Source organism: Tetrao urogallus (genome assembly GCF_951394365.1).
Source record: "Tetrao urogallus genome assembly, chromosome: 11".
NCBI classification, from domain to species: domain Eukaryota; kingdom Metazoa; phylum Chordata; class Aves; order Galliformes; family Phasianidae; genus Tetrao; species Tetrao urogallus.
The window spans coordinates 17464042-17536130 of NC_136824.1; the positions used below are offsets into that span (position 1 = coordinate 17464042).

General features: G+C 43.4%; 1 protein-coding gene across 2 annotated transcripts; it reads right to left on the bottom strand.

Annotated features, from left to right (window-relative positions):
- Positions 1–16912: 16912 nt before the first annotated feature.
- Positions 16913–45410, bottom strand: PEAK1 (pseudopodium enriched atypical kinase 1; the record flags this gene model as incomplete). Of its 2 annotated transcripts, XM_079541076.1 has the most annotated exons (5): positions 16913–18064; positions 25429–26177; positions 33086–33282; positions 35164–35280; positions 42262–45410. In XM_079541076.1, the coding sequence occupies 5 exons, from the start codon at positions 45408–45410 to the stop codon at positions 16913–16915; spliced, it is 5364 nt and encodes a 1787-aa protein (XP_079397202.1). The 2 variants fall into 2 exon arrangements, with proteins under 2 accessions (XP_079397202.1, XP_079397203.1); XM_079541077.1 differs by lacking the exon at positions 35164–35280.
- Between the last annotated feature and the right edge of the window lie 26679 nt (positions 45411–72089).

Here is a 72089-nt window from a genome sequence, read left to right on the forward strand (position 1 = left end):
GCTTTGTTCTTACTGCAAAGTGCAAAATAAATGAGTTCAGTTCATAATGGATAGAAGAAAAAAAAACCCGTGTAATTGCAAACACCGTGTGTGCGTGCAGCTCGCAGCTTTCACCTTCAGGGTACCTCGCTCCCTGGAGTGCCATTTGCTGCCATCTACTGGACGTCTCTAACAAGTTCAAGGGGACTCAAACCAGTGCTCTAATTTCCATTTCCCTCCTGATGCTCAAAGCTCTAGGGCAAGAGATTTCTAATATCTATTGTAATGAGAACTCCTGTTTTAGAGGACGATGAGAAAGGGGAATCTATAGTCTGAATATTTATGCTGATTGCGTTAAGATGCTGAATTAGTAGCAGCAGGATGGTCATAGCACTTCAGAGGAAAGATGCTGAAGAGACAGATAGAGTCAGTGTTATACTAAAAGTAAATAAGAATACTTTGCTATTCTGTAGTTAATTTAATCTGAAAAGTCTAAGTACCTTGCTAGCATTATTTAATCCTCACCATATCTTTCACATATTTCTTTTAGTATGTGGAAGTCTTTTATTAACTCTTTCACTAAAGGGAAGGCCTCACAAAAACAAGCAACAACAAATATTTCCTCAGAGACCATATATGTTCCCATGCTAAGACTAAGGAGTTTAAAATCTGTATGTGCAGCATCACTTGGTGACTTCTAAATCGATAGGATCCCAAAGCAGGGATTTATGAACCTTGCTGCATTGTAGGGGTGAGTCAGCCAATGACCCCCAGCAGAGGTATGCTTTCCTTGCCATGTATAACTTCCTCACCAATGCAGAAACACACCTTCATCCTCACTTCCAGGCTTTGGCCTTTGCAGCATTAATCTGTGAAGATGAACAGGAGAATTTGCTTGTGGTTATGGCCTCTTTTTCACGTCTTACTATCTGAACGTGCTTTCCTTTTGGTATCCATCCAGGGTTTCTTCCACAAAACAGATGAACTGGGTGATCCATTTGTAACCATCATGCCTGAGCGCCTTAACTGTGGACATACAGACTTTGAGCAGTCTTATCATGGACTCCAGGAGGTTCCAGTTTTCCAATTGCAAAGAGCAACTAAAAAGATCTGGAACTCAGCTCTCCAGCGTGTCACACCACAGTACTGTTGATTCCAGTAAAGTTCTCTTTCATCTTAAACCCAATGCAATTGACTGATATTTCACGTTTTTAACTCAGAACTCCTCTATATCTGAAATCCTCAGGCAATCTCCTCAGCTGCTGTTGATCTTTGTATTACTTACAGAAGTTTCCATAGCATAAAATAAAATGTATCTCCTTTGATTCAGACAGAAAGAGCTTTTTTCTGTAGAATAGCCTATGGACTTAGAAACAACACTATATGTCTGTCTCAAGATACAGCCTATGAGGTTCTTCCACAAGCAGTAGTCACACAAAGGCTGCTGGAATTAAATACTGTTTCTCTCTCTTTTTTTTTATTTTTAATGTAGCAGCTTTCTTCATTCATTAGAGAATGATTTCTTATAATTTGGCACAGTGGGATGAGTTAGTCACAAAATCAGTCATTACTGCAGCTGAGAAGTAGTAGGGTGCCAGCAGTTTACCTGTTCTGCAGAAGCAGACAGGTGTATATATTTTAGCAGAACACAAGGGATGAGGTCAGGCTCACACATTGCCATTGACACTGTCTTGTATAAAAATCTCCCTTCCAGTGTCCACATCCCTTGGCTTTCTGATGGAACAGAGTGGTGTGGCGTGTAGGTCAACGTGTGTGTCTGTGAAGTCTTTAAGGAGGCCGTGAGGATGTTTTGGAGAAGTAGAAAATGTGATGAATGTTTAAGTATAGCTTTGTACTGAGATTTTGCACAATAGACCACTGAGGAAAACTGTATTTCATCATTTGAAAAGCCATATTTTCATCTTCATATCTTGTTTTAATCCCCATGGGAAGTTCTCTGTAGTGAAACACGTGGCATACATCAGTGTAGGCTTTGTAAATATATGGAAGGAGTAGGAATAATATGCTATACTACTGCTATTATTGATTTGGGTTTAAAAAAAAAAAAAAAGTAACAATAAAATCCAGTGAAAACAGAGGCAAAAGACTGAATTTGAAATTCTTAACTATAATTACGCTGCCCCTTTGAAATATACTTGCACAGAAAGTCCAGACTATGCTGAATGTGTTCAGTAAATCTTTCTTCTCTTTTCTCTTGGCAGTGGAGCACAGTCCTCCCAGTAACCCGAGCGGTGCAAAAGAACAGGAATCTCAATGCTCTTTCCCCAAGGAAAACAAGTGTTCCCTTTAACCCACATCCAGGGATAGCGGAACCTTTGGTGTGAGGGAGCCCTTTGCTGATCTCTGCTTGGACAGCTTTGCCAGGGATCTGCAGCCTTTTATTGCAAGCTTCTGACTGATGAGGCATTACAGTTAAGTAATTTAACACCCTAGGGGTTCCTAGGCTCATTACCATCTTGTTTTACCATCTGAGACATTCACCACATACCTAAGAATATGTTACATCTGCTCCTTTCATATTCTTCGTCTGCATTCCACAAATGGGGCTCTGAGGCATTTGGAGTTGGCATAGCTTTGTGGCCTTCTGTGGAACTCTTAATCTACGTTCAGACCCCTAAAGAAAAAGAAAAGATGCAGTTTGTAAAATGCACATCTCCACCCAAGGTGCAGCCACATTTTGCGTCTGAACTGCCAAGCCAGAGATCTGCTATGTGCACGATGAGGATTTCTCTGCAGCTGGAGGCCAATGAGTTGCATGCTGAACTTGGATATTTTTCCTGACTGTAATTCTAATCGATTTTTCAAATCAACAGGGAAACGTCATTCTGTTTGATATAAAATGCAGCTGCGTTTACCAGAAGAAAGGATTTTTCCAGAGATGTAAAGCACTCCAGAGGCTGTCTGAGCACTGCTCGGGTGGGCAGCGTGGCAGCTGTGTGTTTCAGAGGGCTGTGTGCTGTGACTGCCTGTATTCTCTAAGTGACCTATTTGAGCAGAAAGGAGAACTGTTCTGAATAAGGGCAGCTATTTTGAACTTAGGATGTTTTGGAGAGAGGGGGAAACAGTGAAGGATAGAATTAGGTCACAACTTCAGGATGCCAAGATTTTCCTCTTGATTTGCTTATTGCTTTTGCAAGGCAGGCTCTCACATTTAGCCGTACTGGAAAGAATAATCTTTTTCTCTGTGCACATTAAACCAGAGTACAAAAGAAATTTAAGTCATCAAAAATTCCATTTTCTACATTTCTGGGAGAAAGAACAGCTAAAAGGACAAACCAATTTTCTCAGCTGTGTAATTAGCACTTACTGGCAGGAGATACTAAACAATTGAAGTCAGTTGAAGTATTTCTCAAGTGCAGTTCAGCATCTTACTGAAGTGACTGAAATGCAGTGCAACGCAAGGACCGCTGCGATGAGTTGGACTCAGGGCAGGAACAGCAGTGGGATTGTTGATGACTAGAAGGATAAGTAGGATCACAGAGGTCACTTTTAAAACTGTGGAGATCAGTTCAGTCTAGACAACGCTCTGAGCCAAGCGACTGCTCACTTTATAGAGCAAGCTTGAAATATTAATCTGTGCTATTTAGAACTGGTAAATGCATCTAAGTTAGAAACCAGTCAAGTTGTATCGTATCATAGCCTCCATTAGAACAGGGTGGGAAGTGTGGAAAAATACAATGATTAAAAATCAATCTTAATAACTGGAAGACTACATTACATTTGCCTGCAACCACAGTGTGGCTTTGCTTTCAGAAGCTCTGTGCACCCATGTCTCCTATTCTGTTAGTAGCAATTGTGTAAGCAGTTGGGTGTGGGCTAACAAAAAGAGCATCAGAAATCCAGCCTAGTATAAAATAAGCAATTAGCAGTGACCCTGCAGCTGTTACTCAGATAGGATCTTTTCTATTATATTATATCCCCCTTCAAAATTGCTATGGATTTTTTAGCACTTATCTAAATAGAATGGGGATAAGGCCCACTTTCCAGAAGCAGTTCAAACAAGATGTTCTTCCTCCCTTTTCAGGGGATAGCATAGATTCACAACCATGCCACTGTTCTTCTTTTGGCATTTTTGAAGATGCAGGGAATGTTGCCATCAGGTGTTCCTCATTTAATTCAATCCCTTGTTAAGTTGAGCTCTCCTCGAGTCTCAGCCTCAAGACCTAAATCATTCATAGTAAAAGCAACACAATGGCCACCCTTCCTTTTAATCAGCATTGACTGTTTTAGGCAGGTATTTCCAGATAATCTGATTACAAAATGACAATAAGCTAGCACTCAGTTAATAACCGATCAGAAAAAATTGGAGAAGAATCAAAGCAGAAAAGGAAATGAGAAAAAGGAAAAGAAAGCCTTACAAAGATACGCAGTGTTAAAGCAAGTATTACAGAAAGTTAGTTTTGCCAGTGATTGCTATTGGCACAAGCCTCAAAGATGCGCAGCCGTGGGTGACAGGTTCAGCCCAGCAGGGAGAGTATTGACAGAACTCCAAGAAGAATGAGATCTGTGGGAAATTTAACATCATTTCCTCTTAGACTTATTTAAACTTACTAATAAGATTTATAGGTTAGATGCTTAGCAGTGTAAGCTGGTGTAACTCCACTGAACTCTGGCTGCATCGTTTCCAGCCTGCTCCTTCTGCAATTGCAGGCAGAAACCTGCCTGGTAGCCCATCTATGGGAAAGTAACTCTTCTTGTCCAGTGTGTTCTGGGGCTGTGAGCTAAAGGATTTTTGCCTCTGTGTGTGAAGCCACTTCTTTGTTTAGCTGGTAGGAGAATCAAAGCACTTGCCATCGTTCATGGGATGTTCCATGTATCTGCTGCATCTGTGATTCAGCTTTGTAAAAGCTCTCCTCTATTGGGGGACATGCCTGGATGGATGGGGGCAGACTGCCTTGGCACAGCAGGTTCTGTTAGGATGAGCTGATGGATTTCTGGCACAGTCCTGGCACAGGGCACACTGAGTAACGTGGAGCAGCTCTGCAGCCACTTCATACCAGCTCACAGGGAAGTCAGCAGTCATGTTTACTGGCCAGTTCTCTGATCTCCTGGGCTGACTTATCTCATAAGGCCCCCAGTTTTCTGGAGCCTGAGAGCTGCCAGATGTAGGGCTGCCAGATCTGATGGTGTTTGACAGAAGCTGACACACATATACTTTAAGGGGACTGTGATGCATCTTTCTTATTTCTTAAAATATCACCTTGAAAACATGTCTAAAGTAGGTAGCTTATTGTCCACTGTCTTTTCTTTTCCATGTAAATTTGCAATACCATTGGAATGACAGCCCTTCTGGTCAGCCAGCAGCTCCAGAGGAGACTGGGACTGGTTATTTTCCACCCACCTCCCCTGTGCCTGCTCCTGAGCAATCAGGCTGAATGGAGCCCATGGTCTGCTGCTCAGCAGATGGCATGTTTCCAGTGCATCAGTGTTGGAACGGTACCCAGCACAGTATGAAGGAACCCAAGCTGTTAGAGTCTGCCTTTTGACTAAAGAAGAAGAAAAAGCCTTGACAATTTGCTATTTTGCAAGTTACTCAGTAGGAAATAAATGATTTACAAGGTGTTGTTCTGCTGTGTTCCAGTATGCCCTCATTCTCTGCCTGTGTTCCCAGAGCTCTTACTGGGCTCCGTTTTGCACTGATTTGGTAATGAAAGATACCATACACCAACACAGGAGGGACTGTGTTCCTCTTGGGAGTAACAGGAATGGCATGTGCTAATCACAAAGGGACTCTGAAGCTTGCAGTGGACTGTTTAAAGTCATCAAGGTAATAATGTTAATAATTAGGGGCTTAGGAAGCCCGTAGACTGATGCGCACATTTCTAATGGTGTGCCAAAGGACTCATACTGATGTTGATGAGGCTCCTTTCCCATTGCCTCCTTCTAAGTCAGGCTGTTCAGTAATGCTGGGGAACAGGGCTGGTCCAAGCAGGAGGAATGCTCCAAGGCTCCCGCAGTACACAGGCACTGACTCTGCACTGGAAGAGAGAAGACAGTGAAGTGGCAGAGTACACAAAGTTCTAGTCCAAACTTGGATGCCTATTTAGGCTGGAATGGATGTCAGAACAGCTTGGTCTGTTACTCCAGTGCTATAGCTTTGAATTCCTTTCTTTTTAAGGGGCTTTGTAATCTTGTCATCAGCTTGTTCAAGCAGCTATTATTAAAATTGATGAAGTTGATTTATAATTCTATAAAAATCATTAGAGATAGATGGAAATTGATGGAGGCTCCCAGGTCATAGAGGACAGTTATGAATCAGTGATGAGTAGCATGCAAGTAGATACAGTAAATGCTTCAGTATTCTTGTATCCTTTTCCCCTTCAGCACAAAACTCAAACTGTATTCTTACTTTACATCTAGTGAGTGGGAAAAAAAGAAAACCTTTTTAATCATAGAGAACAACAACAAGTACAGAACAAGTACAAGTACATACCTTTAGAGAAGACAGACAACTGTGTCCAAAAACTAGTCTAAGTAAAATGTTTCCAATTCTGTTTTGCAGGAAGAAGTGATTAATCACAAAGTGAGATATTTCCAAGACGAGCATAAATAGCAGGAGATTGTAAAAGACTCCAGATGGACTTGAATTATTTGGGAAAATGGACAAAAACAGCAAAGGAAATGTTGAGTTGAATAAACACAGACTAATCCCTAAAAAATAAATTACACTGTCTAATGTGAACATCTAGAATTTTCAAAAGCCAAGGCTGTAGGCTTAGAAATGTCTACCCAGGGCAAGCAAAGAGGGTGCTGATGTACTAGAGGTAAGACATGTTCTGACGTTTGTACAGAATGCCCACATCCTTACTCCTGTTCCCTCATTTTGTGCTACATCAGCTGAAAAACACACAGACCAAAACCATCTCACAGCTGTGAGGAGAGTAGGATTGTATGCTGAGGTTTTTGTGGAGAGAGATGAGAGAAGTCTTCAAAGTGATCTGCATGGAGGGAAGTGCTTCACGCCACAGGGAAATGATTTGAATGATTCATCACTGCAAAAACAGCAGGAATGGTGAAGCTCTGGGTTTTATGGACCAGTGGATTATAACATCTATAACTACTACAATAGAACAACTGTCACGTGGTATCCCAGAACACCATCTGATACCTTGTTCCTTTTCTCAAGCCTAAGCAAACCTTTGTGATAGCCGCGTCAGCAATAGCATCTGCACAAACACAAATGTGTGACCTTGAGTCATGCAGTGCATAAACCTCATTTCAGTAACAAAATGGAGAAAGCCTGGTAGGAAACTTGCTCTCCTGGACAGCAGAAGCTGCATAACTAGCTCCACAGGTTACAGGGCGTTCTGCAGATGGCTGAGGTAGTGGCTGTATGTGGGCAGACTACTGGCCCATCTCCAGATATAAATTTAGTGCCTGTGTAGGAACTCAGATGGTTTTATTGTCTTGATGTAATTCGCCATTTTCTTTAGAAGAACTCTTATGTCCTTTTGCATTTTGGTTTACATTTTGCAAAGCTAATAGTTTGCTTCTTATAGATAAACTACTGGGAAAAAAAAACTTTATTTTTTTTTAAAGTTAATCTTCTGCTGTTCATTGCAGTTAATCTAGATCATTACGAGTCCAATGAAACCACGAAAAAAATAACAAACAGGATCTGATATTAATACTTATAACTAGGTCTGCCCCTGGGGCATTTGTCTTTAAATGGCAGCATGCTGCTAAGCAGAGGAGTATGGGCTCTCCCCAGCCCCAAGGTGGCAAGTCAGGTGCCTCAGAATACAGCAGTACAGATCACAGTACAGTAGAACAGAATAATAGTTCAGTTGTAAGGGACCTTCAGAGATCACCCAGTCCCACTGATGGACCAATTCAAGGCAAACCAAAAGTTAAAGCATATTATTAAGGACATTATCCAAATGCTTCTTGAACACTATCCATGGGGAATCAACCACTGTGCTAGGAAGCCAGTTCCAGTGTTCGACCACCTTTATGGTACATTTTTTTCTGACACCTTCTGTAAAGCTCCCCTGGCCCAGCTCTGCTCCATTCCCACAGGTCCTCTCCTTGGTTACCAGGAAGAATAGACCAGCGCTGCCCTCTCCGCTTCCCCTCCTCAGGAAGCTGTAGAGAACAAAGCTCTTGGCCTCCTTTTCTCTACACTAAGGCAATCCAAGTGCCCTCAGCCTCTCCTCACAGAACATCCCTTGCTACCATCTTTGTTGTCTCCCTCTGGACACTTTCAGGACCTTTTTGTATTGTGGAGCCCAGATCTGCCCACACTAGTGAAGGTGAGGCCACACCAATGTGGGAAATCACCTTTTTTGACTGGCTGTGCTGTCTGATGCACCCCAATATGGTTTGTCTTCTCGGCTGCCAGGGAACACTGCTGGCTCATACTGAGCCTGCTGTCGACCAGCCCCAGATTCCTCTCTGCTGAGCTGCTCTGCAGTCTCTCATCTCCCAGTCTGTACCTGTGCCTGGCATTACTCCATTCCAGGTGCAGAACCTGGCATTTACCTTTGTTGAACTTCATGCCGCTGATGATTGTGCAGTGCTCAGATCTATCTGGATCCCTCTGCCTCAGGTGATGCCAGTGGCATGGCACATCTATAAAACACCATGCACTGCTTGAGACAGCAGCTTCACGTTTGTTGAACAGGGACTATGGTTAAGTCTGGCTGGTACTGAAAAAAACAACGAGACAGTGGTACATACCTTTGCAACGAGCTCCTCGTTCCCATTCCTCACCTTTTTGGAGTATAAAATCTAGTAAAGGGTTGTGTGGCTTAACCTTAAATAACTGTCAGTTTCTTCCAGTAACTGTATGTCCTGATTCTGCCTGCTGCAGTGTGACAAAGTAACACCCTGATGACAGTAAAACAAACAGGTCTTGTAAGTGTGTGTGATGCAACAGTTAAGATGCTGACAGATAACGTTCAATGGCCATGATTTTGTTCCCTGATTTAATATTCCTAAATCTGCTCCATAGCCCTCCAGCTGCTCTCCCAGTGGCTCACCAATGTCTTGTTTTCCAGACAACAAACATCACTCCTCACTTTGCTTGTGTTCTCATCTGAAAAAGATGAACTGATAGCAAGAATCCCACCTCCAAGCAAACCTGGCTCCAAGCAGCCAGGCTAAGCAGCAGGCTGTAGCATTGCCTTCTGAGATGCCAACTAAAGGTCAGTAGATTTGAGGGCCCAACTTGGTGTTTTAATGCACATCTTCATCCACAGAACTATAAGTCTTAGCTCACAATTGAATCGAAACCACATCCTTTCTCTGCAGTATGGACTGCAACAAGTATTTAACTTTGCTAGCGTGCCTCGTGAGCTGGCTGTGCCTCTGTAATACCAGTTAAAACTGCTGGTAACGAGGAGGTTGGCTTGATTCATATGTAGCAGCACAGACACTTACTAAGTTGGGCAAAAAAGGAACCCTGCAGAGCATGAAGATTTTCTGGAACACAAAGACAAGTTTGCTGTACTTGGAAACTAAGTCCTTAGTGACTTAGTCTACCATTAAGGTGAATTTCCGAGCTGGTGAAAAAACAGAAAGAAATATTCTTGCATCAGCCTAAACCAAGTGTCTGTTAGCTTCCCTTTTGTGCGTGCCTGGCACAAGCTGAAATGAGAATGCCAGTCTGTGACCACTTACAGACATCTACCAGAGCTTGGATTGATTTAAGTTCAAATGGATCTTGACAAGTAACTTTTTAAGTATCTTTTCCCTCCAGAGTGGTGATCACCACTGCAAATAGCATAATCTGTTTGGCTGAGTCCATGGCACTTGGTTCAGGTGAATGGGGATTACTCTGGCAAAGCCAAAATCGGTCGGGCTGTTAAACAGGTTGCGTATTTACTCGCATCTCTGGAATCTGTCAGCTTTGTATTTTTAAAAAGCATAAGGACTCCAGCTTCTGCTGGTTTGGAAGGGCTTTGGAACAGTGTCTGAGGAATGGTTGTGAAAGGCATGTAGCAGTTACAGAAGACTGATTCTGATCCCACCAAAATCGATGACATTACCTGTACAAAGCCACTGGAGCTCCAGCAAGAATTGAGCCCTCAGGATGTTGGTCTTTTTTAATACTTATGAGCAGTGCAATTGTCATGCAGAACCACAGCATTGCTCCAATGTATACGGTGTCATCTGTGCTATGCTAATAAATTAGCATCTGCAGCTACCATTGCTGCTATCAGGTCCGGGTACCAAATTGAGCTGTTTCATCTCACTGCTGCTGATGTGTGTCTGCATGAGCATGGAAGATGCGTACGATCCCATCTGTTTTTCACAGACCCTCCATCAGGCTGTATGCTTCAAGGTAACAGATCAGACACAAAATGAATTCCACTGCAGACACGTGCCTTGAAGGCATCCCACATGGTCACAGCATACAAAAATTTCCTTGAGAGCCATTTTACTCCTCATCAGATCAGCTGAGCCCTGTCCACTCCGGGGAAACTGCTAACTTTGGCTCAGTGTCCCCTGTCATTAACGTGCCAGGTCACCTCCCTGCAGGAGGGCCTTCCAAGTGGTTCGATCAGCAGCAGCTGCTGGCAGGGCTTTTTTGTGAGCTGCTGCTGCTGCCACTTGTCCGGATGGAGCTGCGGTCAGGCTCCTGGGGCACAGAGCAGCACAGGCTGCAAGCAGCATGGTGGCTGTGCTGGGAGCAGGGACCCCAGCCCCACTGCAGCACAGCCCAAGGCACCGGGCGTTGCTCGTCAGTTGAAGCTGCATCACCAGCACTCGCACCCATCTGCTGCTGCCCACCAGACAGCTTTGCTTGGAGCACAATCTTTTTCTCAACTTGCCATGTGCATTTTCCTCAGAGATGTGAATTCTAAGCTAACTACCTAGAAGAAAAATGAGAGAAGGTGATGTTTGCTGGAGTGTAATAAAACTAGTTTATTTACACAGTAACATGAATGCCACAGAGTACACAGCAAAGTACCACAGCAAACCAGAGTGTAACTGCCCCCGATCACAAAGGAAGGCTTGAAGTTTATATGCTTATATAAAAATGTGTACATGTTGATATGAAGCACCAGATAAAGCAATGCAACCAGGAATTCCAAATACAAATTACCCACAAGAATGGAGTTCAAATTCAAGAAAAACAAATCCCTCAGTCAAGGGATTTTAAAGAAATCTCGCTTATAAAAGATCATCCGTTTTGTAACCCCTAATTTAAAAATAATTTCTCCCCTTCTATTAAAGACAAGAACATATTGTTAGATGCTCAGCATAATTAAGTTTTAAAAGAAAAAAACCCAAGGATTTCAACTGCAAAACTTTCCAATACCAACAAGCCAAATGATAAATAGAGGCCCGAGTCATTTTTGAAGAGGTGTTCCTTATGAAATGACTGTATTCAAACTTACACAATCTTAAATATATATTACATATACGATATATAATATATATATTTTCAGATTAAAGGGGGCAAAGAATACTTTTGGGATACAAAAATTCATATACATACATAGGTACATATAAATGTGCCTGCACACACTCGTATGTATTTATGTATATATGTGAACATATATTTCTTCCACATTAAAAAATAAACAAATTCCAGCATCTCGTAAATCCCTGAAATTTTCCCCTTGGGTTTATGGAAAAGGAAATCTTCATAATCTGAAGTACAATCCAAATCCTCACATTCTATAGAGTGGGAATATGCTTCTGTACAGGTATGCTGAGTGTTTCATTTCTGACTGGCGACTCTGCTTGATCTGAAAGCATTCTGTGGTTTCCAACTAAATGCTGAGTGGAGCACCAATAAGGAGGCTTACAGGGAATTATTTAAATTACATTCTACGTCTGTTCAAAACCACCATCCTTCAAATACTGCATCCAGGTGAATAGTAAAATCCATAGGAACGTCTACCAGAATTTCTTCTGAAAAGCATTTTCTTTGTATTCCTTTAGTATGTTTGGAATCCAGATGATAGTCCACAGAATATCTCCACAGGCCTATTATTAGAGGCATTAAAAACTCTAACTCTGCCCTTCTCTGATGTTACGTTACCACGTCACCACATCACCATCTCACCTCTGTGCCGTGCACTGAAGGCTCTCTGTGCTGTAGGTTTTACAGGAGCTGCAACAGAAGCAAGACCATCTTTGCAAAACCACAGTTGAGCACACGCTCACGCACTGAGAAATGGTTGTGCACTGCTTGCACAGAGGAGCATGCTTTAGCTCTTGTTTGGAGTAAAGAGGAAAGGAGATTGCATTAAACGGTTTGATTCAGTTACCATCGTATCCCTTAGAAAAGTTGCAACTGATTTAAATAAAACCAGAACTATTTAATTTATATTTCCACATGAATTTGTTATTACAAACAAAATATATTAACTTAAGTGGGGCTTCTCAGCACCAGAGAAACAGATACATCTTAATTCAGCAGCAAATACTACTTTTATATGCTAAAGTTACGGCCCTACGGTGCAAAGCTGCTGAATCAGTTCTCTAAGTGGCCGATCGCTAACACACATCTGATTTATTTAAATAATATCTTTCCCTAAAATGTTGGAACTCCTCTGTGTTGAAATGTCAAAATGATTCATTCATACCTTGTGGGGGCTGCTGGGATGTGTAGAGCACACCAGATTTAAGGTGGAGTGTTTGAGTAAATGCTGTGTGTTCCTGTCTGCGGGCCAGCAGCAAAGCATCCTAGCTTGTGCTGTTGGTTTCATCGTGTCTGAATACTGAAGAGAGATCAGGCCTCTGCACTGAACCTTGCTGAGGCTCCAAAATAAGATTCTGGATACTCTCATTCCTGAACATTTCTAGGTAAGGTTTTGCTGATAGATTCTCTTCATATTCACCTGGTTATGCATATTGACCGTATCGGATCTGAGGAATAAGTAATTCCAATGTAAGAAAGAACAAACCCATCCTCCATAACATCTCAAGGGGTAGGTTATTCAGAACCTCTCTTTTACCAGAGGCGTACATTCCATCCACAGAGCACGGTGTGCAGCACATCCACTACTGCCCTCGGGATCAGCACACCTTACCTTCACTGCTCCTTCCAAACTAAAGCAGCTCCTCGTCTCCTAGAGCTGAGATTGTCAAAGCATTAGGCTTGTTTTGATGCGGCCGTCAGTCTAACCAATTGACTCGTCCTGTTCTCCCTGTGCAGATGCAGTTCCAGACCTGAAAGCCCACAGTTTTGGTTGTTAATCAGGTTTAATGCTGTACAACAAGCAACTGAGAAGAACCTGTTCACCTAACTGCAACTTCAGAAACAGATCTTATAGGATAGGTCAACTCAGTATCGTACAAAATACAGCATTTACTTTATTAATTAATTTATTTTGTCTGCATCTTAACGTGGGCAGTATTATTTATAGGGCTTTTAAAAGAAGAATAAGATTTCCACCAACTGACCGGCTTCATTTGAGTTTCTGGACAAGGCACTACATGTTGTGAATCCAATCACTGTGCCCTCTCTGTAACATCAGAGAGGGTTTTAATGGCTCTAATGAGATCAGAAACCACTCATGATAGTTCTTCAAGCAAGCACGTGATTTTCCAGATGTTAATTCCACTGGAAAACTCTTTAGAGTTCATGATAAAAATATCTGAATGACAGCTTTTATTAATAGAAAAATATATATTTACAATCAATACTGCTATCTTAGATTTGCAGCTCTTCCTATTTCTTGAGCTCAACTGAAAGTGCGACTGCTAAAAAATTCAAGGTCTGTGCACGTATCCATGTGAGTTCAAACATGCACAGCCGGGGGTTTTGTTCCTGCTGTACACAGGATCTCAGCTGCAAACAGAAGGGGATTTTTTCCTTTTGCTTCGCAATTATGCTGTAGCATTCTTAGGATCTGTTTACAATCAATTTAATGCATACATTCTCGGATATTTACGTGGCAATATCTGTTGCCAGGATGAAGGACGATCACAAACATTACCATCACCAGCATCAGAGTTATGGGCACACCTGCAAAGTCAGCCTCAAGCTCCCCGAAGGAATACCTCAGGCCAGGATGTGTTTGACTTCTCTAAAGAAAAACACACACAACATTACAAATTGCTAAAGTTTACCCAGTGCTGCACAAGAAGGGATGGGTAGTGAACATCTATCCATGCTTGCTTATACTGCAGAGTTAAAATGAGTATTGGTTCATCATAAAAAATACAAACAGAAATTAGATAGCTAGAGATACAAAGGCTTCGGACCCGCTGCATTAAATACATATGGTTGTAAAACGTTCAAAATTCCACTTTGCATGTGTGTGTTGACATGAAAGTGAATCTGAAAACACGGAAACCCACTGGCTTCAAGGAACAAGCCCCCTGCAATGACAAGTGGTCCAAGAACTGCTCCAACAGCCTACATGAGTTGGGTGAGAAGTTATGTGCACGCAGGCACTATGACACAAACACAAACCAGACCACAGAGAACACGAAGCCCTACTCTCAGCTCAGCACTGCGACTAACAGCTAGCAGATAGGATGCATGTGGCTTGTCATGCTCGGTGTATGCAAGCTGCGAGGGCGCTGCCCTCCTGTCTCCAGGTAAAGCAGGGCTGCACCCAACGTGTGTGTGATTCTTTGTAAAGGTTCTTCTACAAGCTGCTCGGCAGTAGTATAGAAACTTTCTTTCCTGATGCAGCGAAGCATCTCAACTACATACATTGCACTTGGGCTTTTAAAGCACAGTCTTTTTTTTCCCCCGTCAATGCTGCCATCCTTGCCTTCTTGCCAAGAAAAGAAAGAAAAAATCTCACGTGAAAATATATTACCCTTATCCTTGCCTGATCCTTCACTGATACAGGTGAATCAAACACAAGAATAATAATCAGAAGTTTCAAAAAGTCTTGAGAAAGGTCACAGAGACTGTCTACATACTACAGCACAATCTACGTAGGCTTACACAGTACTCAGCTTAGCTCTGAGAGATGCCAGAGAAGAATAACACAGAAATTTCAACCCCTCCAAATGAATGGTGTGGATCCAGAGCTAGTTTTGCTGACCTTAAGCCTGCAGGACTGTTTGTTCTGTTTCCATGCATCTGGTCCAAGCATGCATATGCTGTATAAAGTGGCTATTTGTTTCAAGGCTGAAGTGAATTGATTCCTCACAGTTTTAACAATTAGAATGAAACATCCATCCATAAAAGGAACACATGGATAGCTGCATTTATGTGCCAGGAAAGTAAAGGAAGGGGCTGCAGATCTAGCATCCGGTAAAGGCTGGTGTGTAAAGTGAACATTGTAACATACAGCTTTAAAAAATACATACAAGAATTGCACATAGATCCATAGAAGAGAAGCACAGGCTCATAACTAGGGCTGTCTGCTTTCCATCACCTGGGTTAGAATATTCAGCATCACTTGTTCCTCTACATCCGAATGAGTTCTTCAGAGCGACTCAGAGAGCAATTCAGAGCCTAGCAATACTGAGCAAACACACCATCTGTTCAACTGCAGAGGTTCTGGAGGAAACAGCCACTGGGTCAGGGAAGGAAGTCAGCAGATGTCTCTAAAAATGCAAAGCTCCTTCAGGTTGAATTTTTTCAAATTTTGCTTCTTATTCTCAGTAATTCCTGCTCTCGTCCCAAACCCCGTCTGCAATCTTTGATCTTTGAGCTATTCTGACAACGTGCCATTTTCAGGGTGTTGTCTACAGCAACATGAGCATGCACTGGTTACAGCAGACAAGAGAAGTGCAGCCAAACACCGCTGCGGGAAAAACGGATCACGATGCTGTTAGTTGTGGCTGCCAAACTTAACAGCTCCCTTGATAATTAAACAACACTGTTTTTGCCCCTTGTTTTTACCCTTCAGAGAACTGTGTCTGCAGTAAAAGTGTCTCCATTTGGCCTGTTAGCTACACGCAGACGAGCTCCAAACACTCCTATCTCCTGCCAACATGCCAGCAGAGCCAATTTCAGTCCCACTTTGCAATATGGCACAAGTGACAAGAGCAAACCAAAATAAAACAGAAGAGGTGGCTGTTATTTTCGACCCCAATTCATAGCAGTGATTGTCAGAGAAGATTATACATGGCCTGTCCGTTTCAAGTCAGGCTTTAGTGCCTTTTATGATGGAAAGGGAATTTCAATTGCCCACCATGTGTTGTATTTTTATGGTATAAATGTGGTTATAGCTACAGTACATCAGCTGTCCAGACTGGTGAGCGTCAAGTAGGGGAAACAGGATAGACTAAGTGTGCATATTCTGCTTTTTAATGCAGAGGTCTTAAGCCAAGGATAACAGTCCAATTAAGGCAACATTGCTGAAATCAAGGATGAGATTAGAAAGGATGTGGGTAGGCAGTGTGACAGACGGAGAGGAGGGAAGAGAACAAAGCACAGATGCTTATTGCCTGCTGACATGGGTGCAATCAGCAGTACAACCACATCTGCAAGGAAAAAAGAAGACATAAAATGTAAGAGAGAGAGGAGAATCCACTTGGTTGAGCCCAAAGGAAAGAAGAGTCCAGCCCAGCTGTGGGGGACCAAGAAATTTCGCATGGGATGTGGAATGAAAGCAGTGGGGCAACGTGGGTCATCCATCTCCCATTTACAACTAATTCATCTCTGCTATTCACTACCAATGCTACATACAGAATTGGCAGAAACTACCCAGAAGAGGAGGGCAATTTGTTTACTGTAGTTATAGAAATAGTGGTATCGAAGTTTGCTCTCCTTTTCATCCAGATATTTATCTAGCTACAAAGTGTCTGATCCAAATGCAGTCATATGTATAAAACGAATCCCTAAGAGGCCTGGCAAAAAAGCAAAGTTCTGTCATACTGGGTACAGGAGGCAATCTCTCCAATTAGAACCTATTTGCTCAGAGTTGCTGGCTTTGACATCTAGGCCTTTTTTTTAAACACTTGTTCAAAGTGTGAGCCCTAGGGCAGGCTGGAGCGAGGGCTGGGCTGGAGGTGCTTCGTAAAAAGCAACAGGTCTTATAAACTAGTGCCGCTGCATGATTCTCACAATGCGATGAAGGGAGTCTACAGTCGCAAAAGCCAGATATTGACAACACAGCCAGTCTTCCAGAATCACTCCGCAGTCCCTGTCAAAGGACTTCTCTGCAAACTTTATCATCAGCAGCGTCCTTTTGATGTCCAGCCAGTTCTGAAGTACAGCATCTTTCCGGGCTGGGTTGGAAGATGTTCTTAGAGCGTGGAACAAGTCCTCACGTGGACCCCAGAGCAAACACTGAAGGATTCCCTTGGCTTCTGATATCAGGATCCTCTCAGAGGGGTTGGGATTCAGCAAGCAGCTGGCAAGTTGTTGAAGCCCTTGAGAGTAGAGGGAGCGGCAAGGGATCTTGGGGAGATCAGCATGAGTGTATTCCTTCTCCTTCAGCTCTGGATTCTCATCAAAGGGATTGGGTAAGTGCAGCATTTCGTAGATAAGGATGCCAGTCTGAAATTCATCGCACTTTTTGTACTGCGTCGCAGTGATGATTTCTGGAGCCAGGCGGGACTGATCCCGTAGGACCTCAGGATCTACCATATGACTCTTCTGCTTGGCCTGTGAGAAATTGCTCACTATTAACCTGGCTGGGCACGCAGTGTTGGGACTGGGCTCCACGGACTCAGAGCTCAGAGGGCTGCCTCCTGGTCTAGAATGAACCAGCAGCAGGTTCTCTAGCCGCAGATCACAGTGGGTGATGTGATAGGGTTTCAGGTGCTCCAGGCCCAAACACAGCTGTAAAAGGAGAAGACAGACCTGCCTCTCATATAAATCCGGGCTTTTGGCATGGCGAGGAGCAGACTCTCGCACAAAATCCGCCACTGTTAAGTACGGCACCTCTCGTGTGATGACCACAACACGGCTGCGTGGCTTGCTGATGGTCCCCTGGTTACCTGAGCTGTCCTTCTGCGAAGCCTCCGTGTTGGAAGGAGCACCTCCGTTCTTGTGCTCAGGTTCTTGCTCTTCTTCTTGCTCTTCTTCCACCTCCGGTGCATCGGTATCTTCCCATGGAAGGAGGCGAACTGGCACTTCAGCAAGGAAATGGCCACAGTCCTGCTGGATGTTGAAGTTGATCGCCAGGCTCTGCCGGATAGACAGGCTGTGATAATACTGCTGGGACTCCTTAGCTTTGCTCTTACAAATCTGTGGGAAGAAAATAAACACAACAGATATAACGTAATGATTCATTTGTAAATTCTATATCCTTTTTGTAATGCGTCTACAGACTAGCACTATAATAATACCAGGACTGAAACACTTTGTGCTGAACTGACCTTGGCACATGAATGTGTTGCATGGGATTGGATCTGTAGCTGCAGATCAATATGTGCAAGCAGCACCCCGTGCATGCAATACTGCCTGAAAAATACAATTCAGGCATGTTGTGCTTCCAGTCAGAATAGCAGCTGATACACGGTAACTTTGCAGTGAAACCTACAATGCAGTCAGTTGTTTATCCATACAATTTTATTTCCTGTTTTTCCCTCAGGTTTGTATGAAGCTTGAGCAACAACAACAAAATAATAGCAATATTTATAAATAAATATGCACAGAATATCTGAACATCAGACGATTGCATGACTCAGAGCGGCATAACAAGTTACCACCTATCAGCTGAGCTAAATAACTGGATGCATGCTGCTTGCCCACTGTAATTGGAAACTGAAATCCTACACACTAACACATCATTTCTTCAGTCAGGTGTGTGTGGGGGGATGGAGAGATTTGCTCTGGCTCAGCAAACTCATTAGAGAATGGTACCTTAACTGCTTTCAATCATTTGTCAGCATCCTAAGCACACACTGACATTTTGCTCTATTAAGCCATATCTCATTGCTGCCCAGAAAGATCTTGATATGTACACGATCACCATAATTATTCTTATTAATTGCGTGCACTGTCATAACAACTTGAAGCTCCAATCTCCTTATGACAGCCACTGGACCACCTCTGTTGGGGGCTCTGTTCTAAGGCATTTACTCATCAAAACTGCAGTCCCACAGAGACTCATCTGTGTTGACTGCTGCATGTTAACCACACTTCTGCTAACTTCACCGAGACCGTTCAGAGCCTGTAAGTGCATGTTTTAACCTTTCCAAGGTTAGAGCTGTATGTTGCCAGCTGGATCATCCCTATGAAATGCCTTCCCAGCCTACTTACGGCACCCGAGAAGGGAGGTGTCCTCTATCTCCTCTCATTTTTTTCCCCTGCTTTTCAGTTCTATTTTACTTTCAATCAATCTGATTCTCCTATCCTCACTGATACTAAAAATGATTGATTTCCACCGTTTAACACTGCACTTTCACACTCAGGAAAATGTAACTGTTCTGCATTTGGAAAACAGCCAGCCCTCGTTACTCTTAGCATTATTCCTAACCCTGTGCTTCTTGTTGCTCTTTTCTGGGTTCTCTTTCATTTAAGACTTCTCCAGCACCAAGGAGAACAGAACCTTATATATAATAATCACTGTTATCCCTCCCAGGGTGAAAAACTCACTGATTCCACTGTTACTGTTGTGCAAAAATCCTTCACATCACTGTCAATTATACAGTCAGAATCCACAGCTCAGCCAAATGTCCCCCAGCACCAGCTCTTAAATAAGAGATTTTGTTTCAGACTCCATCAAAAATGGAGATGCTAATTCCATTCCTACTGCAGGGACTTTTAGAGGTCATCTTTGTATCAACAGAACAGCAATTAGAAGACCAAATGGTATCTTGATTAAAATCAATACTGAAGTGACTGCTTTTATGAAAACAGTTTTCCCATCCTTATCCTGTTGTTAAAGAAGATAATAAAAACAAACTGTAATCACACAAATGCCCAACAACGACAGCTTTTGGACACTTCTCTCATTTCCCTTGTTTAATACATGCAAGTATATGGGCACATGAACAAGCACACCGTATCTACTGAAACAAGAAAGCTGAAATCTGATTAGAGATGTATTTCCTGCCTCTTGCTTTTTGTTTACAAACAATACGATGTGAGAAGTGGAAAAGGCAGCTGCTTTATTTAAGGCTGATTAAATTGGTGACTCCACAAACACTGAAGTTTGTACGCTAAATGTTCTGTAATTGACAAACAGGAATGGAAAGCTAAACTGCCTGGAAACAGCAGCTACAGACTGCAGTATGAATCAGACACCTGTCTGAATTCATAAAACAGTGAATGAAAGAAGGACCAGCAGCAATGTGATGAGTTTTAAGTGTCTGATTACTCTTCATTCTCCTGCTGAAATACAGATGCAGTCCAGGTAAGCACTGGGCCTTCAGACTGCAGAATTCAGATTCTCACTGTATTAATACCTTACTAGAATGGGGGAAATGTGCTGCAAGCAGTGGAGACACACAATTATTTTCCTACTGATCGGTTCTAAGCTGATAGAATGAAATTTCGTTTACTGACTTTCACTAGATCAAATGGAATCAGAAAAAATAAGGGCTGAGAAACTTTCTGTGCTACTTTGTTATTTTCTGTGTTGCACTCCATACTCTGAACTTTATCTTCTGAATTTGAAACAGAGCAGCAAATGCTGGCCTTTAATACCATTAATGTTTAATAACACAAGCCTTTGCATTTTGTATTGGAACAACCCCACCATCATCTACAACTATAATCTGAATGACTGAGATTTAAAATTTGCAAAGTAAATTAAGCAAAGTAAGTTAGGTAAGCAAAGTCTATATTTACCTTTGAAAACATTGAGGGGCCAGGTTGCGAAATCTGATGGACTCATTAACAAGTATTAACAACTCATTAACAAGACTGTGATGAATTGCAAAAGAAGCTGATACAGAGCTTTTCTGTTGGGGATGGTTAATGCTATCTCAAAAGTGTGAGTTAATATCCAACCCAGTTTTCTTTGTGTGATTTGTCTGTTCCAGTCACCTATTGTTAAAAAAATGTATGCAGAAATCCTGTTGCTTTTTCTAAGCTATGAAGAAAGAGGCTGACCTGAGCTTGACAAGCCTTCTTTCTAATGCTGATAACGGGCTGGTTGTTCAAAAGGTGAAGCAATGTCAGTAAAAAGCCCTTCCTTGTGATGCAAGAAGGCAGTGAGATGAAAGAAGAGAGATATGAGTATGAAGGAATGGGAATTTTCCACCTCCCTTTTCGCTGGTACCACGGAATCACAGAATGGCTTCGGTTGGAAGGGACCTCAAGGATCTTCAAGTTCCGATCCTCCCTGCTGCATCCTGGGCTACCAACAGCTAGATCAAGCATTAGATCAGGTTGCCCAGAGGGCCCCATCCAACCTGGCCTTGAACATCTCCAGGCATGGGTCATGCACAGCCCCTCTGGGCAGCCTGGTCCTGCACCTCACCACTCTCTCAGTGAAAACCTCACCCTGACATCTAATCTAAATCTTCCCAACTGGACATCGAGCCATTGACCACAACCCTCTGGCTGCGACCTTCCAACCAACTTCTTATCCACTGAATGATCTTCCCTTCAAATCCACCTTCCCCCAGTTCAGAGATAAGGATGTGGTGGGAAACCATGACAAAGGCCTTGCAGAAGTCCACACCAGTTGCTTTCCCTTTGTCCTCCGATGGTGTCACTCCTTCACAGAAGGCCATCAGATTGGTCAGGCACGATCTGTCCTGGGTAAAGCCGTGCTGGCGTCTCAGATCACCTGCTCATCCCTCACGTGCCTTGATATGTCTTCCAGGTGAATCTGTTCCACCATCTTCCCAAGTACAGACGTGAGGCTCACCAGTCTGTAGTTGCCCAGCTCCTCATCTCTCCCTTTCTTATAAATGGCAGTGATGGTTCCCCTTTTTCAGTCATGGGGGATTTCACCTGACAGCTTCAGCTTTTCAAATATGATGGAAAGCAGCTCAGTAACCACATAAGCCAGCTCCCTTAGGAGCCAGGGATGTATGTGGTCTGGCCCTACACACTTGTCTCACAAGGTGATCTCAGACTTGGTATGTGTTGGTCTTCTCTTCAGTATATCCACAGCAACCAAACTTTGGTCATGTTTATTTGGACAGGACAAAATTCTCTATATCCTGCCAGTTCAATATTCTTCTTGTTTTTGTTTTTTCTCCTTCACAAAGAAGCAATATTTTAATGTTTCAGAGTTTTTAAAACTTGTTCTGCATTAGCTTTTATTTTTCCATTACGGATCCTGTAGCCTACTGCGCCATAGGCTGGCTTCCATTTCACCAGCAGGGAATCTCATTTCCACTCTGTCCTGTGCATTTTACAGGGCATCGGTGAATTTAAAGTAAGATGAATATTGTGGGAAATGAATTTACAAGTGCTGAAAATGAGAAACACAGAAGATCACAAAGGCTGCACCATCTGTGCTGCTCTGTTGTATTACACACAGGGACAACTGCAAATGAAATTCTGTGTAGAATGAAAGCTCGCTAATCCCAAATTGATAGCTTGTTCTTGGCACAGTGTTTTCTTTCCGAGGAGGCCAGTTTGATCTCTGATTGACCTCATTTTCTTGATCTGGCTTCGAAACAGAGCTTTGACTTTTTAATGATGTGCCAGAACGCAGAATTCTGCACTATTAGAACTGATCTTGGAAGGGGCTGAAGTTTAATGTGGGTGGCTTTATTTTGATCTGCAGCATGACGTTCTGGGGTGACATTTGAGAAAAGTTCTGCAGGCTCCGCTAGGAAACGCCTCGACAAAAAACCCACCAAATCTCAGCACACCAAGTGACAAACTAAATATAACTGGAATATAATTGCCAGTGCAACTAGGAAGCTGTCAGCCAATACTATTTATTTCTGCACTGCTCCACTTTATACACAGAACGAGAACCTTAGCAGAAATGTTTCACTCACAGAGAAATTCTGCCACCCTGAAGCAATCAGAACAATATCTATTTAATTGCTTGTTTGGAGCTGTTTGTACCTTTGCAAGTCCTGTTATCCTACCTGACCCGCACTGCAGCACATGCCTATGGCCAGACCACGTGTGGTGAAGGCCATAACCTCAGCTCTTTGATTTCCTTACATTTGCATGGACTCTGAACCATAATTACTATGTGTGCCTATTATATTGCACTATCATTTCCTTGAGAGTTTGATATCGAAAGTAGAAGTTGTTTCCTTCCACTGCACTGGCACAGTAATTCACGTTGTCTAACCATTATTCATTCTGCGTAATTGCATTATTACTGGCTTTTTAAGGTCCCTGGGATATTGCTGCCATATTAAGCCTGTTTAGGGATTGTAAGAAGTGGACTTGTCCAGTGCACTTTGTAGAGAAAACTGGTTCTCAATCCTGTCTTTATTTCTGTTTTGGGGCAAGAGAGTTAAAATAACAGAAACATGCATTTATTTGAGGCAGATGATGACATCATTTGACTCATACAAAAAATACTCATGATAGTAAATCTGGCACATCTGTTGAAACTAAATTCAAACAATCCCTGTGATACAGGAGCAACCTGTTAGGAGATTTTATAAAAAAATCAAAGCTGAACTCAGCAACAAATGTTAAAACAATGTTGAAATGTACTGAAGCTCATCGTAAGGGGAGAAATCCACTAGCTGTAGTTTAAAGTTGGCAATGCAATTCAGGGTATTAGCATAGAGAATGCAATAATAAAAACAACTACCAAAGAAGTGTAGAACTAAAGAGAGCCCGATCTGAAAGAGAAGATGAAAATACAACAGTAATCCTGTCTGTGGGCCTTGCTTGGCTTATGGAGAAATCAGAGGGTGTCTGTAGTGAGACTATCTTCCAATACCACATCAACTGCAGGGCAGGGCATTTCCCAGAATAACTTCTCATCTTCACATGACAGCAAATGGCTCACTGTGACCTCCAGCTGAATGATGCCGTGATGGATACGTCACTCATGCTTGTCACATCGAGGATGCTATGACACAATTTTGTAGTCCAAGAACTACAAAACGTGTGGAAAAAATATAGCACTTATAATATATAGTATTTGAGCGCATGACATTGCCATGCTCTGGTCTTACTGGCTTTGTACAAGGTGCCTGTCCTCTGCCTAAACGTTTAAAGTAAAAGCACAGGTCCTGCCTGTCAGGCTGTACTTTCAAGGCACACACACACCATGCGAAGAGGAATCGTAGTGGAGATAACCCAAATCTGCCCATGTAGAAAATTACAACTTTGGGTCCCAGAAGCAATGTTGTTTGTATCACTGTGCTGAAAGCAGACTGACAAGAACGTGAGTAACACCAAACTCGATTCTGCAACCAGACCAGATTGGCAGATAAATTCACCATCTTATTCATGATCTTTTCTCGGCTGCTTTGCACCACTGGGCATGGCATCACACAGCATCCATATCTAACTTCAAATCTTTCCCAGAAGAGAGCCTTGGTTACTAAAGAAATGCAAACGACTGCCCACAAATTTGCTTTGAAAAAATGCCCTTTCAGATGAAGGTGTCAACTGCAACAACCTTACCTTTCTGTTATTCACTTATCTTTCCTGTAAGCAGTCATGCAGGAGCGAAAGCAATGTTTTGCTCCTTTAAAACAGCACCTTTCCCAGAATGTCAATGTGCTCTATGATGAATAATGACTTATGTCTCACACCTGTGCTGGGTAATAACTGCTTTATCTCAGTTTCAACGAGGAGGAGGCAGGAGTTCAGTGATTTGCTCAAGGACATACAGGAAGTCTGACAGACCCATGACTCTCAGCTGTCTTTCTCACTGTCCTCCTACCCCATAAACACTGAGAACGGGAGAGAGGCAGAGCTCAGAAAAAATAACCAATATAAAACCTATGAAGTATCAACACCTAGCGAGACAGCTGCCAACTATTCATTAATACAGAGCAGTAAGTCCAGTAAATCTCACTTCTTTTATGGACTTGCTGAACAACCACCTCATCATAAATCAATTGTTTCTTTAGCAAAAGGCAACAAAGTCGAAACGGACAAGCTCAGCTTTCTTATCATTTTCATGCTATAGTTCATAGGGCAACACTGATGGCCAGACAGATTTTGAAAGGCTAGTCATGACATGGTGACAATTTAAGAACCAGTATGGCAACAGAAAAACATACAGCTCTGGAGTTTACATTTAAAACTACACGGCTCTAAAAGTGGAAAAATTTTAAGTCTTCCATAACTAAGAGTGCTGATTTATTATCGTCTGATTTAGTACTTCAACACAGGTTAATCTGCGTGCAGGTGAATTTTTAGTACTACAAGTTCCCAGAAAAGTGCTGACCAGTCTTAAAATAATACAGCTTTCTCTTCAATATTTCACTGAACAACGATCATGCCAAAGACTGAATTGCACTGATCTTCTTTTAATAATTTTGGAGTTGCAATAAAAAGAGACGAAACTTCAACAGCAGGTACGAATTCCAGACACGGCTCTTGACAGAAGGAAAAGCCTTTGTCCCTTTGTCTTGGGATTCTTATTTTTCATGCACCACTACAAGTAATACTGTAAGACCAACCACACCTGGGGGCAGTGCAATTATGGCTACTGTTGCTACAATCTGTCGCTGATGTCTAAGGTCACCACTATTCAAAACCCCTCTTACCTTGACTGCATAATTGTTGAGAGGATCTTTTGCATAAGAAGCCGGGTAGTAAACTGCATCACCTGCCTCACAACACGGCTTGTCACTGGTGAGCCTGAAATCCGACCAGCTGTCTACTCCAAATCGCAACTGGTCTTTTTGTCCGGCCATGAACAAGTCTTCACATTTAAGTGCCAGCTTCTTCAGCGAATCGGTGTGAAGGTTGCGGATTTTACCTACCACTTCTTCTCGATTTTCAATTCCTCGATAAAGTGCTTGCCTCTGTGGCTTCTGGACACCTCTGCTCTGCTTAGACTGCGAGACACGTCTCCCCGTCAGAGACTCCATGCTATTGGAACAGCGGTCCTTAATACTGATAGTGGTTAGGCTGGAAACACTGTTAGTTGCTGAGGTGGTTGTCCTTAACTTTTCTGTAGGCCTGTCCAAGGAATCTCCCGACTCGTTGTCCAGTGCCTTGAGCTCCAAGCTGACCGAGGAGCAGGCACTGCTCGCTTCCCAGTTGGTGTCAATGTCATAGGTGGGATTGGCCACAATGCACAGATTGTTCTCAAGAGCTTGCTTCTGGAGATCTCTGGGACTGGGCTCTGTGTTAGCTCTCAAAATTGTCTTTTTCGGCAGTGGAGGCGGTGTTGGCTGTAAGTTGTTCAATGTCTCCTGCTCTACTATTCCTCCAAAGGCAATGGCATCGTCCAAAGCTCCCTTCGGCTGCCTCGGCTGTTTCGGAGGTATCATGGCTGCTCTGGACTGTCCTGTGGGGTAAGAAAACAACAGTAACTCAAGATTAAAGTACTTTGCATCTGCTGCTCATATTTGCACTTTGAAAACAAATTTAAGAAGGGAAAAGAAAGAAGCTGACTAGAACCCCCTCCTCCCATTTGGAGAATAGCTGAATACATACCTGAAATGATGAACTAATGAGAAAGCAAAATGACTAAGTCAGCACCGTGCATCTATTATCACACAGAGCCAGTCTTTATTTGACCTTGGTAGGGGTATTAAGATCAGTTCCAGTGCTGACAGCGCTTGCGTTTTATATCACATAGCACTAATTACAAAATGTGCAAGCAAAACCCAAAAATGAGTTTTGGCACTCCGGTCAATTTCAGTTTCAGTAATTATGCTCAGCCTCCCTTGGTTCCGTCTGCAGCCAAACATCTGTAATGGGATCCTTTACTTCCTATTCCGATGGACTGAAGCGATGGGTGGGTGCTGCTAAGTGGCTTTGTGTACTATTTTCTGTGAAGGTACATCTCTCTAGAAAGTGAAGTCATCTTTTTATATATCCTCATAACAGTTTCTAAGGAATTCGATCGCTTTGATTTGAAATGTGCTAAAGGGGCTGAAAGCATTGTTTCACAAGGTAGAACGGAACAATTCCCAGGCAAACACTGTAATTTAACAGCTTCAGCAGATGCGTCAGAAAGGTAAGATTGCTCTAGCAGATGCATTAGTTGAAAACAAGGAAGTTGCACCTACTTTCACAGAGGCTGACAAGCATGCTGCTACTGGCTTCAGAGAGAGTAGGATCATAGTTTGATATTACATACACATCAATATCTTTTACCCACCAATTTTTTACACCCATCTCCACCCATAGCGTTCTCAAAGAGTTCCTTTCCTGACTGGCCACAGGCACCCTTGCTGGCAATACTGAGTTCACAGACACCCTGACAGAGATTCAGTCGAGAGATTCCACACAGCAGGTTTCATGTACAAACGCATGGGATTTCCTCAGAAAGACCAGTTAGCTTTCAAGGTGTGTGCTTCTAGAGAAGATACACTGCTGCTGATGTGTTTTGGATGCATTTTGGAGTGGGTGATTATGTTTAATAACTGCCAGAGTTCTTGGAAATAAAGAATAATTGACACCAATGTAAGAGAAGTAAAAACAAAACCTACCAACCAACCAACAACCCAATAAACAGACCAATAAATGGCCAGCTTGCTGCTGTTTGGGACAATTAAACAGTTGTCACTCAGACCAGAACAAGACTTTTCCCCTCTTCATACTCAACTGTTGTTTTCAGAAGAATTATTCCAGCCATTTTCTCCTGCTGCTATAAGGATCACTGGCAATCACAGTAAGGTGGGGAGCTGATACCGACAGCTGTAGCACAGCAGCCATGAAACACAATTATGCACTGCAGAATTTCAGCTGAGCATCTTTACCAAGAAGGGAACAGCCCATGGAAACATGCCACAGCCGTCTGACTGTCCTGGTAAGATGTGGTACGTGCTGAATCCGTAAAGAGAGAACCATACCCACAAACAGAACAGTCTTGAGCCTTCAATTTCTAACAATCATTCTCTTTTCAGTCATTCCAAGGAGACATCAGAAGCGACAGTCATATCTCTATCTTTTGTTTAAGCTCAAGAATCCCCCAGAAAAGCCAGATGGATTTTGTGATAAGCCTGGATATTCCAATGTTTACAAACTGCATCTTGAACAGGAAATTCTGTTAACTTGGTATTTGCATAGGCTGTGGATCTTTTCAGCCTGACTGTCAGGAAAAATTGCACAGGGCTGCTCCCATGGGTCACCGCTTTTTAGCTCACATATAATAAAAATGCTTAAAGGTTGGAAAGACTGGAGAATCCCTGTGTATGTCTGTCAAACCATCATGAAGGTCACTTAAAAAAAACAAGTAACCCTGGGGATCCTCTGCTGCTCCTTTCTGACCTTTGTTCTGCAGTGAGTGTGCTCTACAGAGCTTCCCTCACTCTCCTCAGCTCCTAACACTGCTGCCAGCTGAGCAGGAATGAAACTGCATCAGATTGCAGGTGTGAGGAGTGCCACGATTCACAGGCAGAAGCAGAGCTGATATCTGCGTGCCAGAATCACACATCCAAACGCACAACATGAGACAAGTTCACTTCTACTTCGGATGCATTTTTCTTGCTGATCCAAACACGTCATCTCATCCAGCAGTTCTTTGCTCTTACAGAATCCCCACCCTCTGTCCTCCTCCCAGCGACATTCTGTATCACAGATCACTTCTCTGTTTTATCACCGTTACCCTCTACCCCACTATGCCAAAATAGACTAATTGGTGGGTTTGGACAAAGGCTATTCTTTCAGGAGGCAGCTTCCTAATTTGCTTTGTCCACGTGACTCCTAAGCTTGCACCAGTGAGAAAACAAATCAGAGTGGCAGCAGCCGAAACCCTCTCCAAGAAAGGTAAGATTTGTAAGTGTTTCTTCCTGACTCTGTATTTCCTGCCTGCTTTAATGGCCCTGTCCTCCAAAAGCCATTCATACAGAGGAGTGCTGCTACTGCAACTACTGACTTTCACTGCTTGCAGCTTTTGTATAGCTTTTGGAGCTGACATAAAAACATAACCAGAGGAGCTTTTATAACCAGAAATAAGCCTTTCAGATGTCTGGTAGGGTAGCAGGATCCAGAGAACTGCAAGAACAAGTCATTATGTAGTTTCTTTTTCAAGTATTCCCAACTCAGGCAAATGAGCTTGTAAAGCTGCCGTGTTTCACTGCAGCTCCTCACCACAAGAACCAGTTTTCCATACCAAAAGCTATCCATGCAGGTTAAGTGCCTGACAAACACTATCTGGCCTGCTTTTATGCTGACTTCTTAATACAGGGCATTACTTTCACGCCCAGATGACCAGGCCTTCCAGCTCAGCCTTTCCCAAGCATGGCATGGATACAGCATGCACATTCTTTACATCATTGCCTGGGAAGAAAAAGTTTGTCTTCAGTTTTGTTCCTGCTTGAAGGCACAAGAACATTCTTTTGCACACAAGTACTGGCAAAGCATTTGCTGTTTTTCTTGCCTACCACTTCGTTCTCCCTTGAACACTCAGCTTCCTCAACTACTGCACAGACTCTCCAACCTTACAACCCTGCAAGATGAAAGGAGGAACAGGCACAATATCAAGCTACCACTTAAAGATCTTTCAAGTGGCTTCTCGATTGTTCAGAGACTGAAAAAAAATTAACTCTATAAAGACAGCAGCTTTATGGAGAGCTTTAAGTAATTCTACAGTACAAAATCTTCCACTGTAGAATCTTACTACACAATTAATGCAAATTCATAAATTACAAATTAAATATTAATTAATAGTCTCTGAACACCATGCAGAGATATGAAATTCTAAATCAGCCCTAAAACAGATTTTATTTTATTTCTCTGGGTAACTGATTTATCATTTTTACAGAATTTTCACATGTTGCATGGCCAAGAAAAGCCAACGTGAATAATCATACACATACAACGTGGGTAACCAACCTTCCAAGACAGCATCTAGCAAAATCCCAGCAGAACTAAAGTGAAATCCATGGATTCTGTACTCTAGAGACCAGAGAGGGAGAGGAATTTTTGCGTGGCTCCTTATGTGCCTGCAGGGAAGCTGAGATAGGGCTGGGCAGACCGCATGGCTGTATCCTAACATCAATAGTTTGAGACTGTGCAGAACAATTCTGCAGGGAGAAGGGTTTGGCTACTGTCATGGCAGCTGAGGGTTACAAATGAGATACACGTAACCTCTCTACTCCTATTGATACACCCAGCAACACCCTGAGCTCTTTTATACCATCACTATGGTGGGATCTTTTATTTCCTAAAAAATCCCAAGTCTGTTATTGTATCCAATTCCCAGAAGAGAATCCCTTATCTTGCAAGGCTTTCCTGCACTGTTTTAATTCCTAGATGTATGCATTTACACGTTAGATGAAGTAACAGCTACAACTTGCATTTTATTTTGCTTTTATGGCTTGTATAGCTCTGGCTTGTATTTTATAAATGAGCTCTCTCAAGCTTTGCATCTGCAGTTTGGTACCTGACAGATAATTGCTTGCAGGCAGGACTGCAAACTGCTGATGGGACAACTGCTGTGAGAGAAGTGGAGGGCCAGAACCATTACTGTAAACTACGACCCCACTTAATCTTACTGTTATTTCTGTTCCTAACATTTCATGTCACGTGTCACAACAGAAGACGAGACACTTATCAAAGTAAGGATGTGATATTGTTTGCTTTTCCATAAAAAAAAGAAAGAGCGTGTATTAGAATAGTATTTAAAAAGGCAACCTTGTGCATTATGCTGCAAATTGCCATGTTCATTGCTATAGCAAATTGCTGTATGTTTTCCAAACTCCGTCACAGACTGCAGTACGTAACCATAAAAAGGTAACTGTAGATACAACTGCAGCTGAAACAAAAGCAAGCATAATTTAACTCAATTATCTTACCTATTTCCTTATTATCCTATCTCTCATTTCCACACGTTGGTATTTGTTAACTCCACAAAATATATGATTTTGCTGCTGGGGTGGTGGAAGAGTGCAAATAAGTAGGAGTTGCTCTGTGCCCTCACTACTCATCTCATGATAGCCATGTGAATTCTGGTGAAGCCGCTCGAATAAACCAGGAAAAAGTTTGAACTGCAGCCAGAGAACGCAGTGCCATTTAGGGTAGCATTGCTTTTAACAACTAGCAGAAAGCTTGCCAAGCCAGGCTAAGTCAAGCCTACAAGTTACTTTAACTCTTTCATATCTAAAATGTACTCTGATGACCGTGAAGCTGGATGTGACCTGAGGGTGAGGATAAGATTTGGAACGAAAAGCTCGTCTCCTTCCTTCTCAGACACCCCCTGAACCTGGTGGGTTTTGTGTATGTCCACAGATGAATGTTCCACAATTTCTCTGGGCAACCTGTTCCAGAGTTTCATGATACTTTATGATTACATTTCACATGAGTTTACTGCTCTCACTTTGTGGGAAGAAAAGAGGTCTACAAACAAAAGCACTTCTAGCTGCCACCAGGCCTAACAGCTTGCAGAAGTGAACTCAACTGAGTAAAGATTTAAATACAAGAATCACAATGACACTCCTTTGGATGTGAAATGCAAGCAATCTTTTGACTGTAGGAACACTATGGCTATAAAACAGTGACTCCTCATGAGCAGTGGTATGTCATGCATTAAATGTTACAGTAGGCTTCATCCTTTTTATGTTAGTCTGGTTAGGATTATGGGCTAACCAGACATCAGCAGTTTTATGTAGCTAGATTTACTGTCTGGATCATATCTATAATGTATTTATGTCCTAAATATGGAAAACATATTGATGCTGACCTATACGTATATCTCAATGAATGGAAAATAATTAATTAGGTCTTTGGATAATTCCACCACAAAAATCTACATTTTAGTTGTTCTTGAATTGCAGTTTCTTGGTAGATGTTGATATCATTCTTTGGCAAGGTATTTTCCTCTTTACATTTCATAAACAGTAAATCTAAATTTAATTATGCTTTATTATAAGAACAGGCAATCTCAGCCCCAAATTCGCATTTCAGCAAAAAATATGCAACAGTATTGGTAAATATTTAAGAAATGTATGCACCTGATGGTTTAAAACTTTCGTCCCCAGTCCCTCAAACGTGTATGGACGTGCCAAAGTCTTATATGTCTGAGCCATCTCAATGCAGTCAGTTTATTCTTGTATTTACATATTCCTAAAAATGAACAAATGAGGGATTTTTGCTCTTCTACAAAGCTGGCTGCGGGTCCTCCCAAATTCACAGTACTCCAAACCAAAACACTTTGGAAAACAAGGTGCATCACATTGTTACTGTGCTTTGGAGGATGCTTATTTGCCTTCCACGGAAGCCCTGTGTACATGCAGTTTTTCATATGACTCAGGAACTCAGTGGTAGCTGAGCCAACGGTGCAGTCTGCTCAGGATATTCCTACTTTACATTTATACAAAAGAAGAGAGGTAAACTCTCAAACTAGGATAAGAAAGGCTTCAGGCAGCAAAAGATGACTGCAGATGTTTCAGCAGTTAGTGATACTGTAAAATAAAGGGCCCTCTCTTCTGCTAAAGCTTGGAAATACACTGAAATCTAATTATTGTTTTCAAAACATTGATAATTTAAGCTGTATATTAAGGCTCTTTGATAAAATTCCTCCAAATAGATCATAGGATCATAGAATGGCCTGGGTTGACCACAGTGCTCATCCGGTTCCAACCCCCTGCTGTGTGCAGGTCACCAAGCAGCAGCCCAGGCTGCCCAGAGCCACATCCAGCCTGGCCTTGAATGCCTCCAGGGATGGGGCATCCACAGCCTCCTTGGGCAACCTGTTCCAGTGCCTCACCACCCTCTGTGTGAAAAACTTCCTCCTCATATCCAACCTAAACCTCCCCTGTCTCAGTTTAAGACCATTCCCCCTTGTCCCATCACCATCCACCCTCACAAACAGCCATTCCCCCCTCCTGTTTATACACTCACTTCAAATATTGGAAGGCCACAGTCAGGTCTCCCAGAAGCCTTCTCTTCTCCAAGCCAAAACAACGTGTCTTTGAAAAGCATCTCTGAGGCATTCTTAGAGCCTCTCTGACACCTTTGCCCCCCCTCCAGCCCAGACAGCCCTGACACCTTCCAGCTCCCCCCACAACACCCCATAGATCCCTCCAGCCCCCCCTACACCCCAAGCCTTTGTGCTTGTTCGATCTTAACTTTCCCGGTTGTATCCCTCAGAACGAGGCAAGATAATTTATCCTTCTTTAAATAGAAATTACAAGCATATCTTTAGGAACCAGCTTTATGAAAGCGCAGTAAGCAGCTTGAAAGACAAGGTTCTTCACAAACACGCTCGGATCTAACTCTTATTCTCCTCTGTAAGTATGCATTTACCTAAATTGCTGTACGTAGCACTGCAAGGATTCAAGTCAGAGGGATGTGGAGCTTCTTCTTTGTCTTCCTCCCCCTGAGGGGCGCGGACAGCAGACACTGGTATGACCGAGGCACTGCCACCATTGTCCTGCTTCACAAACACGGCTCTTGGGACGCGGGGGGACAAGTCCTCCAGCGTGGTATCATCGGGCACTTGACTGAAAGAAACAGAACAAAATCATTTGGAGACCAGGGCTAGACCCTAATGGCAAAACACCAGAACGTGCATGACATATAGAGGGAAGGAAATTAAGAAATAAGCTCCTTTTGCCCACCTCTTCTTTTAAGAATAACCTTCTAAAACACTTATTGTTTTCCTACTAAGGTGAAACAACTTTTGACTCAAACAGTAAAAATAATTCCTACCTTTCACACAAAAGAGATAATGAAATGTTTTACAGCTGACTACAATCAGCACGTGTATGCAGGAATGCCTCTGCATAAAAGATGTGGACTCATACAACAGCAGCAGAGGTTAAAGTGCCTTTTACCAGTTAGAATAATTTTATCTAAATCAAAAATACTGGGGTACAGCAAGGGGACTGTAAGTGTTAATAAATGCATACAACTTTAATAATGCATTTTCATATACTGGTAGGATTTGGGGAACAGACTTTGGGAAACCTCGCTGTCAATTTCCCATTAACATTCTCCAGGATTAGCACCCATCTTCTCGTGTATTAGGTCAGTCACAAAGGCCAGGAAAACATTCCTCTGCTCTTAGCTATGAGCTTCTAATCAAACTGTGATTACTTATGGCACAGAACTACAAACTGATGGCTTCAATCAGCTTTCATGGATACGTTTGCAGCAATAGGACTTAAAAATTATACATAATATATCAAAAAAGCACTGTGTTCAGGTTTATTAGACGAACAAACAGTGCTGCTGAAAATGTAGCAGCAGGTATCAATAACGTGCCAGATAAAACACGTTGGAGATGGACCAAAATAATTCTGTATTTTTATGCTCCCTCACTCACAGAAACAAATACTGATGATAGCCAAATCTTCAGAGCGCCTGTCCTACCCATCAGTTCTCATTATTCCATCCTGATCAAATCGAACAGGAAGAATTTTAAATACTCGTGCCCTCCGTAAGGGTGAGGGGTGAGCACCTCCTCCAAAAGATGATCACCACATCATGTAAAAAGGTGTTTAATTTTTATGCCAAAGACTTAAAACAATGCAACTTCTGATGAGCAGCAACAAAAAATCTGCTTTTTGAAACAGGCAGAGCAGCTGAGTTTCCATGGCACAAATCCTTACAGTGGGAAGGCAGGCCGAACCCTCAAAGAGTTAACATAAGTGATAAGCACAGGTCTTTCCATTCTAATCCCAAGCCAAAATACTGAAAATCATGATACACAACCTTCTAGCAATCCCAACCCGGCTGCAAAGATTAAAACATGCCAACAGTTTGCACAACACAAGGCCCCACGTATGGCGCAGCACGCACATGCTGTTCTGCCCTCAGCCTCACGAGCTGTAACTGCAGGCGGTTGCAAACAAAACTCATTAGAACTTGTTAGTAAAGAAGGAAATGGCACCACTTCAAATAGCTGCAGCCTTTAATCAGCATTAAAAATTCTGTTCATTTTTAGTACCGTGCATAGCAATGGTGTGAAGAACATTCCACGTGCCCTGAACAGATCCACATGAAAGAGTTAACCTACGGTAACACCCGAGTAGAGCGCATATGAGATTAAAGCAGTGAAAAGGCTCTTCAGACGATGAGAATTAAACTGAAGACCTGCTCAGGTCGTTGCTGTGAATTACAGACATACCCGCGTTGCTCAGTACGGAAGTTTTCTTTCAGAAGGAAGAGTTTCTAACAGCTCTGCAGCTCTGCCATAGCCGTCCAGCAAGACTAGCATGGCTCCAAGCCACGGCTTAGTATTGACTGGTGTGCTACAGAGCAGACTCATCCTCCATACCAGACACATGCAAGCACATACGCTACACCTAAGCTCAAAAGCATTCTGCCAAACAACGTAAACCAACAGCGCCAAGGAAGAAAGAAAAAAAAAACCAACTCACCCACTGTACTCACTCACACAATTCCCCATTAAAGGAAATTCTTTCAGGGCCTTCTTGAGTCTTTTAATCATGTCTTGAAACTCTGGCGAGCCATTGATTCCACAGTGTTCTGATGCGCTACAAGTTGTGCAAGCTGTGAGCAACAGGCTGAACTCTGCACAGAGTGATACACCTACTGCACCTTCATGTTTACCTTCGGGGGTTGGCCCAGGGACTTGCCAGAGCGCCCCAGGAGGGCACTGAGTTACAGCCCTGCCTTCTTAACTCTTCCACTGCTTCCGTGCATGGAAAACAGGTCACAAGCTACTGCATCAGGGTTTTGGTATGACAGCTATGGTCTTAGTCATGTTAATTAGCTAAGGAAAAGCAGGTTCAGATTTCACTGCTAAAAGTAAGCAAATCTTGAGCTGGTATTCCAACCCATTTTAGTGTCTGAACCTAATACAGACTGAATTGCAGCATGGAGATGTCAAGCCATGAAATGTTAGGAAATGGTTCCCTGTAACTTAACAGTGATGAGAGAGAGATCCTGAGAGATGAAGCATAAATACGCTGACTCAATGAGCAAAAAGCCAGCCTGTAATCATCTCTGTCATCACACAGGAGGAACAAAAGGGGAAAACCTCCTCGCTCATTAAACTACAAGAACCAAAGGCACGATTGCTTTTGCTTCGTGCAGTCGTCTAAACAGTTAAAAATATATTAGTGTCCAAGAAAAGTAGAGCAGAGTGTCTGATAAACAAACTGTTCTTTAAGATCAGAACCATTAAAGCCTGATAAATTCATATATTCTTGTTGACTGCAAGTGATACTGAAAGCTATCCCCTTATTTGGGGATATTTATAGATATTTTGCCAGGATGGATTCTTTGATGCCTTGCGTAAGAGCACATATTTAGCTTCTGCCATAGAGGGTGCAGCCTCCCCTGTCCGAGCCTTTTACTGCTCCCTGCTTTATTTCAGAAACAAACTTCACAGGAAATGAATTACTTCCCTTAAGGAGCTCTGCTCCTCAGGCACACAGGGCACAAACCACACCATTCTGCTCACAGAGGGAGGAGCCCTCCATACACAGCCAGCACGTGTTTTCTCAACAAGCTGAAATTACGCATGGCAAAAAAGCTTGACATAGCAATGACTGTCCTTCAGACATTACTGAAAGCACACACCTGAGATTTGCACGTGTACAAGCTCAAAATTGCTCTAAAAGCAGCTTCCTGCAAGGTCAAATGCCTCCGCTTCTTCCCTCAGCTTATCCTGCTCTACAGTTTCTGTAAGATGATGTGGTTCGACCTGCCTCAGAAAATGTGTTATTTTTTGTAAGGACGGTGGCACCACAGCTATTGTGTGACCCACATTTTGCTCTGCTCAGTGCATGCCTTCTCCATCAGTGATTAATAAACAGCAACGAATACGAGGCAGAAAAAGAAGTGAGTGGTTCTGGAAGTGTCCTCATGGGCCTGGGTCAGATCTAGAGGTCAAGCTGAGGGACAGCAGTCCTGCATAAGGCAGGCCTTGTGTCCAAGAAGCAGAAATCAGTGACAGAAGCACAGCAAAGGCTTGACGTGGCCCTACGCTCAGCTGAGACTCCAATTATTTTGATGTCCACTCCTCCCCCGTGGATATTAGCAGAGCAGTAATCAACAGTACTCACACAGGTTGAGATGAGAGAGCCTGACAAAAAAGATGACTTAATTTTACAGAAAAAGCCTGAGAACTTGTAGATACATTTAGTTTCAAGGAGATCCTTAGGAGACTCCCTCAGACCTTAGCAGTTTTCAGCTAACTAAGCTAAACCAAATCCTAAATGCACTGATTAATGCTTGAGGAAAAATGCAGAGAGGTTCATGGTTTGGGGGTGGTCAAAGGCCAACTTACACCCAAACCTCCATCCCGAGCACATACCACTTTATCTCTGCAGATCACAGTACTCTGTGGGTACAGAAAATCCCTTCCAATGCCTCGTGCACTTCAGTTTTCATCACTGCCACGTGGCAGCCACAGTCACTTCAGAGGAAGGCGAAAGAAGCTTTACAACTGGCAATCCGCGATAGCTGAGCCATAAAGTTTATTCCCAGTTGCTGTTATTTACAAGTTAGCTTATTCCTGAAGCATGAGAATTGGTACTCCTTTATTATTATTTTTAAAAGTCTTTGTAATGCAATGTTTGCATGGATAATGGGAATGCATTTCCTAATCCAGCAGAGACGTCCTGCTAAGCTCTTTAGTGTCAGTGAAACTCAATGGCAATGAGTTCCAGATTAACTATGCATTATGAAAATCACTTTTCTTTGGCCATTCTTACGTCTTCAGTCTTTCCATTTTACAGACTGCATTAGAGGAGTTCAGAATTTTCCATTTATTAATCAAAATTTGCAAAATAATGAATGGTAATCATAGAATGGGACCTTAAAGATCACCCAGCAGCACCCCCCTTGCCATTGGCAGGGTTGCCAACTACTAGACCAGGCTGCCTAGGATCCCACCCAACCTGGCTCCAGAGATGGGGCACCCAGAGCACTCTTGGCAACCTGATCCAGTGCCTCACCGTCGTCTGAATAAAATATATCTTCCTAACATTTAACCTAAATCTATCCTCTCTTAGCTCAAAGCAATCCCCTCTTATCCTATCACCATCAGACCATGTAAAAAGTTGGTCTCCTTGCTGCCTGTAAGCTCCCTTGAAGTACTGGAAGGCCTCAATGAGGTCTCCCTGGAGCCTTCTCTTTTCCAATCTGTTACATTTCCTGGCTCCTGATCCACTAAATCAAGTGAGTCTGTGTAAGTGAGTGTGTAAGCTCTATTCCTATGCTGTTCAGCTTTACAAAGTCCAGGCCACGGGTGATACATGCTATGGCACAGCCTACCACCCCAGTTACTTCTATTTTTTTCCTTACTTAACAGTGATGTAACAAAAGCAGCTAAAAATCTATGGAAGAGCAAACCCACACAGGGCCCTTTAAGTCCTGGTGATCTATATCACCTCATTAGAGTGTCTTTCTCAACTACCTAAATGTGGAAATTTGATTCCTAATTCAGGTTGTTGGTGTAACATTGGCTTACTGTAATTTACAGCAAACAGTTTGAACAGAATTCATCAACTTCAAGACAATCAACACATCAAAAAGCATCTAAGGATCATTCATTGTCCTCTGATACCTATAGAACTCATTAAAATGCCCAGTAAAATTCCCACAGGCTATTTTTTGACAAAAATAGCCTTAAAGAAACCCAAATTGTTGACATAGAATTATGCTTTTTAAGGGAAATGTTCAAAACAAATCTTCAAAACATACACAACCATGGACACAATGGGCATTTCACTCATTTCGAAAGGTGTAACAACAGCAGGGCTCTTCTGTAGCTATGGGCCAAGAAAATTCATGTCTGTTGATCGTTAACCTAGTTCCAAATCCTTTTGACCATCATCTTAGGGGTGAGGTTAGTAATCCCAGCTTTAGCTATGAAGAAATTCTTTCTTACCTAAACCAGAATGGAAAGAATACACAGACCTCCCTGCTTGAAATATTCCAGTAAACATACAGTTCTATCTTCAGTTTATCCAACTCTGGCCCATACAGACCATAAAAGAAAGTCAGGAGTGACTTGTGGCTGTAGAAGGAAACTACTCAGCTTAACACAGAACTGGAATGGAAATGGCTGCACACAATTCACCTGCACTTTGATTTACAAGATGCTGCGATCTACAAACAGGGCTGAACGATTTTAGTTCAGTTCTGATGTGGTTTATGAAGATGGGAAAGGAAGAATCAGAAGGCAGAGCTGCAGTTTTCTTTCAGGAAATGGCTCAATCCAAAAAGCTGCCACTGGGGTGTAAGCGATGATCGCTCAATGAGAGAAGAAATTTTATCTTGGGAAACCCCCACAGCAAGGTGCTGATCCATTAGATAACCAAGCCTTTGAAGAAGCAGAAAGATGACTTTGTTTTGTTTTTTAAACTTCTGTGTGGATTCCACCTCCATCGCTTACGATGGCTTAGGCCACAGACGTTGTCCTGTTCTCCTTTTCGAGGTCAGCATTAGCTTTTGCCTGAGAGCATCTGCCGCACACACACACAAAAGCCCTGCAAGAGGTCTGGGAACACCTGGTTTCCATCCCATTACAATGTGGCTGATGTGATTGCTGATTTTCAGCAAAATCTAATCCACCTATAATTTTTTGGCATAAGTATTACATTAGCATTTGCCTTCTCCTTTGGAACCACCCTGTATGCAGCCTGGCTTGAAACAGAAAAACCACCACAAGGATAAAATCATAACAAGCTCTTTCATATAGCTTTCCCAAACAACTGTGTATTTTGCCAATGCTGTTCAAAGGATGAAATGACTTCTTGGTGATAACTTTAAATACCTCCAGACAGCCCTGCTTTGTGGTTATCTTACCAATCTCTACCAGCTTTGTAATCCATTGAAAAGTAAGGAAACATTGTGCATTTATTTAATTTGCTTTCAAGACCCCCCAGTAATTTGACATTTTAAAAGCTTATCTTATTTTCCAGGTCATCTGTTTGTTTCTTTCAGTGACTTCACTGTTGTTGGCATTCTCAGAAACATGTCACGTTTGTTGACTGCTATCTTCCTATCTTCCATTTCCCTCTAAGCCTCTGCAAGCTTAACCAAAAATTTTAAATACCTTTTCCAAACACATATCTTGGCCTGACTCAGTACTAACCTTTCATAAACATCTGGTGAGTTAACACAAAACAAGACCAGCACTGTCTTAAGGACTCCTGTTTGTGTGAAAATGGAAGTTGACAACCCTGATTCTTATCTACTAGAATATTAAAAAGAAAAGTCAAAACTCTTAAATGGAATTCCTTATTTTTTTGGCAGTATTAGGTTTCTCTGTCTGTAACAGTATTAAAAATTCATGCAGCTAACAAAAAAATGACTGAAAATAAAGACATCCACTGTTCTAACCATTGCAGCATTTCAGTGCATTTCCCTTTTGAAACCACAGAACAGAATCATTAGAAAGAAGACATTTCAATTCTAATGTTTGGAAAATTCTGACTGCCACCAGGGAAAATTGCTTTTTGCCTGTAGCATCATGGCTTGCAGGAAAACGAAAAGCAATAATACTATTGGAATAAGATATGGATGGAACGACCACCTGCCTTCAGTAGTATGGGTCCAAGGGACTCCAGTGAGTGCAAAAGCACAAAACAAGAGAACAGCACCATCTCTAGGGTAGTCCAAGAACAAGTGCCAGCAGTGCGTGCAGCCTGCAGTCTTTCAGGGCAGGTTACCCCCACATAAGCAGTGTTCTCCTTGGATCACCTCCCCTGTCTGCTCACCAGAAGCGACACGCAAACTGTTTTGGTGGCACATGGAAGGCAGTGAAGCTCCTGATGGCAACGTATTTGGCAATGCTGCTGACGTGATACTGACACACAGCCACTTCCTCCAGAAGACAAAGGAAAATACAGGCTCCTCTAAAGGGAACAAACCTCTCTGATGCCACGGGTTCTCTAAAGCTGCTTATTTCTCCCTATTTAATTGAAAGTAGATTAGACTCCCATGAAGAGTTATTCAGCCTGGGTACGTTCCCCACTGTCTTCAGCCTTAGGCTACAGCATGCACTGCATTTGGGGCAACTGCTTCAAATTTAAATCTACCGAATCCAGCCCTGTATCACACTATGCTAAACTTTATCATCACCTTACATTACAGACCCCAAAGCTTTCCAGGTCTGACAAAAGGCAAGCAACCCGAAAAGCAGTGCTGCCTTCCATGAGAACACCATACAGCTCTTCCCAACTGTGATCTAAAAAGATTTAACTCCGCTTGATGCGATGGTCACTCCTGGTCAGTTAAGACTTAATTCACTTCAAGGCAGACAACAAACAGCTTACAGCAAGCTGTATGCTCACACAGGGACTTCTGTTAGCTTAAGTCAATTCACAAACCATCTTAAATCTAAAATGACTGTAATTTTCTTTAACGGATAAGGCAGTAAAGGAGGAAAAACCACAAAAAGGCACTGCCATTACACAGCTATTTTGTGAGGCTCATACGTGTAAGTCACAAAGTTTACAGAACGACCCATTTCCTACCATCAGGTTATTGCTTCAATGAATAATGCAAACGTGAAGTTATTTTGGAACTGATTTGTATAATCACTAACTTTGCAAGACTTGGTCTGATACATCCATGGCTGCGTTCTGCACTCAGTGAAATGCAAACTACATCCCCACGATGGACTGCAGCAAACACGTCAAGCGTGGCAAAGAAATCTGTGATGTGTTGAAAACAACGAGTATCTGGAAATGTTCTGACCTGTGTCTGTTCTGATCATGTTCTGACACAGCCAAAGCAGCATGTGTGTCCTTGATAGGGGAATAAACCACAGCCTGAGCCATTTGAGTACCAGGAATTTATAGGAGTAAAATACATAACCTGGTCAAATATGCTCAAACAAAACAAAACAGGATTTTAGTAAATGATTAAGAAAAATTCAAGAAGAGATCATTCAACAATATTGCTGGGCAAAATGAAGCAGCGGGCCCTGCTGAATGCAACACAGTTGGGGGGCAAAGTAATATTACCTGCTGAAGGCCTTGTGGAAGGTAGATTGCTTATTTATAGATAATTTCCTTCTATGATTACTTTTCACATGGCTTATTTCTGGAGCATGGCAGAGATGCTGCAATGTCGTATCAAGTTAATTAGCACCTCTTGTTATCGCGTCTATGGGAGATAAAGTTAGCATACCACCTTTTATGTCTCACAGAGCTTTTATCTCTAATTTTCAATTGCTGTCATCTATTTCTGCAGAGGAATTCTTTAGCTTTTCTACAACGTAAGAACTATTTCTTCAACTAGAAATTCAGGGAAATGTATCAGATCCAATGTAACATGGCAATTACACTGTATTAGCAGACCTGCAAACACACACCCCAAACAGGTACCCGGTAATTTTTTTCTTACTGATAACTGATATAATGCAAACATTTTTAGAATATGCTTTAAGATCCTTAAAATAAATATGTGTACACATGTAATAAAACCCCTCATTTCTTCCCTTTTTGCTAGCATACGCAGTGCAGTTTACACTGCAAAAAAGAAAGGAAGGTTACCTGGGGATTTTCTTCAGGATCTGAGGTGGTGATGGATGGCTCGTTATTTTCTGCTCAGAGCTCTCTGGAGACTTCTCCTGTGTCTCCCCTTTGTCTTTTGCAAGCACATCTGCGATAGCAGACTCCACTCCACTCTTGTATTGATGGTCAACCTGTGGTTCGGTTTGTGTCGGTTCACATCTATACATGAAAACAATCGATGGCTTCTCACTGGAGTCTGACTTTGCCTCGCTGAACCAGTGATGCCGTTGGACCGGAGGAGGGGGGAGCATGTGAATCACAGTTCCATCCAGACCCACCAGTTTCCCTTTCTCTCTTTCTTTCTCTCTGTCTTCCTCGTCATCGGTTTTTCTGCGGCGGAAGAAGCTCTTAAACGATATCCAGCGTTTGGGTTTAGCATCAGCAGCTCGCCGGACCTCGGAGTGCAGGATGGACTCCGCCTCTGTCGACCTGGTGGGACTATTGGGTTTGGCCCAGTTGCTAAAATGCCTTTGCAGCAGATTACTCGCGTGGTAGGGTGAAGATGTGGACCGAGGAGGAGGGAATGGTGGTGCTTGTTCTGTCTTGGGACTTGTGGTATTCGGGGTGCCTCTCACTGGCTTTGGGGAATTGGTGGCAACTGGCTGTGAAGCTGTGTCTTTCTGCATTTTAACGGCAGTGCTTTCCGTGGTTTTGGATGACTCTACTTCAGACTGTGATGTAAACAGGGATTTAGGTCGTACGAGGGTGTTCTTAGCAGCATCGGCGTCAGGAGGTAAGGAATAGAGCTCTTCTGCACTGCAAGACTTGGGCCCAGCCTGCGGAGTTTCTGGAGGAGACTGCGGAGGCTGGATGGAAGCCACAATCTGTGAAAGCACCGTGCTTGCATTCTCTCTGCTGCTGCTGCCGGTGGGAGCAGAAGCCTCTGGGGTCACATCTGCAGGTTCTTGTGCTGCCTTCTGAATTCTCGGTGGGGAGCTGTGGTCAGAGCTATGACTTCTCTGTGGTGATATCTGACTTTTACCGAGACAGCTGTTAAACTCTTGCACCTTCTGAGCCACAGAACCGAGTCTACATTCAGTGCTATTCGTCACCCCCTTTGCTTCAGTGGGTTTGCCTCCTATGGCTTCAGTCATTTTGCTTTCTGTCTCTATTTCTTCGTAAGTGTGACTAATTACACTGGTAGTTTTATCTTTCACAGACAGCTCTCCGCTGGTCCCTAGAAAACTTTTGTAGATAGCCAGGTTATCATACGCGTTTGGATTGATGACAATTGGAACTTTAATGGCATTTTTGGAACTCTTAGCATAAGTGGGCTCGTCATGAATGATAATGGGAAAAGGTGGCATGCCAGCATTATTATAGCTGTTGAATTTTATCTCAGATAAATTGGGAGACTTAACTGGGATCGTTTTAGAAGAAAGGTTTGTAGCTGTAGGCGAAGTAGGAGCTGACTTGTGGCTTGTCTTCCTGGGAGGAACAGAAGGTCCAGAGCTGTTAGCAACTAACTCCACCTTCGGTATCTTCTGTCTTGGACTAGTGCTAGAAGTCCACACTTCCTGATACCTGATTGCACTGGATTTTTTCAGATTGGCGTTGACTCGTGCAGGTGATGCTGCACAGGATTTAATAGGTGTGCCTGGGGTTACCGGCGAACTTGGGTTAGATGATGTATTTTTGGCTTCTGAGGTCTCAGTCTGACTCTCCTTACATTCATTTGTCATGGCTGCTGATACATCTACTATGGTATATGGCTTGCAAACTGGCTGTTCCATATTCACCACTCTGTAAGGTTTAGCTTGCTCTTCCACAGGCACCAAATTTATAGTTACTGCCTGACCGCTAACATCCGAAGAACTTTTATTCTCTTGTTTATCAGTCTGCACAGCAATTTTGCCATCCTTCTCTTCCAGCCGAAGAGCAAGGACGGCCTTGTGGGTTTCGAGACTCTTTGGAACGTTCCTGGAAGCTTTTGACACATCCTTCACTTGTTGACTATCACAGAGACTCTCATATTCTGGTTCAATCAATTTGATGTCCTGGGGAGTACTAGGAGATAATCCTCCATTACAGAGCTTCTGTGAAGAGCTGCTGGCTGTTCCAGAACGAGACTCTTCTGTCAAAGAAGAATCGGGAGATGTAGAATCAGAAGATACCATGCTCTGCATGCTCTCTTGCCCATACAGAATCACGGTCTCTTCCCCATAACCGTTTAAAATTTCGTCGTAACTGTCGTCGTAATCTACAGCACAGATCCGCTGCAGAGACTTGTTTCTCAGAGGCACGGTATTCCATTTTTTGTCAACACAGAACTGAACAGGAGATAGAGTGTTAGCTCTAAAATTAGCAAAGCGAGGTTGGCCCCTCATCCGAATTTCCATTGCTAGCAATTCTTCATCACTTTCATCCCAGCTTTCATGCTCTTCCTGCATGCTGCCAAAAAACGCGTCATCCTCACTCTCATCTCCGCTGGAGAATTCTGGGTAACAGAAACGTCCGCCTTCATTACTTATGACCTCCGTGCTTCCACTCAGAATAACGTGCTTGCCGTGAGAATCCTTCATCCCACCCATCATGCAGCTTGGAGGAATCTTTCTTTCTAACGATCGTTTATAACAATTATTTATCCTTCCCAAGAAGGTTTCTCTCGAGTTCATTTCACTTCCAGTCAGCTGAGGTGCGGTATCCAAACCTGCGATCTCCTTCAAGACTTCTGTCAGTCCATTATTATTATTATTTGGTATCTTCCCTACCCCATCACTGTTGCCGTAAGGCCTAGGAACGTGGCTGTAGCCCTCAATTTCATCTTCATTATTATTGTTCAGTGGTTTTTTGTGCAAGACAGCTTTGTTTCGGTTCCAACCCGCGGGCACCGATTTATTCTCACAATGATCCGGAGCGCCGATTTCGCCACACACACCCTGCCCATCTGCTACCATCATGGTGGGCTTCACAGCTATCGTGGGTTTCTTTGCCACAGGCGGTCGGAAACTCCCCGTGTTCCTGCCACGCTGGCTGTTACTTTGGTTTGCATTGGTTTTCAGATTGTCATGCGAGAGGGTTTTTTTTTCAGACACCGGGGGCAACTGATGCAAGCTTTTTGGCTTAAAGCAGTTCTTACATTCACCAGGTTTCCAGACGTGCTCAGTGAAGGTGTTGCAAGCAGACATTTTCCCAGCACTCTGCGCGTGACGCCGTGCTGTTCAGTGCATGGTAAGAACCTCGTCTGTGTGCTTCCTCTCTTCACCTGGTACGGCTACTGTTGTGAGCAGCGATCATTCTGAAACACCAAAGAGAACGGGGACAAGAATGGGTAAAACGGGTCAGTGAGCAACAACTCAGAATAACCCACTGACCTTTCCACAGAATCATAAGGCTGGAAAGGACCTGCAAGGTCATCCAGTCCAACTGTCCTCCCATCACCCTTGTTATCACAAAACCGTATCTTGTAGCTCCTCATCCAGAGGCCATTTTGCTGATCTCAGCTCTTTTTACTTAAATTTACAAACCCGCTCAAATGAAATGCAAAAAAAAAAAAAAAGTTGCAATTATCATTCTTCTCAGACATGAAGAATTAAAACTTTGGCAGCTAAGACCAGCATTACACAGAGCAGAGAAAGAGAGAAATGGCAATGACTGAGACACGGAGTAATTCTCTTGACAAGTTCGGGACCATTGACCTTTATTTTTCACACAATAAATCAAATGCTGGGAAGAGGATATAAAATCAAGGATTAGTGCAAATTGCCTCCAACATAACCGTTTAAATATGGCACAAGAAAGTAATAGTATGCTTTACACTCAAATGCAATTTAGATTGTTTTAGCTTCAAATGTGAATGAGCTCAACTTAAGTAGCAAAATATGTCTGAGCAATTCCAAACTCAGCCATTTTAGCACTTTTTCTCAGCAGAGTTGAATTATAACTGGACAGATGCTTTGTTCGACAAGACAGTCTGGAGTGCTGGGCTGGAAAATCAGATAAAAAAAAATGCTAGGGCAATCTTTGTGGAAAGTCACTGCTTGTTCTCCTTTAGCTTGCAACGCTGGCAATAAGATATTCCTACATCCTGCAAACAAAGCTGTGGATTTTTAGTCTCCAACTTGTTTTGCATGTCGCTTTTCCACCTAATGCCCATCCCTGCCCTCCCCAAAGTAACAACTGAAATACAATTATACACTCATTTCCAAGAGAGTTCTCCTCTTTCTCTGATTTCCTGACACAATTTCCTGACGCTCGGCCTTGGGGGAAAACTGAACACAACTGTTCTATTTTACAGCCACTGGAGCATCCTGGCTGTGAGAGTTTATGAATTAATGCCTGAAGACTTGAAGCCAAAGCCAAAGCCACAAGTCTGGTCCCCCCCTCATTGCAGCATGACTCAAACACGATCGGAGACGTTTTACTGAGGTGAAAGAACGCAGCTCTCTCCACAGCTGGTGGCTTTTCAGCAGGCAGCAGGACAGCCGTGCTGCACCCTCCATGGTCACAATTGGTTTCCATCAGTGCAGCAAACAATAAGAGCCATGTGTCACACTGACATCGGCACGACTTTGTCAGTCTCCTCACGTCACACTGTGATTTGGCACAGGGCTGCCCTGCGCTGCGGAGCTGCAGGAGCAGTGCTGTTCCAACGGCAGATGGGGCTGCAGTCTAACTGTATTCCAGCACAGTGCCCTCAGACACATGCTACCACAGCCATCCTTTCTCATACGTCGACTAAATATGTTTCCAGACACAGTTTTTGCCCAGAAAGTCAGTGCCAAAAGCTTCCTCTGCATGACCTAACACAGAAAGCCCGCCAGACAGAGCTCTGCCCAGCCTTCAGCCCCTGTTTTATCTATGTGCTGACGGAAATGCCTCTGTACTGCTCTGCTTCTTGGTTCAACACCTTGCAAGCCTGCGTCCCACAACCAGAAAAACTGCATTAGGAAGTAATTCTGCTACAACACGAGAGGGTACCGGAATTTTATACCCTAGTTAACTCCTCCCTTTTGTGTGTTTAACAAATATAAGGAGAAAAGTTGCACTAATTGGAACATTTTCTTGGAAAATGTACATCTCCATTACAGAAAATCTCCAAGCAGACCATTTACACAAAAAGATTAGTGCGGGTGAGGATGGTTTTTTTTTTACCATTTAACTGGGTAATATTATTTCTCAGAAATGGCACGAATTGCACTCGCTCTGCAATCCTATCACAACACAGGCAGTTTTATGGCCTGCTAGGCAATGCTTTTCCTGCTAATAACACTGGGTAAAATGAGAAAGCACTGTAGTATTGCACACCCTCACGGACATTTGTCTCATGTTTTCCTGCTGGCCGCACTCACTCCCCTTTGCTCAGATGCACTGATATGGATCAGCTTTCCTGTCATGTGCTGTGTAGAAGGTGTGCATGTGAACTACATGTGTGTCAGTGCAGACATTCATGAGCACACAGGAGTTACATAAGCCACGTTAGAACTTTCAGATCTCTTGCCCTTCAGCACCAAATGGGAATGAACTGAACACAGCCACATGCTCTAATGGGACTCCTGACACAGGCAGGAGCTGCTGCCTGCTCCACGAGGGCTTCCAGGATGAGTGGTTCCTGTGAGCTGCTCTGCCACTGCCTGCAGCTGTAGCAAAGAGGAAATGTGTGCCTTCAGACAAGAGGAAATGTCTGCTAAGCAAAAAAAACCAACCAAATAGCCAACAAACAAAAGAATTCCAACAACACTGAGCTCTTTCCATACTTTGAAACCGGAAGTGCTCCTATGCTATTACAGATGATGTTCACATTGACCTTTATAGGTGTAAAGTGGTACTGCGCTCTCAAAAAAATTCAGGCAGCTTCTTCACTGACGTACAACTGCAGACATCTTTTTCTGGTGCTTTCCTTTCCCTTTAAAGACAGCCAATGCATTTCTATTCCAACTACAGAATCACTACCATGAGTGATAATGACGATGCGAGTGATGATGAGTGAAATGAATGAGATCTTCTTTCAGCACAAATAAAACCTGTAACATTCTTCACACGTCCAGGATATGGATCCTATGGTTGCTAACAGCTGCAGCTGGACAGGGGGCAGCAGAGCCTGCTGAAGGTAATGAGAACAAACACAAAATGCATGAGAAACATTGCTCTGCTGTGACAACCCGACATGGTTCGTCTCTGCCCTACTCCTCAGAACTAAGAAGGCCACGAGGAGAACCAGGCAGTCCCTCGTGAGATCTCCTGAGCTCCATGGTGCTCCTGGTATCTCTGCTGTTGCAATGACAGCCTTTCCATGGCTGAGGGATGGGAATGTGCACATTGCAGAGCTGCAGGCTGCTCTGAAACGTGCTGTCTGGGGAACAGAACTCACAAGGAGACGCTCAGTCTCAGGAAAGCGAAAGCAAAAAAAGCCCTCAGATGTTCAATACGAAACAGCATTAGGCTTCTAAAGTGTTCACAGGACATATGTAGTACTGCTGCACGTGTCATCCTGCACACCGAAGCTTTTTATGTAAGCTGATAAATACAGATACTTGCAACTTTTACCCAGAAACAGCAGCACTATGACGTTCAGCAGCAAACATTCACCAAGCCACAGTGCCAGGAACGAGCACAGACAGACAGACAGACAGTTCAGCTGTAGCACCACAGCCAGCACAGATCACAGCACTTCCTTCATCAGGTGCTTGGGTCAGCACTGAGAGGCTTAAAGGCTAAATCACTGTGTGTATGAATGAGAAACAACACCGCTTGTTTCAGTGGCTGCACGCAGGAGAGCTCAGCGTGGCCCTGTTCAGTTGATATAAAACAAAGAGCAGTGCCGAAGCGTATTTCACTTTCACATCAGGTTCAGGTTTGGAGCTGCAGTGCAGAAATGGAGCAGCCCCAGCTCAGGTGTCCTCCCATCAGGAATGGAACCTTGCACACCAATGCAGTGGTATTTCTGTGGCTCTCATCTGTTGACATCACCTTTGCTGAGTGCACATAGCTAGCAATAAACATGCATTTCCAGCATTTTCCCTTTGTTCTACGTAATTTCAGGCTAGCAGCTCTCCCTTAGATGCATGTCGACTGAATCACGATGAAGGCCTTCTCCAGTGATACTTTACACTAACATAATCCAATTAAAAGGAACTTAATTGGTGTGCAACATTCCCTACAATTTCAACATTTTAAAAATGAATAGTCTCAGTAAGTACCAGATGGTGACATGCACTAATTAATCAGGCCTGCTCCATGAATGAGCGTATTAAAATGAAGGCACCTATTAGACATGTGTTTTCAATGCTGTATGCTGCAAAACCTCCCCTTAAATGAATGCCTACCACATTACTGAGCGATACGTACACACGTGCATTTCATCATTTGGTCTCCAATCAGGGGATATCAGATCTAGCTTTCCTTTCTTGTTGTTTCTTTAACTTCAGGCCACTCACGAGAACGGGCCCAGGGTTTTTTTTTGCCACACAATAAATCACACTGACAAACCTCTGTAAGAGGCAGCAGCCCATTGTACTGCTGGCAAACGACCCACTAAGCTCTCACCACTGACAGGCATGTCCTCAATCTGAAAAATAAGTGAGGGAATCCTGCCTGGGCTTCCTCTGCATGAGTGCACCACGAAACCACCACGGCTTTGTGGTTGTGCCTGAAGTGCTTGCAGGGATCTGGATGGCCACTGATCATCACACACAGCCCTGTATGTTAAACTTAAGACTGAAATCGTTGTTGTTCTTCTCAGAGTCTGAGGTATGTATCTATACATCCACATGCAATAAAAAACATTTTAAGGAACTTCAGGAAAAAGCCCCAAATGTTCCGACTTCGTGCCCTGTCTCTAGCCTGGTGGCTGCAGGCTTGGGCAGCCAGCACAGATAACTGGCACTGCAGCCATCTGCATGCTTTCTCCATGCTGACAAAACAAAGCACACCAAAAAAATCAACCCCAAACCAAATAACTTTCTCTAATTTTACATCCTTTGTTCAACTTCAAAGGAAAACAGATTCCAAGTGAAGCTAATGGCAACATCTGTTCTGTGCTGGGATTGCAGCACGGAGAGCCTGGCAGACAGAAGTCAGGGCCCCCAGCTTACAGGCAGTGCCCAGAAGCACTGCGCTCTGAATGACCTTGCAGCACTTATTAAATGGAATTCAGATTAAGCAAAAACTATATAATAAGATGCTGTACAGCATCGCAGTGGAGTTTGGATATAAAGGCTAACATATCAGCACTTAAAGATGTGAGAAGTGCACAGGACCTGACAAAAATGAATGAGAATTGAACAGTGTAGACTTTATAGCCAGGAACAGTGACTCAAAGTCTTATTCAAAGTCTGGTGGAATATAAAAAAAATAAGATCCAAATGTTGTGACTCTGATGTGTGACACCACATTCAGCCACAGCACACAGTATGCAGCAGGGACGCCGGGAAAGCATGTGAATGAAGCAACAACACGAGGGACTATCATAGTTTTATCCCCAACAGTGGGCTAATAATTCAGTGAATATCTGATCGCTGGTGTAGGAAGCCAGAAGTGAGCTCTGGCAGGTTCTACAGGACACAGATTTCCAAGGAATGCTATGCGTGGTCATCAGTTCTGGTAAGAAAGTTTGTTTCAGGTAATATTTTCTTTTGGTCAGAACTGAGTGCACTGGTATCTGCTCAAGGCTACAAAATGACAGATCTGCAGAAAACAACGGATCTCTCTGGATATTAAAAAGGTGATGACCTTAATTTTAGGCCAACATAAACCTCGAGGGATACTCCAGAAGTGATGCCTCCTGTTTTCATTATTTTGTCCTGCAGTGTCAGAGGTGGATGTTGCTGGTGTGGCAGTGGAGGTTGATATGCACAGCTAATGGTGGTGACTGTGCTGAAAAATTGTGTGTCCCAGCTGAGAATTTGTTCTATCAGGTAGTGCTATTTGTATTCCATGGACACAAAACAGGCGGCGTTTCTTTTGGAGCAGCCTATGTGTAAAACTGCCAACCTACTTCAGATCAATAGCAGCACAGAGGGCATGCCATGGAGGGAGAGTAAAACAGAGTCAATGCTGAACAAAATTCTGTAAAAGAATAGTTGCAAAATTGCTGTGAGAATAGTATGAAACAATCAGGAAAACCACTGGGAGCTTTTCTTTTCTAACCTCCCATTCTGCACTATCTCTCAGTTAAGAAGAGCTTAAATGACATTAATATTTCACAAAAGCAAGTGAGTGAAGGAAACCCTTGAATGTTTTTTTCCACCTAAAACCTGTAAGAAAAGAAACATGATAGAAATAACCAACGAACTGCAGCAGAAACCTGCCCTTGGCTCCACAATCTGCGATGCTTCAGAAGAGAACAGGCATTTCTTCACAATTTACCTAACCCGAAGAGATAATGCCACAGAGCAGCGAAGAGGCAAGAAATATCCTCAGGATCTGTGCAGGTAATGTGATTAGATTCTGCATCATCACATTTACAACAGAAAAAAACAGCAAGGACAAGCTCTCACAGTTGGTTTTCAGGCCCAGGAGACCAGCCAAGGCATGTATCGGAATGCAATCTTCTAAGTTCTGACAGGAACAGATTTTTACCTTGTAAAAACTGTTAATAAAATATTTTTCCTTTCGGAAAAATCATCTTTTTTCATTAATATACCCTAAGTTTCTAATGACCAGCTATCATTCAGACAGCACTGCTGAGCATATTCTTTTGGGACACTTCCCACCTGCACAGGAAATTAGTTTTCTTTTTCCTTCCTCCCCACGCCCCAATAAGCCAACCCTATAAACACTGTTTACTGGGATGCCTAAAGGTGGCTGCGTACAACATTCCGAGACCTAGCAGCAAATGAAGGGCAAGCACAGAAGCACATCTGCTAAGATGAACTAGCAAAACAATACTTGAAAAATGCATCCTCAAGTTCAAGGCATTTAAGTCTGCCTCAAATCTGTTCAAGAAAAGCTGTGAGGATTAAGTGTAGCATTCAGAGAGTGCATTGTATGACTACACCTTCACCAGCTTACTTCATACTCTACTACTATGCTACTATTTCTACTTACTGATCCACGTCCTCTTCCCAGGCTCGCTTGAAATCCTGCCCATCGCCTATTTCTCCAGCTGCACATGAAAACATCTGCCACAGTAAACTTTACAGAACTGTTAAACTTCTTGTATTCCCAATAAACAGCGATGAACTACCCAAAAAACACTGCACTGCTTCTGTAGCTACAAAAGCAGGTAATGGTTGTGGTTAACCTTCTGTGAGCACTGCTTGAAAACAAACCCGTCTGCGTTATTCCTGTGTTATTGAATCCATCCATTCTGCAACTCCAATTTACCTGAAAATCTCTTTCATGTACTGCTGCAACTTACGGCTCCAAAATTCCCCGCAAAACCCCTGATGCAGCAAAACATGAAATGCTATTGCCAAGCATGCATCAGAGTAACTGCGGGGCAGCAAAATACAAAACAGGACTGAAAACAACATTCAGGATCTCAGAAAGAAGTAGCCGAAGACAAAACACTGTAATATCAGAAGCAGATAAATAACTTATTGTTATTGGTGGACCGCAGCCATACTGTAAGAGGTTGGCTGGAATAAATAAGATAAAATGCACTGCAGAAAAGCCACATGGTTGCTTGCCATCAGTCACAACCCCCTACCCAAGAGGCTTTTGATTTAATAAATACTTGAGAGAATTGTTTAGAAATAAAACCCTATCAAGTATTATTAAAACAAAAACAATGGAGATATTGAAAGGACTTGATAAATTAAGGGCAACAGCTCAGTGGGGCAGGACTGTGTGAAACCAGCAACTAGAGAAAGCTGAGAACCCAGGGGCTGAACTACAAAAGGGCAACATGGCCCCTTACCAGAGCTGTGCATCAGTGGAGCAACGGGCAAACCCAGCATGAGAGGGGCCAATGGGCAAAACCAGTATGAGAGGGACTTCTCAATTTAAGACTTCCATGATGAAACCTTGCTCTTTTTCCTACCTGACCATGGGATAATGGGCAAAAGAGAAACAATTCTTTTAATAAGCTCTTAAAAACCACTTGACTGCAGGACGTGCCAATGGTGCCACAGAATGCACGCAGCAAGCAGCTTTCACAGATTACATGCTTTCAGTGCAAGAAAATCAATGACATGATCCTCTGAATACTTCGCTCAATTCTATTTATCACATCTCAGGAAGAAATACAGCACTGAAATAAACACATGAAGATGTTTTGCAGAGAAGAGAGGCCCTTCCTATTAAGTGAAACAAAAAGATTGGGATAGTTCAGAATTGAGACAAAAAAATAACAGTTGATCAGTGATCATCACGTAAGGAAGGCAGACTGGCTGTTCTCATTTAGTCTTTCAGGGAACAAGGGCAACAAGCCCAGGAGGCTGTGCATTGCATCTGCAGAAAGACAACTACTCTACATAAAATGCTTCCTGAAACAAGATGGCACTGAGATCAAGAGGTCAGCTGGACCCAGAAAAGGATCAGATCATAGAATCACCAAGGTTGGAAAAGACCTCCAAGATCATCCAGTCCAACCATTGGATGCTTATAAATACGAGATGTTCATACAGACATTGAGATACCGACACCATATTGGGGGGGGAAATTCAGTTTCTGCGTACAAGTTGCCCGCCCCATGAAATCTCACAGCGACTGTCAGTCTTTTCACACTCACACATCCAGTTCTCCCACTTCTTTGCAGCAGATCTGATGCACAGAAGAACCACAGGATACCAGACGTCATATGAAAAATTCCTGTGCTGCTCATCCAGTCTGTTCTACATATGTTTCCATCTTTGTATGGCATGTTCCTTTTGTTTGGGACTTTACCTACGAAAGCTTTCTTTTGGCAGACTGTTCTCAAAATCAGCCTCTTCGGTAGCAGCATCATTCTGTCTTCTCTTTTTATCAAATCCCACTGTTTATTTTGCTATATTAAACTGTTTTGAGAATACCAATATCCCATTGGTAAGATCTTTTACAAGCATTATAAGATTTTAAGTATCCCAGCGGTAAGATCTCTTCCTTCAGGCTGGATATGAGGAGAAATTTCTTCTCATAAAGAGCAGTTGGACGTTGGCACAGGCTGCCCAGGGAGGGGTGCAGTCACCATCCCTGGAGGAGCCCAAGGAAAGGGTGGACGCGGCACTGAGGGACATGGCTGGTTGGGCACAGTGGGATGGTTTGGGGTTGGACTTGATGATTCTAGAGGTCTTTTCCAGCATCAATGATTCTATGATTTCCCCCTCCTTGTTTTGTAACTCATAATTCAGGCTTGTATCTGGAAACAGTTTTTCATTCATTTTTTTCTGACAGCATTCTCACATTTGACAGTGGAAAACAGAAGCCTCAGTCTATACGACTTGGGTCAGATAACTTTATGCTACTCTAGCATACCTTTTGCAGATCCACGGCAGCAGTAATTGCAAGGGCAAGGAAAACAGATGAAAGTCTTAAAAAAGATGAGTGCTCTTTGAATGCTGCCATACTGCAGGACAGAAATGATATGAAAGGGATTTCTCTCCACAACTAATCTAAGCAATTTAATTTTTGAAACAAAATATGCATTACTTGGAAATGCAGACAAATATAAAGCACATACTGATATACCTCATTCACTGCTCGGTGCAGCAGGTGGCTACAAAGGCCTTGCATCTTCATAAAAATTCCTTCAGTTTTCCATTCCAGAGTAACCGCCTCCTCCATTGCCTTCTACTTGCTGCACTCATTTTGTTTTGTTCTTTGCATCTATGATCAAAGAGAAACACTCTGATTTGAGTATTTCTTTGATAATCTTGAGAACCTAGCTACAGGTAATTTTCTGGTCATCAAAGATAGTTCAAGCAGCTCATTCTCACTTAGTCTACTGCTCTAATCAGTGTGTCATTTATTCATCCCAATAAACTATTTTACCAGACATGAAGAGTGCAATAAATTGTCATCTGCAGCCATAAGCCACAGCAGTGAGATGAGTGACGAGCTCTAAGTGAGAAGATCAAACATCACTGTTTGCTAATGTTGGTGTTAAAAAGAACAACTGTGGCACTCTAAGATGGATTTTCCTTTGCGTCCATAGATATCCTTTGCCTAGAATCCATCCCTCTAAAACAGGAAGCAACTGTTGATGAGAATGTTACTAGGGATAAAAGCACCATCGCAGGTGAAATTTTATTCAGAGAAGGAACTGGCAGATACCAAGATGGTGTGCTCTTTAGCATTTGTAATGAACAAGAACACAGTTTTTTAATATCTGATTAAACGCTGTGTTCGAATGTACTACAGTACTTCTCCTCCTTCCCAGCACTGCTTCCAGGGCAGCAATACCAGCATTCAGTTTGCTGCAGTTTCTCTGTGCATCACCCTTGCCAGCTTCCCCCATGCAGTCCAAGCAGTGTCAGAGGTGAGAAGAGATGCTGCTCCCTAACTGCATTCACAATGGTATCACCAGCCCCTGGAAAATCTGAAGTCCACACTGCATAAGTGTTCCAGGCATTGCAGGAGGGGCTCTGCCATGCAGCTGTATCCCTTTAGAGGGAGGGAATTCTAACACTGACAGACCAGAGCTGAAAGCCACAGAGATAAGTGCACCCTCAGATCAGCATGCTATGCTCCTCTCTGTTCCTGCCACAGCTCCCCCCAGGCTCCACTACCCCTGCACTGTCCCTTCCATGGATGGGCAGGATTGCTGGCAGAGCTCTCTGATCCTAATTAAGGGGCTGCTGATCGTGCTTGAAAACCACAGGCTTGAAGCCGAGCCAGTGTTCGCTCCTTGGGTTGAGCCACGTCTGAAACAACAGAACCAAAGCACTGCAAACAAGTGTTATCAAAGGAAAAAGAAAGAAAACCAACAGCAATGACTTTGGAATTCGCTCTTTAGTTCTTTTTTAAACATATAAAAGTTTCCTAAAGGAGCTGTTAGCCAAATGTGCATTTTGCTATTTGTGCTTGACAGAGTTTCTAGAATTCAAAGCTTTTTCTGTCCAGAAAAACCACAGTGTGGATTTTCCAGCCTTGTACTACTAAGATGACTCAATGCTAACCTACAGGGGCCTGAAGATAAAAGCTGAACGACATTCACCCGCGCTCTTTACCTTTCAAACAAGGCTTCCTGACAGCATTCTTCACTCCCACACAAGACCGCTGCGATCCACGGCAGTGCAGGGATGGCTGTCCCAGCAAATACGCCGAGCCCTGGGCATTACCTTCCATCATCACTACCAACCCAGTGGAAGGCTGCTGCTCCCAGCTCTCAGAGGGAGCTCCTATTCCTGCAGCACTATGCTATTTGTACTCACCTGTTAACAATAAGGACCGATCTAACGTGGACTGGGAGATGCAGAGATTGACACCAATGCCTCTGTGCAGGAAAGAGGCACAAAGTCTTTCCACTGCTCTCTACAGAGATCCTGGGCTCAGGCCGTGCAGCAGCACACGAGACAACATCAGGACTCCATCAGATCACAGAAATCCAAGTCACACTGCCCTGTTAGCACTTCAGAGCCATTACACACAAGAGGGTGATGTGTGCCAGCTCCAAAATGCAGTGCACAGAAGAGACAACATGCTCTCTGTAGTCCTTAGCCCTGCCATTTGTTCAGAGAAATCTCTACTGCACTCTTTAAGGTTGTGAGCTCCAATTTGCCTTAATAACACATGTTGGCAGTGGGAAATTAATGACATAAACAGTGCATAGGATCCCAACTGTTAGGTGAATTGTGATGGTAATTGCCACAACTATGCAGACAGTGTTACTCGTTTCTTTTGCTCCTATACTTAAGAAGTGCTATTGGTTTCTACCTTTTTACATTAAAAAAAACCAAAACAAAACAAAACAAAAAGCAAATTGAGCACTTGAGCCCTCTCAGTAAAACATGCTGTTCCAGCCTTTAATCCCTAATGACTTTGTGCTTTGTTATTAACACTCCTAGACTGCTGCTCGCCAGAAGACGATGAGGCGTTCCTGGAGCTTCACAGCGGTGGTGAGCAGAGTGCAAGAGAGCCCTTCCAGCCCTGCAAATGGATTCCTCTGCACGCCAAGCCAAGGAGCTGCCCTTTTAAGCCCAGACTCCTGAAAGTGCTCAAAAACCCTGCTCAATTTTAGCATGAGGATCAGTAACACACCGTTGCATAGCAAGCTGAACACAGCCTCGTGCTTCAGCCCTACCAGCTGGTCAGGCCTCGCTCGCACAACATACACCACACTTCTATCATTTCACTTATGAACAACACATTTGGAATGTAAGTTTTGCCTTCTGCATAGTTGCTAACAGAATACATCCATTCACAGCTCACTAATCATACTCAGTGTCAGGGAAGATGATGTACGGAGGAAGAAAGATGCTTGGTTTTGCCAAGCCAAGGAACCAGGCTTTGACTTTCGAAACTGTTTTAAAAGAAACAAACTTCTTGTTGCTAACTTGGCAGCTCTTTCACGACAATATCAGGCAGTTATTCAGCAGAAAAAACAGCAATTTGCATAAAGATTCAGAAATTTCTGAGGTTTCTTCATAGATCTGTAGGAAGATTTTATCATTTTTTGTTTTATTTATTCTTTACATACCCCAAGAGTTAACCCTTACAACCATCACTGTTCTTGGCTGTGTTAATTACCCTGTCTTCAAATCATCACTCACATCACCACCACTCAAGAAAGCTCTAAGAAGCCTGTATGTTCACAGTGCTTCCAATGCCTGCATTTTGATAGAAATTGCAATATGTGCTTTTGTTCCAGCAGAGAATTCCTCCAAGCCTGATATAATTCAACGTGATTAACAAAAGGACAGTTTCATAACGCTAATTAGCATTGTGTAGTCAGAAGATAGACTGTGGGCCTGTATCTCTAACGCCCCATGTTAAATTTGTTCTCTAGACATAAAAAGATTGGTACATCAAGCATATCTTCTTTTCACAATCCGCCTTTCAGAGCAGCCCAGATGAATCGTAATGCACACAGATAGACTGAAATGCTCAGCAGATGATTTTGCTTGAATCTCAAGTGCAACAAATTAAACGAGATCTTCACTCACTGCCTTGGGAGGAGATGGCAATGTATTACATTTTACAAGCAACAGCAGTTGGAAATCCAGTTTTGGCTGATGTACATTTCTAATTGCATGCTAAAACTTGAAGACCTAAGAACTGGAAAGGAAAAGAGCAGGAGAGAGACTTCAGCAAGACAACAAGAAGGCTGCTTACTGAAACTAGGGAACATCACCATTAAGGCCTGTAGGGTTGAGCTAAAGAGGGAAAAAAGCAGATTACTTGTCCTGCACAACGCACTGCCTTAGAGAAATGGAGTTCTGTATGAACTTATTTTAATTCCCGAAGCCGCAGCAACATGACAACTTGAGTGAGAGTTTGCATTTTACACAGCATGATGGAAGAATTGCATCAAATCTAAGTAATGAGATAAATCCTGCCTCCAAACTCCATGAGCCCTTAGTAAGCCCCGATCCATAGACAAGACAAATGAAATTCTCAGACCTTTCCCAGAATCCCACTGCTTGATGGAGCTATTCATCTCCTGGTGCACACTTCATTTTCACACTTAAAAAATGAAGCTTAAAAAGAGAAATTAGTAAGAAATCTCAAACATCTTTTGAAAGTCAGATTTCAAACTTAGGAAAATGGAATTCAAACACTCAGTCCACTGGCTGCATTTTTTTAAAAGCTGTTTTGATAAATTTGATGTGTTATTCCACAAATCCTCTGTTTTCTTGCATGTACATCACTATTACTCTACCTATACTGAAGCAGACCCTACATCAGTATAATTCTTACAGATCAATATCCGGGTAGAGGATGGTGGTGAGTGGTGCCCCATGGGGGACCTTCATGAACACAGACAGTGGGATTGAGTGCATCCTCAGCAACTTTGCTGATGGCATCAAACTGTGCAATGTAGCTGATGCAACAGGAAGAAGAGATGCCACCCAGAAAAACCTGGATGCTCTCAAAAAGTGGGCACACAAGAACCTAATGAGGTTCAACAAGGCCAAGTGCCAGGTGTTGCACTTGGGTCAAGGCAATCCCAGGTACCAGTAGAGACTGGGAGAAGAACTCTTGAGAGCAGCCCTGTCCTTCATTGAGGAGGATCTGGAGGTCCTGATGGACACGAGCCAGCAGTGTGCTCCTGCAGCCTGGAAGGCCAACGGTGTGCTAGGCTGCATCAACAGAGGGGTGGCAGCAGGGAGAGGGAGGGGATTCTCTGCCTCTGCTCTGCCCTTATGAGGCTCCATCTGGAGTTCTGTGTCCAGGTCTGGGACCACAGTGCAGGAGGGATGTGGAGCTGTTGGAGCAAGTCCAGAGGAGGGCTACAGAGATGATCAGAGTGCTGGAGCACCTCTCCTGTGAGGAAGGGTTGAGGGAGCTGGGCTTGTTTATCTTGGAAAAGAGAAGGCTCCAGAGATACCAGTACGTGAAGGGAGAAAGGCTGACTTTTTACATGATCTTATAGTGATAGGACAAGGAGGAATGGCTTCAAATTAAACAAGGGGAGATTTAGGTGAGATGTGAGAAGGAGATTCTTTACACAGAGGGCAGTGAGATGCTGGCACTGCTGCCCAGAGCTGTGGGTGCCCCATCCTTGGAGCTGCCCAAGGCCACGGATGGGCTCTGGGCAGCCTGAGCTGGGGGGCACCCAACCTGCAGCAGTGTTAGAGCTGGATGATCTTTAAAGATCACCTCCAACCTGAGCCATTCTATGATTTAAAACTTATCTTGACAGAAACAAGTCACAGAAACAATACGGCTCGCAATGGTACACTAAAACCTAGCCAGATTTTCCAGATACCTATTGTAGCCAACTTCACGAGATTACATGGCTTTGCCAACACTCAGTTTTAGGGATGCTTCTCAGTGTTGCCTTAGCAGTAGGAGTGCTGTACCAAGCTGCTCCAAGCAGAGTTTTAGCACGTGGTGAATGTAAGCAGTGACGACTGTCTACTGCAGCACTCTGGCCACTAAGGGCAGCCAAAGGGCTTCTTCCATGCAATAGCATTTATCAGAACACATGCACTCACCAACAGTGTCACCATCAGTGAAGTTCCAAAAAGTAACATCCAGGTGCAGAAAATGCAGTCCAGCTTTAAAATAAACTTTGTAAATACTCAGTTAACACATTCTGTGGGCCCGTTACATTTCGAGGCCCAGTAGGCACTACGAGGTATTCACAGAATGCAGGGAAAGAACTGAGACTAAAACTTCCTTTGTATTAACAGGGAGATCCCTCAACTGGTTGGCAGTGTTCTACAGTGTTAATGCTTCAGGCAGAAGACATTTAACTGTTTCTTCCACGATGCAAATACAAACACAGCAAATCAACTATTTATCCAGTGCAGATAACGGATTTCTACCCAGCAATTTTCTACTTCTTAAATGTAAATGTCACATGAAAAATTTATTCTTGCTAAATGTTGAACACAAATGTTAACTGAGAAGTAGGAAACGTGGCAATGATCTTTGCGTTTTGTCATCACCAACTACTGCAGCCCATCCGCCCCGAAGCGCCTACAGTTCCAATCAATCTGCCTTCAGATTTGAAAGGAGCAAGCGTAGCTTCAGAGAAATGATGGGTACTTTATTATGTGCATTCAGAAAAAACCTGCCACGAAGCATTGCCCCGCTGAATGTTATCAAAGTTCTCATAAATATTCATGTGCAGCATTTGTACTCTAAGCATTTAATCATTGCTTTAAAAAAGAAAGGAATGGGGGAAGAGAAAGGAAGAAATTACTGCTTCCCTCTGTTCCAACCCAAGGAGTTCAAGGCAACAAAAAATATGCACTTGTGCACAAATGTTCTCAAAATTAAACAGTACTCAAACCAGAAACTTAGAGAAAAGGGACAACAAAGCAAAGGAGCTTGAAAAATAAAATTATAAACCTGACATAAAGGTTGAAGATTTAAAGTAATGTGAATTTGTCAGAAATCACATAAGCAATGGAGATAGCAGCTAGGAAAAGAGCTTGGACTACCAGCCTTGCTGTGATTTTGCCATTTAGCCACACCAAGACAACGCTCTGCTTTTCGCATTCTTTTATCCACTGCTGTGTACCAGAATCATCATTTTTTTAAGAAATACATGCAGTCACACTGCAGTTCAGGGTATGCATCTTTTTGGATACTGCTCTCTCGACATACCTCGCCATTCAAGATAGCTGCAGGACAAGATGTCATACAGTGAACTCCGCTGCACACAGTACTACAAGCGTGCCTACTGTTGGCTGAACAGAATGTAAGCAATAATGCTGTAAGAGGAGAAAGTGAGGCTTACTGCTGCGGAATTTGGGTTCCCTTGCCTGCCAGTTCTGTCGGATCGCTGCCATACGTGCCAGTCTGCTCTCAGGTGTATTCAAACAAACCTCAAGGGAGATATTTTGGACATACACCAGCTTAGAAATGGAAAACAAAACAAAGCACACTGATGTCTTCTACATTCCTCACGAAAACAGTCTCCTGTGAATGGTTTTTGTCATTTTCATTGTATCTTGCTTGATTTGCTTTACCATCTTGACTGGAACAATAGCTAAGACATGAAAACAAAACCTTTTCCACAGCCTCATTCTAATTGCATTAAATCTCAACTGAGGCAATTTAAATAAGAAACAACAACTGCAGCAGAGCCTGAGATAACAGCACACCGAGCTAGTATAGGACGATGCATTAAACATTAGCATGCTCCCATCACATGCCAGCACAAGAGCCATTCCTCCTGTGGCACGGCACGGCAGGAAGGCCAGCAGGTACTGCAGCCAGCACAGAGCTCTGAGTGAGTCTGAAATGTTAGTGCTTGCGCTGAGGTGCCAGGGCTTTCTGTGCCAAGAGCAGCAGGATGCACGGTTCAGCTTCGCAGCAATGGGAGGCAGGCAGCAATGTGAGCTCAGTGCGGGATTCATTTCTTCATGGACCACAAGGTAATGCCAAGGGAGTTTTATAAGAGTTTCTGGATTTGGTAGAAAGTTGTATCTTTAACATTCTGTCACGATAACCGAGTTCTCTTTTAGTGCTCTTGGAAAACATACCATCTTTGGGTTGCTGAGAGCACCAATATAAACATGCAGAATGGAGCCTGCAAATACATGGTCCATAAAAACAGTAAAAGCTGTTGAAATTCCACAGCTTGTGTGTTTGATGTTACAAACCACAGCTCAGCTGCACCTCCAGGGCTGGTGCAAATGGGAGTCCACACCCAGCTCCCCTGCAGGGAACCAAAAGGGAGGAAAGAGGAAGAGGCTGAGAGGAGGGAAGGAACTGCACCACCTCCCTGAACCCCACCTTTTCCCTGGGCTGGGCAGAGGCACAGCTGCAGGGAAGCAGAAAGGCTGGCCTATGGAAAGAGGGGAGGAGGGCAGTTATCATCTCCCTTTGATCACAGCCAGTTACCAGGCTGACTCAACCAGCACCAAACCACACGTAGGCAATTCTACAGTGTGATTTACCAGTGTATGGCTAGAGCTGAAGCAGCTATGCACGTACAGAGCCACGGATCAGCTCCAGAAACCTGTCAGCTCTTTTTCCAAAGTCATCACAGTACAATTTCAAGGGAACTGTCTAGATACCCCGAGGATTAACAGACTTATTTTCAGTCAATAAACAGGATCTGTGATTATAAATTCTGTGCTTAGAGAATATAAACTTTCACAACAGTTCAGTAAATAAAACATTCTTGTCTAAATACCAAAACATATATTGATGCCCTATTAGAAAGGTAATCAAGTACACAAAAGGAAATTGAAAAAGTTAATTGCCAAGCACAAAATAAAATTTACCTTCTCGTGTGTACATTCTGCACCTATGATTTGCAACACTGTTAGTGCACTTATGCACTAATTAGCTATGTTTGTCTAGCAAACAGTGCCACAGCACCAAGGAATGCCTCCATGCAGAAAGCTGAGCAGTAACAGTTAAGAGACCACACTGCAAGAACATTTTCTAAGTGGAGCTCAGAGGTACCTGCACAGCCACTGCTGGAGATGCCTGTCTGAATTAAATCTGAAAAGAAAATGCATGAAGGTAATCAGAATAAGATGGGCAAATATGAAAATATTTTGCACGTAATACGCAAAGAAGAAGGAATCTAACTTGTACCTCTTTATCAACCCTTGAGTTTGTCTAGCAGTAAGTTTCTTGAGGCTCTTATGCTTATTAGACATTTGTGAGCTACAATTAGATGGAAATGCTCACCTCCTTCTACCCTTATCACTCTACTCATACTGGCTCTGCTCTTCTCCTGACATCTCCAAACCAACTCAGCTTTGGGACACCAGCACAGCAACCTGTGGATGGGGAGGAACAGCAGTTTTCTCCCAGTCTAGCAAGTTGAACAGGCTTGTGAAGATAAGAAATAACCATTCAGCCACACAGAGATGACACTGCATGGCTCAGCACAGCAGTGAAGCTGTTACAGCTCTGCTGTCCTCTGCACCCGAGAAGCAAGCAGTGCCCAGGAGAGAACTTTCAGCAGCAAGTTTTATGCAAGCATTTTCATAGAGTCATAGAATGGCCTGGGTTGAAAAGGACCACAGTGATCATCTAACTTCAATCATCTTGCCATACACAACGTTGCCAACCACCAGACCAGGCTGCCCAGAGCCATATCGAGCCAGGCCTTGAATGCCTCCAGGCATTATGTAGGACAGAGACCATTCTGAAGCTCTAGGCCTTGCTCAAGTTGCATTAAAACTTCCAGTCCTTCTCAAGCATCTGTTACAGAGAAGCCCTCAGTCACTCACAGTGACTGGGACAGTCTGTCCTAAGCTCTGCAGCCAGGGACCAGCAGACTCCCCAGGGCCAAACACTGCTCACACGGTGAGCAGCTCAGGGACATCGCCAACAACACACCCTGTTCTACCAATTCTCAAGGAACAGGCTAATGTGGCTGTGGGCTGGCATTACCTACTTACAGACGGTAATTACCTTTATCATATTAATCACCTTTAGTTTTACAAGAAAATTAAACAAAGAGCTATTTCTTCCCCAAAGAGAGGAATAATTTGAAAACCTGCTCTTCTTGATCATGAGTTGCAATAAAGGCTGAAAACACCAGGGGCTGCACAGAGCACAGGTCATGATGACCTGAGTTGAGTCGCGAAGAGAAAGCAAGCTAAGCAGTGCCTCCTGAAAGCAGGGCATCTACAAAAGCACGTGCCCGTATTGCAGTTGCAGTAATACAGCAGCAGAAACAGAGGGAGACTTATTTCACCAAAGCAGGTCTAACAGATCACCCTTGGCCCCGCTGTAACTGAGTTACCTGCCTGCACTGACTGCTCCAGGTGACGTGCACTCCTGGTTTGCTATCCAAGTTTTGTCATACACAGGTGGTGGTCTCTAACACCAAGCTTTACAGAGCAGTGACCTCAGATATTAGAGAACCCACCGTGCTTTCTACAGATCCACATGGTCTCCCAATCAGCTGAAATAACGTTTTTTAGCTAAAAGTCCTCCTTTTGTTTGAGACTTGAATTGCTTATTGCCTGGGTAGATACCTAAGGATGCTGGTAAGAATTAGGTGCACAGTGTCACCCATTCCTTGCTCCCCTTCCTTGAGATACAAGTACTCCTACGTTGCAGGAAACGAGGGCAGCAGAAAGCTGTGGATCCCGTGAATATAAAAATCTTCATCAAGTCATGGAACAACCCAGCCTGAATTACAGCCAGCTGGAGACTGATCTCTTTGCAGCAATACTAAGGCAATTAACCCAGCACTGACTGATGCCAGACTCGAGGACGCCGCTGCCGTTCAAGCAGCCAAGGTAAGCGCCGTTGTCCATCCCTGAAACCAACCTCACTGGGTACCAAAGTCTTTAGAATTGCTCAGGGACACACAGTTGGGGAAATATTACTTCTTCTTGGTTTGGTGCTCTCTTTCTTTAGATGCAGAAAAAATGCCTGGTCCATTTAAAAGACAAATTCATACATGTTGATTAATTTAACGTCTCTCTCGTAACACCAATTTTTAGACAAGTTCAGTTCCTCTGGCTTCCAGTTTTTGTTCTGTAGCCAATTAGTCTTACACTGAGCAGGAGAAAACACTTCTGTTGCTTTTTGTTACAGAGCAGTACCTGCCAAAGCTTTTATTTCTAGTCACTAATGCAAGAAATAAAAAATCTGCAATAGTTCAATTTGGTGAAACAAAAATGGTGCGAGACTTAGAACAGAAAGACACCACAGAAACCAATGATAAAAACACAGTGCAATAAGAAAAAAGTAAAAACACAAGCAGTCAGCCATCGTTAGACCCCACACAGGTTTACAAAGAAGAACAACCTTGTGCATCCATCCCAGTAGCACTCTTGGAGTGTTTTAAAAAATCTGGGTGGGGAGGTAAGAATGTGAAGAATTCCAGAGAGGGACTCTTTCATTCTGCATTTTGTTTTTCCCTCATCTTCCTATCAAGTGCTGAGCAAACACAGCACTCCAGCTGTGTGTGAGCACAGCCCCTCCACAGGACAGTGAAGAAGAAAGAAGGAAGGGCTGTGTGTCCCTGGGTGCCTCTTGCTGCCTCTCAGGTGCATTTCAGACACGCTGCTTTCTGCTCTCATCCCCTCACTCTGCTCTCAGACAGACCAGAAGTATTTACATAGCTGCCTATATGCCGTTTCCTAACTGGGAGAATGTAGAGCTAATGGAACTGCTTTGATTTACAGTTGCAAAAAATAGCACCGATACCATAGGCTGCAACTCTTCAACATCTGAACAGCACACTAAAAAATTATTTTTCTATTGGCAGCTACCTAAGAAATCTATTCTTAATCACACGTGATTGTTCGCAGGAGATTTACATGTAGAGATTATCTGAAGCTGGTCCTTCTGTTAATTAGCAGAATCTGAAATGTGTTCAGTGCTTTTTCTTCCTCGTAAGAAGAATGGGAATGCATTTCTTGCCAATGCTGTGTCATACAATATGAAACTAGATAAGAATAAAAGGACCCAGTATGAAAAACACAATCTAATAATCACCAACTCAACAGCTCATGAATCAAAATCACAAAATGCAGAACGCTAGCTTCACATGATGGAAACTAACAGAGGCTGAATTGGTTACAAATATTGAGGAAATGAAGATGGGAGGCCTTGCTGTAAAGAAAAGGCTCCTTATCTGCCAGCCTCTGGAAATGCACAGTTCCCACAGCCAGCGATCCCATCGCCTACAGAGCTAAAAGCCGGCAGCTGAGTCGATTCATGTGAAACACAGGAGCTTGTTGAAAATGATGAGCTGTATTGGTTTGGAGCTCCACAAAGTCTATGAGATGATTTTTCCATTTTGCCTGACCTGCTCAGTTAAGTTTCCAGGGACAACCGCCGCAGCAATCCCAGCACACAGCCATCAGTCTCCTTTTGTCAGACAAACCATCAAGGGCGACCATTCAAACAGAGCTGCCACGGCACTGATCTCACAGGTGAGCGTCAGTGAAAATGACGGCTAAAGCAAGCTGGTGAAAAAAATCACAATTGCTCTTTGGAAAGAATCGCGTATAGGGACATTAAACAAATACTTTTATGTTGCCGTTGCTTCCTGTGTTGATGTTTCCATCCTGAATCATTATATTCAGTCATTTAAACGTCAGCTGAAAAAGTATGGTTGAGCCTAAAAAGTAGCATGCCAGGACTCAGGGAAGGACAGTCTATTCTTAACCCCCCAAGCCAAGCACATGTTGAGTTTCCTATCTCTATCTGAGCCCCAAGCCTTCACTGTGAACCTTGCCTTGATTGTTTGGCAACCCTTTCCACAGAGGCTGGAAATAGAAGAATGCTGAGGTCCCTTCCAACTCAAGCAATTCTGTCATTCCATGATTTACACATGGGTAAAGCTTAATGTCTATTGTGTAGCAATGTAATCCTGTGGCTCCTCACGCCAGCAGAAAGGCGGCCAGCCGGAAACACGGCTCTGCCCAGAATGCCTTTCCAATCATAAGTAGAGGGCAATTGATATAGCAGGTGAAGTTATGCAAATGGTTCAGGAATGCACAAAGGAAACACGCTATGCAAATGTAAAAGCATTAAAGGAGTCTTTTCATGGTTATCTTCTTAAAAGCACATTTAAGCCAATAACCCTACCTCCCCTCATGTAGGTACTTAGTTATATCTATAGCACACACCAGCATGCCAGGCTGCCTCGGTGCCAGTACCTTATCCTCCTTCCTTGCACTACGTGCCAAATCAAAGAGAAGGAACAAAAGCTGGTGTTATTTCTGGGAAGAAGCGTGTTCCATAGGAAGGAGCGAGCTGTTCCCTTTCATGCACACAACCTATGTGAAGGAGCAGCCTAGGGGCATCTGTCTGCAGACCACACCAGAGGCAGTACAGGGCTCACTCCCTTGGAAGACAGAAGGCAGTGTGGTGGCTGTGGGGCAGCGGTGAGCTCTCTGCCTGCCATGGACAGGGTGGTGATTTCCTCTGCACTGCATCTTCCCCCTTAGTTTGCTCTTCCCTTCCTGATGATAAATGCGCTTTTTATTATTCTAACTGATTCAACAGTAATTTTAGAAATTTTATCGCTTATTGAGATTTCACTCAGTGAGTCAAGTGGAAAAAATGCGTTCCAGAGCCGGGAGAGAACCCTCCCAGCTGAATTCCCTGAGCCAAGAGCTCCTCCCATGCAACGCCCTCCAGCTGCTCTGGGAGACAGAAGGAATCCGTCGGTGTGGCACCCTCAGGGCTGAATTCTGCACTGAGGATGGGAAACTGCCATGGGCTGGAGCCCTGAGCCTGACAGATTTACAGCTGGTGCTATTTCGGTATTTCGGTGCTCTGCTAGGCAGCAGCATATAAAGGAACAAACAAAACATGTCCTTCCAGTTCTCTAAGAAACTTACCCTTAAAAGAAGGTAGTTGTAAGCAACCTGTAGCTACTGAATAAGACATACCAAGGTGGAACAAGCTCCCTCCCTACCAAGAACGAATGAGAGTTTGCATTGCTTCTCAATTTGTCCTGTCAATATTTCTAGGCCCACAAGTATCTTCTAGAAATCCAAGATCTCCAGTGCCCCAGTTCACAGCTTTGCACACTGTCTTGTCATCTCGTTCTCATCAGGCATCCGGCAAAGCAGAGACCTGTGAGCACACGTACACATGTTCATAGAGGGAGGGCCACAGAGAGAGGGAGAGAGAGGAACAGAGAAGGAATGCTATAAGAACACAGTAAACTTATAAACCTGAAAAAACAAAAGCATCTCTTATCATTCCCCTGAGTTTCGTTTGTCACCGCTGCAGATGGACGGAATCTGCAAGCCCTACTCGTCTCCCATACACCAGCCAGGAGAAATAAATACAACACTCAAGCAGCTGTCAGGGAACTCCAAGATGGGAAACCAGTAGGGGACAACTCCCACCGGCCTACTGACCCACGGATGGGCCAAAGCAGTCTGCTTAGGGCTGGGAGCCTGCTAAGTACCAGCCTGTACTTGCATAGCAGACTTCGGGTACCTGAATGTGGCTTTCAGATCTGCCTTTGACCTTCAGAGAAGCTCTGCCATCCCAGGGCACTAACTGATCTCCCACCCAAGTGCTCACCTAGCACAATGTACACGGGTGGGCTAGGGGAGGGAAACAGCTAACCTTGCAGGGTTGAGAAACGTAGAACACGTTTTTCTACCAAAAATTACATATTAGACAATGACAGACCTGTTCTTTTGCCTTCTCGACAACAAAGAGGGGGTGAAGGTCTTGTAGGTCCTTTCCAACCTTGTGATTCTATGATTCTATGAAAGAAGGAACCATAGAGTTTGAAGCTCTAGCTAACAAGAACACATACATACAGACATACAGATACAGATATCCTATGAAGCCTACAGTGTGTTTATCATTGATACAAGGCACTCTAAACATCATCATCCGGCACGAAGCAGAGACAGGAATCCCAGTGTTGCTGCACTGTGCTCACATTGCTGGTTTGTGCCCTCAGGATCACTTCAGCTCTGTTTCTACATCTTACATGGCTGAGATGAACAGCCAAACATCCATGAAAAGCTAAGACATACAACAGTAAGAAGCCCAACACTGTATGCCTTACATCACAGTAAAAGGAGGTTTTGAATATTAGAAGTTCTAATTTTTTGTATTGTAACTGGTAACTTAGAGAAGATGGAGTATGCCTGTTCCCACTTTAAAAAAGCATGGCATTTCTATATTCCACATCCTTTCTGGCACACAGATGTGGGAAGGATACAATACAGCCCTGAAATACAAGTTAATGTATTCTGAGTGGTTTGTACCCAATTACGAGTAGATGGAGGGCAGAGAATAAGAAAAGCAAGCGAAAACAGCAGAAAAGAAAAAGGAAATGCTATGGAAATGTTGTTCATCATTAGCAGAAACCAACCTACACAGTGCACTGTGTCAATGTGTATACTTTGGAGTCTGCAGGAGTCAGCTGCCAGATGAATCGCAATCATTACAGAGATGGTTCCACAATGCCTCCTGAAGTGCAGTTTTGCTGGACCTGGGGAAGGGAGAGTCAGTGACACAGCAAAAACCAAACCTGCTGTTGCTTTTCAGCAATGGAGATGAGATGAACCCCTGGGAACAGATTCCTCTAAATTACCAATCAATCCATCAGACAAAATATTCCAATTTCTCACTAATAAATGAAACTCACAACATTTAAGGCTCATCCAATGTTAGACTTGCAATATTACTCAGTTTGACATATAGCAGTAAGAAACAGTATCCTCTATAATCCGTACAAACGATCTTACAAAGCTGTAATAAGGAAATAAGAAATCTTATTACCACTCAAGTTGGAGGTGCTTCACACATCCTGGTACCCACGATCCGTGTCGCAAGGCCTCCAGCAGGCAATGAGCTCGCTGCACATCTCAGCACCCGCTGCTTCAGCCCTTCTCCCCACGGCCCCAGGTGAGGGAAGCACCACGTTCCGAAAGCTGCATCTATTTGTTGATAGGTTTTCTAGTGTCTGGATCATCAAAGGCCACAGGAACCAGATGCATGCCTCTACTTAAGCCCATTTGTCTGGGACACGGTGCTCAGCACAGGCCAGAAGGCGCAAGCAGCTTGGGGCCACCTGTGCCATCTGCCCGAGCCCCAGCCTGGGGTGGAAGGGCACAGTAACAGTGAGCCCATCTTTCTAAATGCCACCATAACAATTATGACAGGCAACTGCAAAGAGGCAAAACTGAAGCAACCCACACAAAAACCAAAGCCATCATGTGGGGGATGTTTTTCCTTCTGCTGGCTACAAGTACACCCTCCAAGGGCTGTGCAAGGCTGCTTAGACCGTATCTTTCTGCACATCGCTGCCTTTTGTGCTCTGAGAGCTGCTCCTTGATTTCAAGTGACTGTCAGACAGTGAGAATCCACCACCACCAGTGCTAATCCACGTATCAGCAGGTGGGTATCTTGGGTACAAAAACCTGTGAAAACACATCACCCTAAGCATGCACGTCATCAGTTCTACATCGCAGTGTAAAGCTGGGGGAAAGCAGCATTTCCAAACTGCCCATCCCAGGAGCACAGCACAGCAGCACAGCTCAGTAGACCCCCCACTAGCACTTCACAGCCCACAAGCTCGTGCCCGTGCCAGCCCTGACCAAGGGGCTGCAGGAGCTGTGCAGACCCCAGGGCTAGGACATGGTTGGCACCCACAGGCTCTCCTGAAAATTACCTGCCTCCTACAGTCAGAAACGATGGCATTTTGAAGGGGCATCGCCCCACTGCTGATCAGGTGGTAAAGGAAAGAGAGGCACCCTGCTTTCAGAGGGCTGTAATGATTTTGCTTCAGAATGGTCTCCTTGTGCTGTAGACAGAGCACGCACACTGGTTGAAAGGAAAGGAATGAACCTGTGCAGGGAGTGTGCCTTCTTTCCTGCATATATTTATGTTGTTAATATACACTCACAGATGTGCCGGAGATTTGGAGAACGCGAGTTTATAAGTCAAAACGTTTTTTCTGTTTGCTTTTAAAAATACAAAGTTCGGAATGAATACACTGTTTAAAATAGAACAGACACACGCAGAGAAAGGCAGCAGTTAGCGGCTGCCTCACACTTAAGGGCTCTCAAAAGCAAGTATCAGCTATTCGTGCATTGAAGGACTTGCTCCTCCTGAGCTACTGTTTTGAAAAGCTTCTGCCTCTGCAAGATGAAGACATCCCAAGGGCTGCTGCGTAGGCTGAAATTCTGTGTACTCTCAGAACACTACTTCTTCACTTGAAGAAAAGAAAGATCAGCAAGGGCAGCGTGTTTCTGCGTTAGCTGCTCTGGTACTAATAACGAGGTCAAAATAAGTCTGCCTAGAGAAGAAGCGAGCTGGCCACGTAGCCAGATGATACAAACCAAGCCCCAAACACATGCCTGCCCACTGTGCTGAACTCCCCAGCAACACAACGTGCCCCATCTAACAGCTGTGGGAGCCATCCTGAAAGGTTACAAAACCTTGACCTGTCAATTGCACGTGGAGGTGATAACATTGCCAGCTTCAGCAGTGTGCAGCTCTGAGAGGAAGGAGAAGCACCTGTCAGTACACCCACAGAAGTCACTATATCTTTCTTACTGTTGTTTTCTACAACAGACAGTCTCTCTTACGTCAACAGCTACTGAAAATGTATGCTTCTGGTACTATTCCACACTGACAAAAGCTTCCTGAGTATCCAAACATAGCCTGATACAGGAAGCCTGTTGGCAAAGCAAGGGAAGGCCCAGGTGGCAATAAATATGGATATGAGGACAGAGGGAGAAAGAGGAATCAGCAGTACTGCAGCAGCAGAGAAAATCAAAAGCAACAATGCAAAAACCCACTCAACCCAAAACCTCAGATGGCTGTTTGTGCAACTCTGCCACAGCCTAAACCCAGAACTTGCTCTGGGATTATGGTCTGAGTTCCAATCCATTTCCCACCCACCACCACACTCC